The following is a 69684-nucleotide window of genomic DNA, read 5'->3' on the forward strand; positions in this document are numbered from 1 at the left end:
AAGTGCTGGCTAGGCATAAGGCAGGGGCACAAGTGCTGGCTAGGCATAGGCATAAGGCAGGGGCACAAGTGCTGGCTAGGCATAAGGCAGGGGCACAAGTGCTGGCTAGGCATAAGGCAGGGGCACAAGTGCTGGCTAGGCATAAGGCAGGGGCACAAGTGCTGGCTAGGCATAAGGCAGGGGCACAAGTGCTGGCTAGGCATAAGGCAGGGGCACAAGTGCTGGCTAGGCATAAGGCAGGGGCACAAGTGCTGGCTAGGCATAAGGCAGGGGCACAAGTGCGGGCTAGGCATAAGGCAGGGGCACAAGTGCGGGCTAGGCATAAGGCAGGGGCACAAGTGCGGGCTAGGCATAAGGCAGGGGCACAAGTGCTGGCTAGGCATAAGGCAGGGGCACAAGTGCGGTCTAGGCATAAGGCAGGGGCACAAGTGCGGTCTAGGCATAAGGCAGGGGCACAAGTGCTGACTAGGCATAAGGCAGGGGCACAAGTGCAGACTAGGCATAAGGCAGGGGGCACAAGTGCAGGCTAGGCATAAGGCAGGGGAACAAGTGCAGGCTAGGCATAAGGCAGGGTCACAAGTGCTGGCTAGGCATAAGGCAGGGTCACAAGTGCTGGCTAGGCATAAGGCAGGGTCACAAGTGCTGGCTAGGCATAAGGCAGGGGCACAAGTGCTGGCTAGGCATAAGGCAGGGGCACGAGTGCTGGCTAGGCATAAGGCAGGGGCACGAGTGCTGGCTAGGCATAAGGCAGGGGCACGAGTGCTGGCTAGGCATAAAGCAGGGGCACGAGTGCTGGCTAGGCATAAGGCAGGGGCACGAGTGCTGGCTAGGCATAAGGCAGGGGCACGAGTGCAGGCTAGGCATAAGGCAGGGGCACGAGTGCAAGCTAGGCATAAGGCATGGGCACGAGTGCAGGCTAGGCATAAGGCAGGGGCACGAGTGCAGGCTAGGCATAAGGCATGGGCACGAGTGCAGGCTAGGCATAAGGCAGGGGCACGAGTGCTGGCTAGGCATAAGGCAGGGGCACAAGTGCTGGCTAGGCATAAGGCAGGGGCACAAGTGCGGGCTAGGCATAAGGCAGCGGCACAAGTGCGGGCTAGGCATAAGGCAGGGGCACAAGTGCGGGCTAGGCATAAGGCAGGGGCACAAGTGCGGGCTAGGCATAAGGCAGGGGCACGAGTGCGGGCTAGGCATAAGGCAGGGGCACGAGTGCGGGCTAGGCATAAGGCAGGGGCACGAGTGCGGGCTAGGCATAAGGCAGGGGCACGAGTGCGGGCTAGGCATAAGGCAGGGGCACGAGTGCGGGCTAGGCATAAGGCAGGGGCACGAGTGCGGGCTAGGCATAAGGCAGGGGCACGAGTGCAGGCTAGGCATAAGGCAGGGGCACGAGTGCGGGCTAGGCATAAGGCAGGGGCACGAGTGCGGGCTAGGCATAAGGCAGGGGCACTAGTGCAGGCTAGGCATAAGGCAGGGGCACGAGTGCAGGCTAGGCATAAGGCAGGGGCACGAGTGCGGGCTAGGCATAAGGCAGGGGCACGAGTGCGGGCTAGGCATAAGGCACTGGCGCGAGTGCAGGCTAGGCATAAGGCAGGGGCACAAGTGCAGGCTAGGCATAAGGCAGGGGCACAAGTGCTGGCTAGGCATAAGGCAGGGGCACAAGTGCTGGCTAGGCATAAGGCAGGGGCACAAGTGCTGGCTAGGCATAAGGCAGGGGCACAAGTGCTGGCTAGGCATAAGGCAGGGGCACAAGTGCTGGCTAGGCATAAGGCAGGGGCACAAGTGCTGGCTAGGCATAAGGCAGGGGCACAAGTGCTGGCTAGGCATAAGGCAGGGGCACAAGTGCTGGCTAGGCATAAGGCAGGGGCACAAGTGCTGGCTAGGCATAAGGCAGGGGCACAAGTGCTGGCTAGGCATAAGGCAGGGGCACAAGTGCTGGCTAGGCATAAGGCAGGGGCACAAGTGCTGGCTAGGCATAAGGCAGGGGCACAAGTGCTGGCTAGGCATAAGGCAGGGGCACAAGTGCTGGCTAGGCATAAGGCAGGGGCACAAGTGCTGGCTAGGCATAAGGCAGGGGCACAAGTGCTGGCTAGGCATAAGGCAGGGGGAAAAGTGCTGGCTAGGCATAAGGCAGGGGCTCAAGTGCTGGTTAGGCATAAGGCAGGGGCACAAGTGCTGGCTAGGCATAAGGCAGGGGCACAAGTGCAGGCTAGGCATAAGGCAGGGGCACAAGTGCAGGGTAGGCATAAGGCAGGGGCACAAGTGCAGGCTAGGCATAAGGCAGGGGCACAAGTGCAGGCTAGGCATAAGGCAGGGGGCACAAGTGCAGGCTAGGCATAAGGCAGAGGCACAAGTGCAGGCTAGGCATAAGGCAGGGGCACAAGTGCAGGCTAGGCATAAGGCAGGGGCACAAGTGATGGCTACACATAAGGCATACGGCTAACTCTTTGCACTCTTTGCATAAAGGGATAGGCACCCTTAGGGGTGAAGAGCTAGCTTTCACCCCTCTACTCTGTACTTTGTTGTACAGTGCGGAGCCACTCCATAACCCCCATGCTCCAAGCGACCAGGCATATCTTGTCTGTCCTCCGTAAATGGGTAATGCCTTCGTCCCCAATTACAGTCGTGCATGTGCATTCAGACGGGACAAGAGCGAAGAGCGTAAAGCCTGCCCTGTGTGCATAACCAACATGAAGCTAAAGACAAAAAAACAATAATGCAAGGGGCTCAAAAGTGCTGGCTAGGCATAAGGCAGGGGCACAAGTGCTGGCTAGGCATAAGGCAGGGGCACAAGTGCTGGCTAGGCATAAGGCAGGGGCACAAGTGCTGGCTAGGCATAAGGCAGGGGCACAAGTGCGGGCTAGGCATAAGGCAGGGGCACAAGTGCGGGCTAGGCATAAGGCAGGGGCACAAGTGCTGGCTAGGCATAAGGCAGGGGCACAAGTGCTGGCTAGGCATAAGGCAGGGGCACAAGTGCGGTCTAGGCATAAGGCAGGGGCACAAGTGCAGGCTAGGCATAAGGCAGGGGAACAAGTGCAGGCTAGGCATAAGGCAGGGGCACAAGTGCTGGCTAGGCATAAGGCAGGGTCACAAGTGCTGGCTAGGCATAAGGCAGGGGCACAAGTGCTGGCTAGGCATAAGGCAGGGGCACGAGTGCTGGCTAGGCATAAGGCAGGGGCACGAGTGCTGGCTAGGCATAAGGCAGGGGCACGAGTGCTGGCTAGGCATAAGGCAGGGGCACGAGTGCTGGCTAGGCATAAGGCAGGGGCACGAGTGCTGGCTAGGCATAAGGCAGGGGCACGAGTGCAGGCTAGGCATAAGGCAGGGGCACGAGTGCAGGCTAGGCATAAGGCATGGGCACGAGTGCAGGCTAGGCATAAGGCAGGGGCACGAGTGCAGGCTAGGCATAAGGCAGGGGCACGAGTGCAGGCTAGGCATAAGGCATGGGCACGAGTGCAGGCTAGGCATAAGGCAGGGGCACAAGTGCTGGCTAGGCATAAGGCAGGGGCACAAGTGCGGGCTAGGCATAAGGCAGGGGCACAAGTGCGGGCTAGGCATAAGACAGGGGCACAAGTGCGGGCTAGGCATAAGACAGGGGCACAAGTGCGGGCTAGGCATAAGGCAGGGGCACAAGTGAGGGCTAGGCATAAGGCAGGGGCACAAGTGCGGGCTAGGCATAAGGCTGGGGCACAAGTGCGGGCTAGGCATAAGGCAGGGGCACGAGTGCAGGCTAGGCATAAGGCAGGGGCACGAGTGCAGGCTAGGCATAAGGCAGGGGCACGAGTGCAGGCTAGGCATAAGGCAGGGGCACGAGTGCAGGCTAGGCATAAGGCAGGGGCACGAGTGCAGGCTAGGCATAAGGCAGGGGCACGAGTGCAGGCTAGGCATAAGGCAGGGGCACGAGTGCAGGCTAGGCATAAGGCAGGGGCACGAGTGCAGGCTAGGCATAAGGCAGGGGCACGAGTGCAGGCTAGGCATAAGGCAGGGGCACGAGTGTAGGCTAGGCATAAGGCAGGGGCAGGAGTGCAGGCTAGGCATAAGGCAGGGTCACAAGTGCGGGCTAGTCTTTAGGCAGGGGCACAAGTGCAAACTAACCATAAGGCAGAGGCACAAGTGCAGGCTAGGCATAAGGCAGGGGCACAAGTGCAGGCTAGGCATAAGGCAGGGGCACAAGTGCAGGCTAGGCATAAGGCAGGGGCACAAGTGCAGGCTAGGCATAAGGCAGGGGCACAAGTGCGGGCTAGGCATAAGGCAGGGGCACAAGTGCGGGCTAGGCATAAGGCAGGGGCACAAGTGCGGGCTAGGCATAAGGCAGGGGCACAAGTGCGGGCTAGGCATAAGGCAGGGGCACAAGTGCGGGCTAGGCATAAGGCAGGGGCACAAGTGCGGGCTAGGCATAAGGCAGGGGCACAAGTGCGGGCTAGGCATAAGGCAGGGGCACAAGTGCGGGCTAGGCATAAGGCAGGGGCACAAGTGCGGGCTAGGCATAAGGCAGGGGCACAAGTGCGGGCTAGGCATAAGGCAGGGGCACAAGTGCGGGCTAGGCATAAGGCAGGGGCATAAGTGCGGGCTAGGCATAAGGCAGGGGCACAAGTGCGGGCTAGGCTTTAGGCAGGGGCACAAGTGCAAACTAAGCATAAGGCAGAGGAACAAGTGCAGGCTAGGCATAAGGCAGGGGCACAAGTGCTGGCTAGGCATAAGGCAGGGGCACGAGTGCTGGCTAGGCATAAGGCAGGGGCACAAGTGCTGGCTAGGCATAAGGCAGGGGCACAAGTGCTGGCTAGGCATAAGGCAAGGGCACGAGTGCTGGCTAGGCATAAGGCAGGGGCACGAGTGCAGGCTAGGCATAAGGCAGGGGCACGAGTGCAGGCTAGGCATAAGGCAGGGGCACGAGTGCAGGCTAGGCATAAGGCAGGGGCACGAGTGCAGGCTAGGCATAAGGCAGGGGCACGAGTGCAGGCTAGGCATAAGGCAGGGGCACGAGTGCAGGCTAGGCATAAGGCAGGGGCACGAGTGCAGGCTAGGCATAAGGCAGGGGCACGAGTGCAGGCTAGGCATAAGGCAGGGGCACGAGTGCAGGCTAGGCATAAGGCAGGGGCACGAGTGCAGGCTAGGCATACGGCAGGGGCACGAGTGCAGGCTAGGCATAAGGCAGGGGCACGAGTGCAGGCTAGGCATAAGGCAGGGGCACGAGTGCAGGCTAGGCATAAGGCATGGGCACGAGTGCTGGCTAGGCATAAGGCAGGGGCACAAGTGCTGGCTAGGCATAAGGCAGGGGCACAAGTGCTGGCTAGGCATAAGGCAGGGGCACAAGTGCTGGCTAGGCATAAGGCAGGGGCACAAGTGCTGGCTAGGCATAAGGCAGGGGCACAAGTGCAGGCTAGGCATAAGGCAGGGGCACAAGTGGTGGCTAGGCATAAGGCAGGGGCACAAGTGCTGGCTAGGCATAAGGCAGGGGCACAAGTGCTGGCTAGGCATAAGGCAGGGGCACAAGTGCTGGCTAGGCATAAGGCAGGGGCACAAGTGCGGGCTAGGCTTTAGGCAGGGGCACAAGTACAAACTAAGCATAAGGCAGAGGCACAAGTGCAAACTAAGCATAAGGCAGAGGCACAAGTGCAAGCTAGGCATAAGGCAGGGGCACCTATGCAGGCTAGGCTTGAGGCAGGGGCACAAGTGATGGCTACACATAAGGCATACAGCTAACTCTTTGCACTCTTTGCATAAAGGGATAGGCACCCTTAGGGGTGAAGAGCTAGCTTTCACCCCTCTACTCTGTACTTTGTTGTTCAGTGCGGAGCCAGTCCATAACCCCCATGCTCCAAGCGACCAGGCACATCTTGTCTGTCCTCCGTAAATGGGTAATGCCTTCGTCCCCAATTACAGTCGTGCATGTGCATTCAGACGGGACAAGAGCGAAGAGCTTAAAGCCTGCCCTGTGTGCATAACCAACATGAAGCTAAAGACAAAAAAACAATAATGCAAGTTGCTCAAAAGTGCTGGCTAGGCATAAGGCAGGGGCACAAGTGCTGGCTAGGCATAAAGCAGGGGCACAAGTGCGGGCTAGGCATAAGGCAGGGACGCAAGTGCGGGCTAGGCATAAGGCAGGGGCGCAAGTGCGGGCTAGGCATAAGGCAGGGGCTCAAGTGCGGGCTAGGCATAAGGCAGGGGCACAAGTGCGGGCTAGGCATAAGGCAGGGGCACAAGTGCGGGCTAGGCATAAGGCAGGGGCACAAGTGCGGGCTAGGCATAAGGCAGGGGCACAAGTGCTGGCTAGGCATAAGGCAGGGGCACAAGTGCTGGCTAGGCATAAGGCAGGGGCACGAGTGCTGGCTAGGCATAAGGCAGGGACACGAGTGCAGGCTAGGCATAAGGCAGGGACACGAGTGCAGGCTAGGCATAAGGCAGGGGCACGAGTGCAGGCTAGGCATAAGGCAGGGGCACAAGTGCAGGCTAGGCATAAGGCAGGGGCACAAGTGCAGGCTAGGCATAAGGCAGGGCACAAGTGCAGGCTAGGCATAAGGCAGGGCACAAGTGCAGGCTAGGCATAAAGCAGGGGCACAAGTGCGGGCTAGGCTTTAGGCAAGGGCACAAGTGCAAACTAAGCATAAGGCAGAGGCACAAGGGCAGGCTAGGCATATGGCAGAGGCACAAGTGCAGGCTAGGCATAAGGCAGGGGCACAAGTGCAGGCTAGGCATAAGGCAGAGGCACAAGTGCAAGCTAGGCATAAGGCAGGGGCACCTATGCAGGCTAGGCTTGAGGCAGGGGCACAAGTGATGGCTACACATAAGGCATACAGCTAACTCTTTGCACTCTTTGCATAAAGGGATAGGCACCCTTAGGGGTGAAGAGCTAGCTTTCACCCCTCTACTCTGTACTTTGTTGTTCAGTGCGGAGCCAGTCCATAACCCCCATGCTCCAAGCGACCAGGCACATCTTGTCTGTCCTCCGTAAATGGGTAATGCCTTCGTCCCCAATTACAGTCGTGCATGTGCATTCAGACGGGACAAGAGCGAAGAGCGTAAAGCCTGCCCTGTGTGCATAACCAACATGAAGCTAAAGACAAAAAAACAATAATGCAAGTTGCTCAAAAGTGCTGGCTAGGCATAAGGCAGGGGCACAAGTGCTGGCTAGGCATAAAGCAGGGGCACAAGTGCGGGCTAGGCATAAGGCAGGGACGCAAGTGCGGGCTAGGCATAAGGCAGGGGCGCAAGTGCGGGCTAGGCATAAGGCAGGGGCTCAAGTGCGGGCTAGGCATAAGGCAGGGGCACAAGTGCGGGCTAGGCATAAGGCAGGGGCACAAGTGCGGGCTAGGCATAAGGCAGGGGCACAAGTGCGGGCTAGGCATAAGGCAGGGGCACAAGTGCTGGCTAGGCATAAGGCAGGGGCACAAGTGCTGGCTAGGCATAAGGCAGGGGCACGAGTGCTGGCTAGGCATAAGGCAGGGACACGAGTGCAGGCTAGGCATAAGGCAGGGACACGAGTGCAGGCTAGGCATAAGGCAGGGACACGAGTGCAGGCTAGGCATAAGGCAGGGGCACGAGTGCAGGCTAGGCATAAGGCAGGGGCACAAGTGCAGGCTAGGCATAAGGCAGGGGCACAAGTGCAGGCTAGGCATAAGGCAGGGCACAAGTGCAGGCTAGGCATAAGGCAGGGCACAAGTGCAGGCTAGGCATAAAGCAGGGGCACAAGTGCGGGCTAGGCTTTAGGCAAGGGCACAAGTGCAAACTAAGCATAAGGCAGAGGCACAAGGGCAGGCTAGGCATATGGCAGAGGCACAAGTGCAGGCTAGGCATAAGGCAGGGGCACAAGTGCAGGCTAGGCATAAGGCAGGGGCACAAGTGCAGGCTAGGTATAAGGCAGGGGCACAAGTGCAGGCTAGGCATAAGGCAGGAGCACAAGAGCAGGATAGGCATAAGACAGGGGCACAAGTGCAGGCTAGGCATAAGGCTGGGGCACAAGTGCAGGCTAGGCATAAGGCAGGGGCACAAGTGCTGGCTAGGCATAAGGCAGGGGCACAAGTGCTGGCTAGGCATAAGGCAGGGGCACAAGTGCGGGCTAGGCATAAGGCAGGGGCACAAGTGCGGGCTAGGCATAAGGCAGGGGCACAAGTGCGGGCTAGGCATAAGGCAGGGCACAAGTGCGGGCTAGCCATAAGGCAGGGGCACAAGTGCGGGCTAGGCATAAGGCAGGGGCACAAGTGCGGGCTAGGCATAAGGCAGGGGCACAAGTGCGGTCTAGGCATAAGGTAGGGGCACAAGTGCGGGCTAGGCATAAGGCAGGGGCACAAGCGCGGGCTAGGCATAAGGCAGGGGCACAAGCGCGGGCTAGGCATAAGGCAGGGGCACAAGCGCGGGCTAGGCATAAGGCAGGGGCACAAGCGCGGGCTAGGCATAAGGCAGGGGCACAAGCGCGGGCTAGGCATAAGGCAGGGGCACAAGCGCGGGCTAGGCATAAGGCAGGGGCACAAGCGCGGGCTAGGCAGAAGGCAGGGGCACAAGCGCGGGCTAGGCAGAAGGCAGGGGCACAAGCGCGGGCTAGGCAGAAGGCAGGGGCACAAGCGCGGGCTAGGCAGAAGGCAGGGGCACAAGTGCGGGCTAGGCAGAAGGCAGGGGCACAAGTGCTGGCTAGGCATAAGGCAGGGGCACAAGTGCTGGCTAGGCATAAGGCAGGGGCACGAGTGCTGGCTAGGCATAAGGCAGGGACACGAGTGCAGGCTAGGCATAAGGCAGGGACACGAGTGCAGGCTAGGCATAAGGCAGGGACACGAGTGCAGGCTAGGCATAAGGCAGGGGCACGAGTGCAGGCTAGGCATAAGGCAGGGGCACAAGTGCAGGCTAGGCATAAGGCAGGGGCACAAGTGCAGGCTAGGCATAAGGCAGGGCACAAGTGCAGGCTAGGCATAAGGCAGGGCACAAGTGCAGGCTAGGCATAAAGCAGGGGCACAAGTGCGGGCTAGGCTTTAGGCAAGGGCACAAGTGCAAACTAAGCATAAGGCAGAGGCACAAGGGCAGGCTAGGCATATGGCAGAGGCACAAGTGCAGGCTAGGCATAAGGCAGGGGCACAAGTGCAGGCTAGGCATAAGGCAGGGGCACAAGTGCAGGCTAGGTATAAGGCAGGGGCACAAGTGCAGGCTAGGCATAAGGCAGGAGCACAAGAGCAGGATAGGCATAAGACAGGGGCACAAGTGCAGGCTAGGCATAAGGCTGGGGCACAAGTGCAGGCTAGGCATAAGGCAGGGGCACAAGTGCTGGCTAGGCATAAGGCAGGGGCACAAGTGCTGGCTAGGCATAAGGCAGGGGCACAAGTGCGGGCTAGGCATAAGGCAGGGGCACAAGTGCGGGCTAGGCATAAGGCAGGGGCACAAGTGCGGGCTAGGCATAAGGCAGGGCACAAGTGCGGGCTAGCCATAAGGCAGGGGCACAAGTGCGGGCTAGGCATAAGGCAGGGGCACAAGTGCGGGCTAGGCATAAGGCAGGGGCACAAGCGCGGTCTAGGCATAAGGTAGGGGCACAAGCGCGGGCTAGGCATAAGGCAGGGGCACAAGCGCGGGCTAGGCATAAGGCAGGGGCACAAGCGCGGGCTAGGCATAAGGCAGGGGCACAAGCGCGGGCTAGGCATAAGGCAGGGGCACAAGCGCGGGCTAGGCATAAGGCAGGGGCACAAGCGCGGGCTAGGCATAAAACAGGGGCACAAGCGCGGGCTAGGCATAAGGCAGGGGCACAAGCGCGGGCTAGGCATAAGGCAGGGGCACAAGCGCGGGCTAGGCATAAGGCAGGGGCACAAGCGCGGGCTAGGCATAAGGCAGGGGCACAAGCGCGGGCTAGGCAGAAGGCAGGGGCACAAGCGCGGGCTAGGCAGAAGGCAGGGGCACAAGCGCGGGCTAGGCAGAAGGCAGGGGCACAAGCGCGGGCTAGGCAGAAGGCAGGGGCACAAGCGCGGGCTAGGCAGAAGGCAGGGGCACAAGTGCGGGCTAGGCAGAAGGCAGGGGCACAAGTGCTGGCTAGGCATAAGGCAGGGGCACAAGTGCTGGCTAGGCATAAGGCAGGGGCACAAGTGCTGGCTAGGCATAAGGCAGGGGCACAAGTGCTGGCTAGGCATAAGGCAGGGGCACAAGTGCTGGCTAGGCGTAAGGCAGGGGCACAAGTGCTGGCTAGGCGTAAGGCAGGGGCACAAGTGCTGGCTAGGCGTAAGGCAGGGGCACAAGTGCAAACTAAGCATAAGGCAGAGGCACAAGTGCAGGCTAGGCATAAGGCAGGGGCACAAGTGCAGGCTAGACATAAGGCAGGAGCACAAGTGCAGGCTAGGCATAAGGCAGGGGCACAAGTGCTGGCTAGGCATAAGGCAGGGGCACAAGTGCTGGCTAGGCATAAGGCAGGGGCACAAGTGCTGGCTAGGCATAAGGCAGGAGCACAAGTGCCGGCTAGGCATAAGGCAGGGGCACAAGTGCCGGCTAGGCATAAGGCAGGGGCACAAGTGCTGGCTAGGCATAAGGCAGGGGCACAAGTGCTGGCTAGGCATAAGGCAGGGGCACAAGTGCGGGCTAGGCATAAGGCAGGGGCACAAGTGCGGGCTAGGCATAAGGCAGGGGCACAAGTGCGGGCTAGGCATAACGCAGGAGCACAAGTGCGGGCTAGGCATAAGGCAGGGGCACAAGTGCTGGCTAGGCATAAGGCAGGGGCACAAGTGCTGGCTAGGCATAAGGAAGGGGCACAAGTCCTGGCTAGGCATAAGGCAGGGGCACAAGTGCTGGCTAGGCATAAGGCAGGGGCACAAGTGCTGGCTAGGCATAAGGCAGGGGCACAAGTGCTGGCTAGGCATAAGGCAGGGGCACAAGTGCGGGCTAGGCATAAGGCAGGGGCACAAGTGCGGGCTAGGCATAAGGCAGGGGCACAAGTGCGGGCTAGGCATAAGGCAGGGGCACAAGTGCGGGCTAGGCATAAGGCAGGGGCACAAGTGCGGGCTAGGCATAAAGCAGGGGCACAAGTGCGGGCTAGGCATAAGGCAGGGGCACAAGTGCGGGCTAGGCATAAGGCAGGGGCACAAGTGCGGGCTAGGCATAAGGCAGGGGCACAAGTGCGGGCTAGGCATAAGGCAGGGGCACAAGTGCGGGCTAGGCATAAGGCAGGGGCACAAGTGCGGGCTAGGCATAAGGCAGGGGCACAAGTGCAGGCTAGGCATAAGGCAGGGGCACAAGTGCAGGCTAGGCATAAGGCAGGGGCACAAGTGCAGGCTAGGCATAAGGCAGGGGCACAAGTGCAGGCTAGGCATAAGGCAGGGGCACAAGTGCAGGCTAGGCATAAGGCAGGGCACAAGTGCGGGCTAGGCATAAGGCAGGGGCACAAGTGCGGGCTAGGCATAAGGCAGGGGCACAAGTGCGGGCTAGGCATAAGGCAGGGGCACAAGTGCTGGCTAGGCATAAGGCAGGGGCACAAGTGCTGGCTAGGCATGAGGCAGGGGCACAAGTGCTGGCTAGGCATAAGGCAGGGGCACAAGTGCTGTCTAGGCATAAGGCAGGGGCACAAGTGCTGGCTAGGCATAAGGCAGGGGCACAAGTGCTGGCTAGGCATAAGGCAGGGGCACAAGTGCTGGCTAGGCATAAGGCAGGGGCACAAGTGCGGGATAGTTTTTAGGCAGGGGCACAAGTGCAAACTAAGCATAGGGCAGAGGCACAAGTGCAGGCTAGGCATAAGGCAGGGGCACAAGTGCAGGCTAGGCATAAGGCAGGAGCACAAGTGCAGGCTAGGCATAAGACAGGGGCACAAGTGCAGGCTAGGCATAAGACAGGGGCACAAGTGCAGGCTAGGCATAAGGCAGGGGCACAAGTGCAGGCTAGGCATAAGGCAGGGGCACAAGTGCTGGCTAGGCATAAGGCAGGGGCACAAGTGCTGGCTAGGCATAAGACAGGGGCACAAGTGCTGGCTAGGCATAAGGCAGGGGCACAAGTGCTGGCTAGGCATAAGGCAGGGGCACAAGTGCTGGCTAGGCATAAGGCAGGGGCACAAGTGCTGGCTAGGCATAAGGCAGGGGCACAAGTGCTGGCTAGGCATAAGGCAGGGGCACAAGTGCTGGCTAGGCATAAGGCAGGGGCACAAGTGCTGGCTAGGCATAAGGCAGGGGCACAAGTGCTGGCTAGGCATAAGGCAGGGGCACAAGTGCTGGCTAGGCATAAGGCAGGGGCACAAGTGCAGGCTAGGCATAAGGCAGGGCACAAGTGCGGGCTAGGCATAAGGCAGGGGCACAAGTGCGGGCTAGGCATAAGGCAGGGGCACAAGTGCTGGCTAGGCATAAGGCAGGGGCACAAGTGCTGGCTAGGCATAAGGCAGGGGCACAAGTGCTGGCTAGGCATAAGGCAGGGGCACAAGTGCTGGCTAGGCATAAGGCAGGGGCACAAGTGCAGGCTAGGCATAAGGCAGGGGCACAAGTGCTGGATAGGCATAAGGCAGGGGCACAAGTGCAGGCTAGGCATAAGGCAGGGGCACAAGTGCGGGCTAGGCATAAGGCAGGGGCACAAGTGCGGGCTAGGCATAAGGCAGGGGCACAAGTGCGGGCTAGGCATAAGGCAGGGGCACAAGTGCTGGCTAGGCATAAGGCAGGGGCACAAGTGCAGGCTAGGCATAAGGCAGGGCACAAGTGCGGGCTAGGCATAAGGCAGGGCACAAGTGCGGGCTAGGCATAAGGCAGGGGCACAAGTGCTGGCTATTCATAAGGCAGGGGCACAAGTGCTGGCTAGGCATAAGGCAGGGGCACAAGTGCTGGCTTGGCATGAGGCAGGGGCACAAGTGCTGGCTAGGCATAAGGCAGGGGCACAAGTGCTGGCTAGGCATAAGGCAGGGGCACAAGTGCTGGCTAGGCATAAGGCAGGGGCACAAGTGCTGGCTAGGCATGAGGCAGGGGCACAAGTGCTGGCTAGGCATGAGGCAGGGGCACAAGTGCTGGCTAGGCATAAGGCAGGGGCACAAGTGCTGGCTAGGCATAAGGCAGGGGCACAAGTGCTGGCTAGGCATAAGCCAGGGGCACAAGTGCTGGCTAGGCATAAGGCAGGGGCACAAGTGCGGGCTAGTTTTTAGGCAGGGGCACAAGTGCAAACTAAGCATAGGGCAGAGGCACAAGTGCAGGCTAGGCATAAGGCAGGGGCACAAGTGCTGGCTAGGCATGAGGCAGGGGCACAAGTGCTGGCTAGACGTAAGGCAGGGGCACAAGTGCTGGCTAGACGTAAGGCAGGGGCACAAGTGCTGGCTAGACGTAAGGCAGGGGCACAAGTGCGGGCTAGGCTTTAGGCAGGGGCACAAGTGCAAACTAAGCATAAGGCAGAGGCACAAGTGCAGGCTAGGCATAAGACAGGGGCACAAGTGCAGGCTAGGCATAAGGCAGGAGCACAAGTGCAGGCTAGGCATAAGACAGGGGCACAAGTGCAGGCTAGGCATAAGGCAGGGGCACAAGTGCAGGCAAGGCATAAGGCAGGGGCACAAGTGCGGGCTAGGCATAAGGCAGGGGCACAAGTGCGGGTTAGGCATAAGACAGGGGCACAAGTGCAGGCTAGGCATAAGGCAGGAGCACAAGTGCAGGCTAGGCATAAGACAGGGGCACAAGTGCAGGCTAGGCATAAGGCAGGGGCACAAGTGCAGGCTAGGCATAAGGCAGGGGCACAAGTGCTGGCTAGGCATAAGGCAGGGGAACAAGTGCTGGCTAGGCATAAGGCAGGGGAACAAGTGCTGGCTAGGCATAAGGCAGGGGCACAAGTGCGGGCTAGGCATAAGGCAGGGGCACAAGTGCGGGCTAGGCATAAGGCAGGGGCACAAGTGCGGGCTAGGCATAAGGCAGGGGCACAAGTGCGGGCTAGGCATAAGGCAGGGGCACAAGTGCGGGCTAGACATAAGGCAGGGGCACAAGTGCGGGCTAGGCATAAGGCAGGGGCACAAGTGCGGGCTAGGCATAAGGCAGGGGCACAAGTGCGGGCTAGGCATAAGGCAGGGGCACAAGTGCGGGCTAGGCATAAGACAGGGGCACAAGTGCGGGCTAGGCATAAGGCAGAGGCACAAGTGCGGGCTAGGCATAAGGCAGGGGCACAAGTGCGGGCTAGGCATAAGGCAGGGGCACAAGTGCGGGCTAGGCATAAGGCAGGGCACAAGTGCAGGCTAGGCATAAGGCAGGGGCACAAGTGCTGGCTAGGCATAAGGCAGGGGCACAAGTGCTGGCTAGGCATAAGGCAGGGGCACAAGTGCTGGCTAGGCATAAGGCAGGGGCACAAGTGCTGGCTAGGCGTAAGGCAGGGGCACAAGTGCAGGCTAGGCGTAAGGCAGGGGCACAAGTGCAGGCTAGGCATAAGGCAGGGGCACAAGTGCAGGCTAGGCATAAGGCAGGGGCACAAGTGCAGGCTAGGCATAAGGCAGGGGCACAAGTGCAGGCTAGGCATAAGGCAGAGGCACAAGTGCAGGCTAGGCATAAGGCAGAGGCACAAGTGCAGGCTAGGCATAAGGCAGAGGCACAAGTGCAGGCTAGGCATAAGGCAGGGGCACAAGTGCAGGCTAGGCATAAGGCAGGGGCACAAGTGCAGGCTAGGCATAAGGCAGGGCACAAGTGCGGGCTAGGCAAAAGGCATGGGCACAAGTGCGGGCTAGGCAAAAGGCATGGGCACAAGTGCGGGCTAGGCAAAAGGCATGGGCACAAGTGCGGGCTAGGCATAAGGCATGGGCACAAGTGCGGGCTAGGCATAAGGCATGGGCACAAGTGCGGGCTAGGCATAAGGCAGGGGCACAAGTGCGGGCTAGGCATAAGGCAGGGGCACAAGTGCGGGCTAGGCATAAGGCAGGGGCACAAGTGCGGGCTAGGCATAAGGCAGGGGCACAAGTGCGGGCTAGGCATAAGGCAGGGGCACAAGTGCGGGCTAGGCATAAGGCAGGGGCACAAGTGCGGGCTAGGCTTTAGGCAGGGGCACAAGTGCAAACTAAGCATAAGGCAGAGGAACAAGTGCAGGCTAGGCATAAGGCAGGGGCACAAGTGCTGGCTAGGCATAAGGCAGGGGCACAAGTGCTGGCTAGGCATAAGGCAGGGGCACAAGTGCTGGCTAGGCATAAGGCAGGGGCACAAGTGATGGCTAGGCATAAGGCAGGGGCAAAAGTGCTGGCTAGGCATAAGGCAGGGGCACAAGTGCTGGCTAGGCATAAGGCAGGGGAACAAGTGCTGGCTAGGCATAAGGCAGGGGCACAAGTGCTGGCTAGGCATAAGGCAGGGGCACAAGTGCTGGCTAGGCATAAGGCAGGGGCACAAGTGCTGGCTAGGCATAAGGCAGGGGCACAAGTGCTGGCTAGGCATAAGGCAGGGGCTCAAGTGCTGGTTAGGCATAAGGCAGGGGCACAAGTGCTGGCTAGGCATAAGGCAGGGGCATAAGGCAGGGGCATAAGGCAGGGGCACAAGTGCAGGCTAGGCATAAGGCAGGGGCACAAGTGCAGGCTAGGCATAAGGCAGGGGGCACAAGTGCAGGCTAGGCATAAGGCAGAGGCACAAGTGCAGGCTAGGCATAAGGCAGGGGCACAAGTGCAGGCTAGGCATAAGGCAGGGGCACAAGTGATGGCTACACATAAGGCATACGGCTAACTCTTTGCACTCTTTGCATAAAGGGATAGGCACCCTTAGGGGTGAAGAGCTAGCTTTCACCCCTCTACTCTGTACTTTGTTGTACAGTGCGGAGCCACTCCATAACCCCCATGCTCCAAGCGACCAGGCATATCTTGTCTGTCCTCCGTAAATGGGTAATGCCTTCGTCCCCAATTACAGTCGTGCATGTGCATTCAGACGGGACAAGAGCGAAGAGCGTAAAGCCTGCCCTGTGTGCATAACCAACATGAAGCTAAAGACAAAAAAACAACAATGCAAGGGGCTCAAAAGTGCTGGCTAGGTATAAGGCAGGGGCACAAGTGCTGGCTAGACATAAGGCAGGGGCACAAGTGCTGGCTAGGCATAAGGCAGGGGCACAAGTGCTGGCTAGGCATAAGGCAGGGGCACAAGTGCTGGCTAGGCATAAGGCAGGGGCACAAGTGCAGGCTAGGCATAAGGCAGGGGCACAAGTGCTGGCTAGGCATAAGGCAGGGGCACAAGTGCTGGCTAGGCATAAGGCAGGGACACAAGTGCTGGCTAGGCATAAGGCAGGGGCACAAGTGCTGGCTAGGCATAAGGCAGGGGCACAAGTGCTGGCTAGGCATAAGGCAGGGGCACAAGTGCTGGCTAGGCATAAGGCAGGGGCACAAGTGCTGGCTAGGCATAAGGCAGGGGCACAAGTGCTGGCTAGGCATAAGGCAGGGGCACAAGTGCTGGCTAGGCATAAGGCAGGGGCACAAGTGCGGGCTAGGCATAAGGCAGGGGCACAAGTGCGGGCTAGGCATAAGGCAGGGGCACAAGTGCTGGCTAGGCATAAGGCAGGGGCACAAGTGCTGGCTAGGCATAAGGCAGGGGCACAAGTGCTGGCTAGGCATAAGGCAGGGGCACAAGTGCGGGCTAGGCATAAGGCAGGGGCACAAGTGCAGGCTAGGCATAAGGCAGGGGAACAAGTGCAGGCTAGGCATAAGGCAGGGGCACAAGTGCAGGCTAGGCATAAGGCAGGGGCACAAGTGCTGGCTAGGCATAAGGCAGGGTCACGAGTGCTGGCTAGGCATAAGGCAGGGGCACGAGTGCTGGCTAGGCATAAGGCAGGGGCACGAGTGCTGGCTAGGCATGAGGCAGGGGCACGAGTGCTGGCTAGGCATGAGGCAGGGGCACGAGTGCTGGCTAGGCATAAGGCAGGGGCACGAGTGCTGGCTAGGCATAAGGCAGGGGCACGAGTGCAGGCTAGGCATAAGGCAGGGGCACGAGTGCAGGCTAGGCATAAGGCATGGGCACGAGTGCAGGCTAGGCATAAGGCATGGGCACGAGTGCAGGCTAGGCATAAGGCAGGGGCACGAGTGCAGGCTAGGCATAAGGCAGGGGCACGAGTGCAGGCTAGGCATAAGGCAGGGGCACGAGTGCAGGCTAGGCATAAGGCAGGGGCACGAGTGCTGGCTAGGCATAAGGCAGGGGCACGAGTGCTGGCTAGGCATAAGGCAGGGGCACAAGTGCTGGCTAGGCATAAGGCAGGGGCACAAGTGCTGGCTAGGCATAAGGCAGGGGCACAAGTGCAGGCTAGGCATAAGGCAGGGGCACAAGTGCTGGCTAGGCATAAGGCAGGGGCACAAGTGCTGGCTAGGCATAAGGCAGGGGCACAAGTGCTGGCTAGGCATAAGGCAGGGGCACAAGTGCTGGCTAGGCATAAGGCAGGGGCACAAGTGCTGGCTAGGCATAGGCATAAGGCAGGGGCACAAGTGCTGGCTAGGCATAAGGCAGGGGCACAAGTGCTGGCTAGGCATAAGGCAGGGGCACAAGTGCTGGCTAGGCATAAGGCAGGGGCACAAGTGCTGGCTAGGCATAAGGCAGGGGCACAAGTGCTGGCTAGGCATAAGGCAGGGGCAAAAGTGCTGGCTAGGCATAAGGCAGGGGCACAAGTGCGGGCTAGGCATAAGGCAGGGGCACAAGTGCGGGCTAGGCATAAGGCAGGGGCACAAGTGCGGGCTAGGCATAAGGCAGGGGCACAAGTGCTGGCTAGGCATAAGGCAGGGGCACAAGTGCGGTCTAGGCATAAGGCAGGGGCACAAGTGCGGTCTAGGCATAAGGCAGGGGCACAAGTGCTGACTAGGCATAAGGCAGGGGCACAAGTGCAGACTAGGCATAAGGCAGGGGGCACAAGTGCAGGCTAGGCATAAGGCAGGGGCACAAGTGCAGGCTAGGCATAAGGCAGGGGAACAAGTGCAGGCTAGGCATAAGGCAGGGTCACAAGTGCTGGCTAGGCATAAGGCAGGGTCACGAGTGCTGGCTAGGCATAAGGCAGGGGCACGAGTGCTGGCTAGGCATAAGGCAGGGGCACGAGTGCTGGCTAGGCATAAGGCAGGGGCACGAGTGCTGGCTAGGCATAAAGCAGGGGCACGAGTGCTGGCTAGGCATAAGGCAGGGGCACGAGTGCTGGCTAGGCATAAGGCAGGGGCACGAGTGCAGGCTAGGCATAAGGCAGGGGCACGAGTGCAAGCTAGGCATAAGGCATGGGCACGAGTGCAGGCTAGGCATAAGGCAGGGGCACGAGTGCAGGCTAGGCATAAGGCATGGGCACGAGTGCAGGCTAGGCATAAGGCAGGGGCACAAGTGCTGGCTAGGCATAAGGCAGGGGCACAAGTGCTGGCTAGGCATAAGGCAGGGGCACAAGTGCGGGCTAGGCATAAGGCAGGGGCACAAGTGCGGGCTAGGCATAAGGCAGGGGCACAAGTGCGGGCTAGGCATAAGGCAGGGGCACGAGTGCGGGCTAGGCATAAGGCAGGGGCACGAGTGCGGGCTAGGCATAAGGCAGGGGCACGAGTGCGGGCTAGGCATAAGGCAGGGGCACGAGTGCGGGCTAGGCATAAGGCAGGGGCACGAGTGCGGGCTAGGCATAAGGCAGGGGCACGAGTGCGGGCTAGGCATAAGGCAGGGGCACGAGTGCGGGCTAGGCATAAGGCAGGGGCACGAGTGCAGGCTAGGCATAAGGCAGGGGCACGAGTGCGGGCTAGGCATAAGGCAGGGGCACGAGTGCGGGCTAGGCATAAGGCAGGGGCACTAGTGCGGGCTAGGCATAAGGCACTGGCACGAGTGCAGGCTAGGCATAAGGCAGGGGCACAAGTGCAGGCTAGGCATAAGGCAGGGGCACAAGTGCTGGCTAGGCATAAGGCAGGGGCACAAGTGCTGGCTAGGCATAAGGCAGGGGCACAAGTGCTGGCTAGGCATAAGGCAGGGGCACAAGTGCTGGCTAGGCATAAGGCAGGGGCACAAGTGCTGGCTAGGCATAAGGCAGGGGCACAAGTGCTGGCTAGGCATAAGGCAGGGGCACAAGTGCTGGCTAGGCATAAGGCAGGGGCACAAGTGCTGGCTAGGCATAAGGCAGGGGCACAAGTGCTGGCTAGGCATAAGGCAGGGGCACAAGTGCTGGCTAGGCATAAGGCAGGGGCACAAGTGCTGGCTAGGCATAAGGCAGGGGCACAAGTGCTGGCTAGGCATAAGGCAGGGGCACAAGTGCTGGCTAGGCATAAGGCAGGGGCACAAGTGCTGGCTAGGCATAAGGCAGGGGCACAAGTGCTGGCTAGGCATAAGGCAGGGGCACAAGTGCTGGCTAGGCATAAGGCAGGGGCTCAAGTGCTGGTTAGGCATAAGGCAGGGGCACAAGTGCTGGCTAGGCATAAGGCAGGGGCACAAGTGCAGGCTAGGCATAAGGCAGGGGCACAAGTGCAGGCTAGGCATAAGGCAGGGGCACAAGTGCAGGCTAGGCATAAGGCAGGGGCACAAGTGCAGGCTAGGCATAAGGCAGGGGGCACAAGTGCAGGCTAGGCATAAGGCAGAGGCACAAGTGCAGGCTAGGCATAAGGCAGGGGCACAAGTGCAGGCTAGGCATAAGGCAGGGGCACAAGTGATGGCTACACATAAGGCATACGGCTAACTCTTTGCACTCTTTGCATAAAGGGATAGGCACCCTTAGGGGTGAAGAGCTAGCTTTCACCCCTCTACTCTGTACTTTGTTGTACAGTGCGGAGCCACTCCATAACCCCCATGCTCCAAGCGACCAGGCATATCTTGTCTGTCCTCCGTAAATGGGTAATGCCTTCGTCCCCAATTACAGTCGTGCATGTGCATTCAGACGGGACAAGAGCGAAGAGCGTAAAGCCTGCCCTGTGTGCATAACCAACATGAAGCTAAAGACAAAAAAACAATAATGCAAGGGGCTCAAAAGTGCTGGCTAGGCATAAGGCAGGGGCACAAGTGCTGGCTAGGCATAAGGCAGGGGCACAAGTGCTGGCTAGGCATAAGGCAGGGGCACAAGTGCTGGCTAGGCATAAGGCAGGGGCACAAGTGCGGGCTAGGCATAAGGCAGGGGCACAAGTGCTGGCTAGGCATAAGGCAGGGGCACAAGTGCTGGCTAGGCATAAGGCAGGGGCACAAGTGCGGTCTAGGCATAAGGCAGGGGCACAAGTGCTGACTAGGCATAAGGCAGGGGCACAAGTGCAGACTAGGCATAAGGCAGGGGGCACAAGTGCAGGCTAGGCATAAGGCAGGGGCACAAGTGCAGGCTAGGCATAAGGCAGGGGAACAAGTGCAGGCTAGGCATAAGGCAGGGGCACAAGTGCTGGCTAGGCATAAGGCAGGGTCACAAGTGCTGGCTAGGCATAAGGCAGGGGCACAAGTGCTGGCTAGGCATAAGGCAGGGGCACAAGTGCTGGCTAGGCATAAGGCAGGGGCACAAGTGCTGGCTAGGCATAAGGCAGGGGCACGAGTGCTGGCTAGGCATAAGGCAGGGGCACAAGTGCTGGCTAGGCATAAGGCAGGGGCACGAGTGCTGGCTAGGCATAAGGCAGGGGCACGAGTGCTGGCTAGGCATAAGGCAGGGGCACGAGTGCTGGCTAGGCATAAGGCAGGGGCACGAGTGCAGGCTAGGCATAAGGCAGGGGCACGAGTGCAGGCTAGGCATAAGGCAGGGGCACGAGTGCAGGCTAGGCATAAGGCATGGGCACGAGTGCAGGCTAGGCATAAGGCAGGGGCACGAGTGCAGGCTAGGCATAAGGCAGGGGCACGAGTGCAGGCTAGGCATAAGGCATGGGCACGAGTGCAGGCTAGGCATAAGGCAGGGGCACAAGTGCTGGCTAGGCATAAGGCAGGGGCACAAGTGCTGGCTAGGCATAAGGCAGGGGCACAAGTGCGGGCTAGGCATAAGACAGGGGCACAAGTGAGGGCTAGGCATAAGGCAGGGGCACAAGTGCGGGCTAGGCATAAGGCTGGGGCACAAGTGCGGGCTAGGCATAAGGCAGGGGCACAAGTGCAGGCTAGGCATAAGGCAGGGGCACGAGTGCAGGCTAGGCATAAGGCAGGGGCACGAGTGCAGGCTAGGCATAAGGCAGGGGCACGAGTGCAGGCTAGGCATAAGGCAGGGGCACGAGTGCAGGCTAGGCATAAGGCAGGGGCACGAGTGCAGGCTAGGCATAAGGCAGGGGCACGAGTGCAGGCTAGGCATAAGGCAGGGGCACGAGTGCAGGCTAGGCATAAGGCAGGGGCACGAGTGTAGGCTAGGCATAAGGCAGGGGCAGGAGTGCAGGCTAGGCATAAGGCAGGGTCACAAGTGCGGGCTAGTCTTTAGGCAGGGGCACAAGTGCAAACTAACCATAAGGCAGAGGCACAAGTGCAGGCTAGGCATAAGGCAGGGGCACAAGTGCAGGCTAGGCATAAGGCAGGGGCACAAGTGCAGGCTAGGCATAAGGCAGGGGCACAAGTGCAGGCTAGGCATAAGGCAGGGGCACAAGTGCGGGCTAGGCATAAGGCAGGGGCACAAGTGCGGGCTAGGCATAAGGCAGGGGCACAAGTGCGGGCTAGGCATAAGGCAGGGGCACAAGTGCGGGCTAGGCATAAGGCAGGGGCACAAGTGCGGGCTAGGCATAAGGCAGGGGCACAAGTGCGGGCTAGGCATAAGGCAGGGGCACAAGTGCTGGCTAGGCATAAGGCAGGGGCACAAGTGCGGGCTAGGCATAAGGCAGGGGCACAAGTGCGGGCTAGGCATAAGGCAGGGGCACAAGTGCGGGCTAGGCATAAGGCAGGGGCACAAGTGCGGGCTAGGCATAAGGCAGGGGCACAAGTGCGGGCTAGGCATAAGGCAGGGGCATAAGTGCGGGCTAGGCATAAGGCAGGGGCACAAGTGCGGGCTAGGCTTTAGGCAGGGGCACAAGTGCAAACTAAGCATAAGGCAGAGGAACAAGTGCAGGCTAGGCATAAGGCAGGGGCACGAGTGCTGGCTAGGCATAAGGCAGGGGCACAAGTGCTGGCTAGGCATAAGGCAGGGGCACGAGTGCTGGCTAGGCATAAGGCAAGGGCACGAGTGCTGGCTAGGCATAAGGCAGGGGCACGAGTGCAGGCTAGGCATAAGGCAGGGGCACGAGTGCAGGCTAGGCATAAGGCAGGGGCACGAGTGCAGGCTAGGCATAAGGCAGGGGCACGAGTGCAGGCTAGGCATAAGGCAGGGGCACGAGTGCAGGCTAGGCATAAGGCAGGGGCACGAGTGCAGGCTAGGCATAAGGCAGGGGCACGAGTGCAGGCTAGGCATAAGGCAGGGGCACGAGTGCAGGCTAGGCATAAGGCAGGGGCACGAGTGCAGGCTAGGCATAAGGCAGGGGCACGAGTGCAGGCTAGGCATACGGCAGGGGCACGAGTGCAGGCTAGGCATAAGGCAGGGGCACGAGTGCAGGCTAGGCATACGGCAGGGGCACGAGTGCAGGCTAGGCATAAGGCAGGGGCACGAGTGCAGGCTAGGCATAAGGCAGGGGCACGAGTGCAGGCTAGGCATAAGGCATGGGCACGAGTGCAGGCTAGGCATAAGGCAGGGGCACAAGTGCTGGCTAGGCATAAGGCAGGGGCACAAGTGCTGGCTAGGCATAAGGCAGGGGCACAAGTGCTGGCTAGGCATAAGGCAGGGGCACAAGTGCTGGCTAGGCATAAGGCAGGGGCACAAGTGCAGGCTAGGCATAAGGCAGGGGCACAAGTGCAGGCTAGGCATAAGGCAGGGGCACAAGTGCAGGCTAGGCATAAGGCAGGGGCACAAGTGCAGGCTAGGCATAAGGCAGGGGCACAAGTGCGGGCTAGGCATAAGGCAGGGGCACAAGTGCGGGCTAGGCATAAGGTAGGGGCACAAGTGCGGGCTAGGCATAAGGTAGGGGCACAAGTGCGGGCTAGGCATAAGGCAGGGGCACAAGTGCGGGCTAGGCATAAGGCAGGGGCACAAGTGCGGGCTAGGCATAAGGCAGGGGCACAAGTGCGGGCTAGGCATAAGGCAGGGGCACAAGTGCGGGCTAGGCATAAGGCAGGGGCACAAGTGCGGGCTAGGCATAAGGCAGGGGCACAAGTGCGGGCTAGGCATAAGGCAGGGGCACAAGTGCGGGCTAGGCATAAGGCAGGGGCACAAGTGCGGGCTAGGCATAAGGCAGGGGCACAAGTGCGGGCTAGGCATAAGGCAGGGGCACAAGTGCGGGCTAGGCTTTAGGCAGGGGCACAAGTGCAAACTAAGCATAAGGCAGAGGAACAAGTGCAGGCTAGGCATAAGGCAGGGGCACAAGTGCTGGCTAGGCATAAGGCAGGGGCACAAGTGCTGGCTAGGCATAAGGCAGGGGCACAAGTGCTGGCTAGGCATAAGGCAGGGGCACAAGTGCTGGCTAGGCATAAGGCAGAGGCACAAGTGCTGGCTAGGCATAAGGCAGGGGCACAAGTGCTGGCTAGGCATAAGGCAGGGGCACAAGTGCTGGCTAGGCATAAGGCAGGGGCACAAGTGCTGGCTAGGCATAAGGCAGGGGCACAAGTGCTGGCTAGGCATAAGGCAGGGGCACAAGTGCAGGCTAGGCATAAGGCAGGGGCACAAGTGCAGGCTAGGCATAAGGCAGGGGCACAAGTGCAGGCTAGGCATAAGGCAGGGGCACAAGTGCAGGCTAGGCATAAGGCAGGGGCACGAGTGCAGGCTAGGCATAAGGCAGGGGCACGAGTGCAGGCTAGGCATAAGGCAGGGGCACGAGTGCTGGCTAGGCATAAGGCAGGGGCACAAGTGCAGGCTAGGCATAAGGCAGGGGCACAAGTGCGGGCTAGGCATAAGGCAGGGGCACAAGTGCGGGCTAGGCATAAGGCAGGGGCACAAGTGCGGGCTAGGCATAAGGCAGGGGCACAAGTGCGGGCTAGGCATAAGGCAGGGGCACAAGTGCAGGCTAGGCATAAGGCAGGGGCACACGTGCAGGCTAGAAATAAGGCAGGGGCACAAGTGCAGGCTAGGCATAAGGCAGGGGCACAAGTGATGGCTACACATAAGGAATACGGCTAACTCTTTGCACTCTTTGCATAAAGGGATAGGCACCCTTAGGGGTGAAGAGCTAGCTTTCACCCCTCTACTCTGTACTTTGTTGTACAGTGCGGAGCCACTCCATAACCCCCATGCTCCAAGCGACCAGGCACATCTTGTCTGTCCTCCGTAAATGGGTAATGCCTTCGTCCCCAATTACAGTCGTGCATGTGCATTCAGACGGGACAAGAGCGAAAAGCGTAAAGCCTGCCCTGTGTGCATAACCAACATGAAGCTAAAGACAAAAAAAACAATAATGCAAGGGGCTCAAAAGTGCTGGCTAGGCATAAGGCAGGGGCACGAGTGCTGGCTAGGCATAAGGCAGGGGCACGAGTGCTGGCTAGGCATAAGGCAGGGGCACGAGTGCTGGCTAGACATAAGGCAGGGGCACGAGTGCTGGCTAGGCATAAGGCAGGGGCACAAGTGCAGGCTAGGCATAAGGCAGGGGCACAAGTGCAGGCTAGGCATAAGGCAGGGGCACAAGTGCAGGCTAGGCATAAGGCAGGGGCACAAGTGCAGGCTAGGCATAAGGCAGGGGCACAAGTGCAGGCTAGGCATAAGGCAGGGGCACGAGTGCAGGCTAGGCATAAGGCAGGGGCACAAGTGCTGGCTAGGCATAAAGCAGGGGCACAAGTGCTGGCTAGGCATAAGGCAGGGGCACAAGTGCTGGCTAGGCATAAGGCAGGGGCACAAGTGCTGGCTAGGCATAAGGCAGGGGCACAAGTGCTGGCTAGGCATAAGGCAGGGGCACAAGTGCTGGCTAGGCATAAGGCAGGGGCACAAGTGCTGGCTAGGCATAAGGCAGGGGCACGAGTGCTGGCTAGGCATAAGGCAGGGGCACGAGTGCTGGCTAGGCATAAGGCAGGGGCACGAGTGCAGGCTAGGCATAAGGCAGGGGCACGAGTGCAGGCTAGGCATAAGGCATGGGCACGAGTGCAGGCTAGGCATAAGGCATGGGCACGAGTGCAGGCTAGGCATAAGGCAGGGGCACGAGTGCAGGCTAGGCATAAGGCAGGGGCACGAGTGCAGGCTAGGCATAAGGCAGGGGCACGAGTGCAGGCTAGGCATAAGGCAGGGGCACGAGTGCAGGCTAGGCATAAGGCAGGGGCACGAGTGCAGGCTAGGCATAAGGCAGGGGCACGAGTGCAGGCTAGGCATAAGGCAGGGGCACAAGTGCGGGCTAGTCTTTAGGCAGGGGCACAAGTGCAAACTAACCATAAGGCAGAGGCACAAGTGCAGGCTAGGCATAAGGCAGGGGCACAAGTGCAGGCTAGGCATAAGGCAGGGGCACAAGTGCAGGCTAGGCATAAGGCAGGGGCACAAGTGCAGGCTAGGCATAAGGCAGGGGCACAAGTGCTGGCTAGGCATAAGGCAGGGGCACAAGTGCTGGCTAGGCATAAGGCAGGGGCACAAGTGCTGGCTAGGCATAAGGCAGGGGCACAAGTGCGGGCTAGGCATAAGGCAGGGGCACAAGTGCGGGCTAGGCATAAGGCAGGGGCACAAGTGCGGGCTAGGCATAAGGCAGGGGCACAAGTGCGGGCTAGGCATAAGGCAGGGGCACAAGTGCGGGCTAGGCATAAGGCAGGGGCACAAGTGCGGGCTAGGCATAAGGCAGGGGCACAAGTGCGGGCTAGGCATAAGGCAGGGGCACAAGTGCGGGCTAGGCATAAGGCAGGGGCACAAGTGCGGGCTAGGCATAAGGCAGGGGCACAAGTGCGGGCTAGGCATAAGGCAGGGGCACAAGTGCGGGCTAGGCATAAGGCAGGGGCACAAGTGCGGGCTAGGCATAAGGCAGGGGCACAAGTGCGGGCTAGGCATAAGGCAGGGGCACAAGTGCGGGCTAGGCATAAGGCAGGGGCACAAGTGCGGGCTAGGCATAAGGCAGGGGCACAAGTGCGGGCTAGGCATAAGGCAGGGGCACAAGTGCGGGCTAGGCATAAGGCAGGGGCACAAGTGCTGGCTAGGCATAAGGCAGGGGCACAAGTGCTGGCTAGGCATAAGGCAGGGGCACAAGTGCTGGCTAGGCATAAGGCAGGGGCACAAGTGCTGGCTAGGCATAAGGCAGGGGCACAAATGCAGGCTAGGCATAAGGCAGGGGCACAAGTGCAGGCTAGGCATAAGGCAGGGGCACAAGTGCAGGCTAGGCATAAGGCAGGGGCACAAGTGCAGGCTAGGCATAAGGCAGGGGCACAAGTGCAGGCTAGGCATAAGGCAGGGGCACAAGTGCAGGCTAGGCATAAGGCAGAGGCACAAGTGCAGGCTAGGCATAAGGCAGGGGCACAAGTGCAGGCTAGGCATAAGGCAGGGGCACAAGTGATGGCTACACATAAGGCATACGGCTAACTCTTTGCACTCTTTGCATAAAGGGATAGGCACCCTTAGGGGTGAAGAGCGAGCTTTCACCCCTCTACTCTGTACTTTGTTGTACAGTGCGGAGCCACTCCATAACCCCCATGCTCCAAGCGACCAGGCACATCTTGTCTGTCCTCCGTAAATGGGTAATGCCTTCGTCCCCAATTACAGTCGTGCATGTGCATTCAGACGGGACAAGAGCGAAGAGCGTAAAGCCTGCACTGTGTGCATAACCAACATGAAGCTAAAGACAAAAAAACAATAATGCAAGGGGCTCAAAAGTGCTGGCTAGGCATAAGGCAGGGGCACAAGTGCTGGCTAGGCATGAGGCAGGGGCACAAGTGCTGGCTAGGCATGAGGCAGGGGCACAAGTGCTGGCTAGGCATAAGGCAGGGGCACAAGTGCTGGCTAGGCATAAGGCAGGGGCACAAGTGCTGGCTAGGCATAAGGCAGGGGCACAAGTGCTGGCTAGGCATAAGGCAGGGGCACAAGTGCTGGCTAGGCATAAGGCAGGGGCACAAGTGCTGGCTAGGCATAAGGCAGGGGCACAAGTGCTGGCTAGGCATAAGGCAGGGGCACAAGTGCTGGCTAGGCATAAGGCAGGGGCACAAGTGCTGGCTAGGCATAAGGCAGGGGCACAAGTGCTGGCTAGGCATAAGGCAGGGGCACAAGTGCTGGCTAGGCATAAGGCAGGGGCACAAGTGCTGGCTAGGCATAAGGCAGGGGCACAAGTGCTGGCTAGGCATAAGGCAGGGGCACAAGTGCTGGCTAGGCATAAGGCAGGGGCACAAGTGCAGGCTAGGCATAAGGCAGGGGCACAAGTGCAGACTAGGCATAAGGCAGGGGCACAAGTGCAGACTAGGCATAAGGCAAGGGCACAAGTGCAGGCTAGGCATAAGGCAGGGGGCACAAGTGCAGGCTAGGCATAAGGCAGGGGCACAAGTGCGGGCTAGGCATAATGCAGGGGCACAAGTGCGGGCTAGGCATAAGGCAGGGCACAAGTGCGGGCTAGGCATAAGGCATGGGCACAAGTGCGGGCTAGGCATAAGGCAGGGGCACAAGTGCGGGCTAGGCATAAGGCAGGGGCACAAGTGCGGGCTAGGCATAAGGCAGGGGCACAAGTGCGGGCTAGGCATAAGGCAGGGGCACAAGTGCGGGCTAGGCATAAGGCAGGGGCACAAGTGCAGGCTAGGCATAAGGCAGGGCACAAGTGCGGGCTAGGCATAAGGGATGGGCACAAGTGCGGGCTAGGCATAAGGCAGGGGCACAAGTGCGGGCTAGGCATAAGGCAGGGGCACAAGTGCGGGCTAGGCATAAGGCAGGGGAAAAAGTGCGGGCTAGGCTTTAGGCAGGGGCACAAGTGCAAACTAAGCATAAGGCAGAGGAACAAGTGCAGGCTAGGCATAAGGCAGAGGAACAAGTGCAGGCTAGGCATAAGGCAGGGGCACAAGTGCTGGCTAGGCATAAGGCAGGGGCACAAGTGCTGGCTAGGCATAAGGCAGGGGCACAAGTGCTGGCTAGGCATAAGGCAGGGGCACAAGTGCTGGCTAGGCATAAGGCAGGGGCACAAGTGCTGGCTAGGCATAAGGCAGGGGCACAAGTGCTGGCTAGGCATAAGGCAGGGGCACAAGTGCTGGCTAGGCATAAGGCAGGGGCACAAGTGCTGGCTAGGCATAAGGCAGGGGCACAAGTGCTGGCTAGGCATAAGGCAGGGGCACAAGTGCTGGCTAGGCATAAGGCAGGGGCACAAGTGCTGGCTAGGCATAAGGCAGGGGCACAAGTGCTGGCTAGGCATAAGGCAGGGGCACAAGTGCTGGCTAGGCATAAGGCAGGGGCACAAGTGCTGGCTAGGCATAAGGCAGGGGCACAAGTGCTGGCTAGGCATAAGGCAGGGGCACAAGTGCTGGCTAGGCATAAGGCAGGGGCACAAGTGCTGGCTAGGCATAAGGCAGGGGCACAAGTGCTGGCTAGGCATAAGGCAGGGGCACAAGTGCTGGCTAGGCATAAGGCAGGGGCACAAGTGCTGGCTAGGCATAAGGCAGGGGCACAAGTGCTGGCTAGGCATAAGGCAGGGGCACAAGTGCTGGCTAGGCATAAGGCAGGGGCACAAGTGCTGGCTAGGCATAAGGCAGGGGCACAAGTGCTGGCTAGGCATAAGGCAGGGGCACAAGTGCAGGCTAGGCATAAGGCAGAGGCATAAGGCAGGGGCACAAGTGCAGGCTAGGCATAAGGCAGGGGCACAAGTGCGGGCTAGGCATAAGGCAGGGGCACAAGTGCTGGCTAGGCATAAGGCAGAGGCATAAGGCAGGGGCACAAGTGCAGGCTAGGCATAAGGCAGGGGCACAAGTGCGGGCTAGGCATAAGGCAGGGGCACAAGTGCAGGCTAGGCATAAGGCAGAGGCATAAGGCAGGGGCACAAGTGCAGGCTAGGCATAAGGCAGGGGCACAAGTGCGGGCTAGGCATAAGGCAGGGGCACAAGTGCAGGCTAGGCATAAGGCAGGGGCACAAGTGCGGGCTAGGCATAAGGCAGGGGCACAAGTGCGGGCTAGGCATAAGGCAGGGGCACAAGTGCGGGCTAGGCATAAGGCAGGGGCACAAGTGCGGGCTAGGCATAAGGCAGGGGCACAAGTGCGGGCTAGGCAAAAGGCAGGGGCACAAGTGCGGGCTAGGCATAAGGCAGGGGCACAAGTGCGGGCTAGGCATAAGGCAGGGGCACAAGTGCGGGCTAGGCATAAGGCAGGGGCACAAGTGCGGGCTAGGCTTTAGGCAGGGGCACAAGTGCAAACTAAGCATAAGGCAGAGGAACAAGTGCAGGCTAGGCATAAGGCAGGGGCACAAGTGCTGGCTAGGCATAAGGCAGGGGCACAAGTGCTGGCTAGGCATAAGGCAGGGGCACAAGTGCTGGCTAGGCATAAGGCAGGGGCACAAGTGCTGGCTAGGCATAAGGCAGGGGCACAAGTGCTGGCTAGGCATAAGGCAGGGGCACAAGTGCTGGCTAGGCATAAGGCAGGGGCACAAGTGCTGGCTAGGCATAAGGCAGGGGCACAAGTGCAGGATAGGCATAAGGCAGGGGCACAAGTGCAGGCTAGGCATAAGGCAGGGGCACAAGTGCAGGCTAGGCATAAGGCAGGGGCACAAGTGCTGGCTAGGCATAAGGCAGGGGCACAAGTGCTGGCTAGGCATAAGGCAGGGGCACAAATGCAGGCTAGGCATAAGGCAGGGGCACAAGTGCAGGCTAGGCATAAGGCAGGGGCACAAGTGCAGGCTAGGCATAAGGCAGGGGCACAAGTGCAGGCTAGGCATAAGGCAGGGGCACAAGTGCTGGCTAGGCATAAGGCAGGGGCACAAGTGCGGGCTAGGCATAAGGCAGGGGCACACGTGCAGGCTAGGCATAAGGCAGGGGCACAAGTGCAGGCTAGGGATAAGGCAGGGGCACACGTGCAGGCTAGGCATATGGCAGGGGCACGAGTGCTGGCTAGGCATAAGGCAGGGGCACAAGTGCAGGCAAGGCATAAGGCAGGGGCACAAGTGCTGGCTAGGCATAAGGCAGGGGCACAAGTGCTGGCTAGGCATAAGGCAGGGGCACAAGTGCGGGCTAGGCATAAGGCAGGGGCACAAGTGCGGGCTAGGCATAAGGCAGGGGCACAAGTGCGGGCTAGGCATAAGGCAGGGGCACAAGTGCGGGCTAGGCATAAGGCAGGGGCACAAGTGCAGGCTAGGCATAAGGCAGGGGCACACGTGCAGACTAGGCATAAGGCAGGGGCACAAGTGCAGGCTAGGCATAAGGCAGGGGCACACATGCAGGCTAGGCATATGGCAGGGGCACGAGTGCTGGCTAGGCATAAGGCAGGGGCACGAGTGCTGGCTAGGCATAAAGCAGGGGCACGAGTGCTGGCTAGGCATAAGGCAGGGGCACGAGTGCTGGCTAGGCATAAGGCAGGGGCACGAGTGCTGGCTAGGCATAAGGCAGGGGCACGAGTGCTGGCTAGGCATAAGGCAGTGGCACGAGTGCTGGCTAGGCATAAGGCAGAGGCACAAGTGCTGGCTAGGCATAAAGCAGGGGCACAAGTGCTGGCAGGCATAAGGCAGGGGCACAAGTGCGGGCTAGTTTTTAGGCAGGGGCACAAGTGCAAACTAAGCATAGGGCAGAGGCACAAGTGCAGGCTAGGCATAAGGCAGGGGCACAAGTGCTGGCTAGGCATAAGGCAGGGGCACAAGTGCTGGCTAGGCATAAGGCAGGGGCACAAGTGCTGGCTAGGCATGAGGCAGGGGCACAAGTGCTGGCTAGGCGTAAGGCAGGGGCACAAGTGCTGGCTAGGCGTAAGGCAGGGGCACAAGTGCTGGCTAGGCGTAAGGCAGGGGCACAAGTGCTGGCTAGGCGTAAGGCAGGGGCACAAGTGCAGGCTAGTCTTTAGGCAGGGGCACAAGTGCAAACTAAGCATAAGGCAGAGGAACAAGTGCAGGCTAGGCATAAGGCAAGGGCACAAGTGCAGGCTAGGCATAAGGCATGGGCACAAGTGCAGGCTAGGCATAAGGCAGGGGCACGAGTGCTGGCTAGGCATAAGGCAGGGGCACGAGTGCTGGCTAGGCATAAGGCAAGGGCACGAGTGCTGGATAGGCATAAGGCAGGGGCACGAGTGCAGGCTAGGCATAAGGCAGGGGCACGAGTGCAGGCTAGGCATAAGGCAGGGGCACGAGTGCAGGCTAGGCATAAGGCAGGGGCACGAGTGCAGGCTAGGCATAAGGCAGGGGCACGAGTGCAGGCTAGGCATAAGGCAGGGGCACGAGTACAGGCTAGGCATAAGGCAGGGGCACGAGTGCAGGCTAGGCATAAGGCAAGGGCACGAGTGCAGGCTAGGCATAAGGCATGGGCACGAGTGCAGGCTAGGCATAAGGCAGGGGCACAAGTGCTGGCTAGGCATAAGGCAGGGGCACAAGTGCTGGCTAGGCATAAGGCATGGGCACAAGTGCAGGCTAGGCATAAGGCAGGGGCACAAGTGCAGGCTAGGCATAAGGCATGGGCACAAGTGCAGGCTAGGCATAAGGCAGGGGCACGAGTGCTGGCTAGGCATAAGGCAGGGGCACGAGTGCTGGCTAGGCATAAGGCAAGGGCACGAGTGCTGGATAGGCATAAGGCAGGGGCACGAGTGCAGGCTAGGCATAAGGCAGGGGCACGAGTGCAGGCTAGGCATAAGGCATGGGCACGAGTGCAGGCTAGGCATAAGGCAGGGGCACGAGTGCTGGCTAGGCATAAGGCAGGGGCACAAGTGCTGGCTAGGCATAAGGCAGGGGCACAAGTGCTGGCTAGGCATAAGGCAGGGGCACAAGTGCTGGCTAGGCATAAGGCAGGGGCACAAGTGCTGGCTAGGCATAAGGCAGGGGCACAAGTGCTGGCTAGGCATAAGGCAGGGGCACAAGTGCTGGCTAGGCATAAGGCAGGGGCACAAGTGCTGGCTAGGCATAAGGCAGGGGCACAAGTGCTGGCTAGGCATAAGGCAGGGGCACAAGTGCTGGCTAGGCATAAGGCAGGGGCACAAGTGCTGGCTAGGCATAAGGCAGGGGCACAAGTGCTGGCTAGGCATAAGGCAGGGGCACAAGTGCTGGCTAGGCATAAGGCAGGGGCACAAGTGCTGGCTAGGCATAAGGCAGGGGCACAAGTGCAGGCTAGGCATAAGGCAGAGGCATAAGGCAGGGGCACAAGTGCAGGCTAGGCATAAGGCAGGGGCACAAGTGCGGGCTAGGCATAAGGCAGGGGCACAAGTGCGGGCTAGGCATAAGGCAGAGGCATAAGGCAGGGGCACAAGTGCAGGCTAGGCATAAGGCAGGGGCACAAGTGCGGGCTAGGCATAAGGCAGGGGCACAAGTGCGGGCTAGGCATAAGGCAGGGGCACAAGTGCAGGCTAGGCATAAGGCAGAGGCATAAGGCAGGGGCACAAGTGCAGGCTAGGCATAAGGCAGGGGCACAAGTGCGGGCTAGGCATAAGGCAGGGGCACAAGTGCGGGCTAGGCATAAGGCAGGGGCACAAGTGCGGGCTAGGCATAAGGCAGGGGCACAAGTGCGGGCTAGGCATAAGGCATGGGCACAAGTGCGGGCTAGGCATAAGGCAGGGGCACAAGTGCGGGCTAGGCATAAGGCAGGGGCACAAGTGCGGGCTAGGCATAAGGCAGGGGCACAAGTGCGGGCTAGGCATAAGGCAGGGGCACAAGTGCGGGCTAGGCATAAGGCAGGGGCACAAGTGCGGGCTAGGCATAAGGCAGGGGCACAAGTGCGGGCTAGGCTTTAGGCAGGGGCACAAGTGCAAACTAAGCATAAGGCAGAGGAACAAGTGCAGGCTAGGCATATGGCAGGGGCACACGTGCAGGCTAGGCATATGGCAGGGGCACGAGTGCTGGCTAGGCATAAGGCAGGGGCACAAGTGCAGGCAAGGCATAAGGCAGGGGCACAAGTGCTGGCTAGGCATAAGGCAGGGGCACAAGTGCTGGCTAGGCATAAGGCAGGGGCACAAGTGCGGGCTAGGCATAAGGCAGGGGCACAAGTGCGGGCTAGGCATAAGGCAGGGGCACAAGTGCGGGCTAGGCATAAGGCAGGGGCACAAGTGCAGGCTAGGCATAAGGCAGGGGCACAAGTGCAGGCTAGGCATAAGGCAGGGGCACACGTGCAGGCTAGGCATAAGGCAGGGGCACAAGTGCAGGCTAGGCATAAGGCAGGGGCACACATGCAGGCTAGGCATATGGCAGGGGCACGAGTGCTGGCTAGGCATAAGGCAGGGGCACGAGTGCTGGCTAGGCATAAAGCAGGGGCACGAGTGCTGGCTAGGCATAAGGCAGGGGCACGAGTGCTGGCTAGGCATAAGGCAGGGGCACGAGTGCTGGCTAGGAATAAGGCAGGGGCACGAGTGCTGGCTAGGCATAAGGCAGGGGCACGAGTGCTGGCTAGGCATAAGGCAGGGGCACAAGTGCTGGCTAGGCATAAGGCAGGGGCACAAGTGCTGGCAGGCATAAGGCAGGGGCACAAGTGCGGGCTAGTTTTTAGGCAGGGGCACAAGTGCAAACTAAGCATAGGGCAGAGGCACAAGTGCAGGCTAGGCATAAGGCAGGGGCACAAGTGCTGGCTAGGCATAAGGCAGGGGCACAAGTGCTGGCTAGGCATAAGGCAGGGGCACAAGTGCTGGCTAGGCATGAGGCAGGGGCACAAGTGCTGGCTAGGCGTAAGGCAGGGGCACAAGTGCTGGCTAGGCGTAAGGCAGGGGCACAAGTGCTGGCTAGGCGTAAGGCAGGGGCACAAGTGCAGGCTAGTCTTTAGGCAGGGGCACAAGTGCAAACTAAGCATAAGGCAGAGGAACAAGTGCAGGCTAGGCATAAGGCAGGGGCACAAGTGCAGGCTAGGCATAAGGCAGGGGCACAAGTGCAGGCTAGGCATAAGGCAGAGGCATAAGGCAGGGGCACAAGTGCAGGCTAGGCATAAGGCAGGGGCACAAGTGCGGGCTAGGCATAAGGCAGGGGCACAAGTGCGGGCTAGGCATAAGGCAGGGGCACAAGTGCGGGCTAGGCATAACGCAGGGGCACAAGTGCGGGCTAGGCATAAGGCAGGGGCACAAGTGCGGGCTAGGCATAAGGCAGGGGCACAAGTGCGGGCTAGGCATAAGGCAGGGGCACAAGTGCGGGCTAGGCATAAGGCAGGGGCACAAGTGCGGGCTAGGCATAAGGCAGGGGCACAAGTGCGGGCTAGGCATAAGGCAGGGGCACAAGTGCGGGCTAGGCATAAGGCAGGGGCACAAGTGCGGGCTAGGCATAAGGCAGGGGCACAAGTGCGGGCTAGGCTTTAGGCAGGGGCACAAGTGCAAACTAAGCATAAGGCAGAGGAACAAGTGCAGGCTAGGCATATGGCAGGGGCACACGTGCAGGCTAGGCATATGGCAGGGGCACGAGTGCTGGCTAGGCATAAGGCAGGGGCACAAGTGCAGGCAAGGCATAAGGCAGGGGCACAAGTGCTGGCTAGGCATAAGGCAGGGGCACAAGTGCTGGCTAGGCATAAGGCAGGGGCACAAGTGCGGGCTAGGCATAAGGCAGGGGCACAAGTGCGGGCTAGGCATAAGGCAGGGGCACAAGTGCAGGCTAGGCATAAGGCAGGGGCACAAGTGCAGGCTAGGCATAAGGCAGGGGCACACGTGCAGGCTAGGCATAAGGCAGGGGCACAAGTGCAGGCTAGGCATAAGGCAGGGGCACACATGCAGGCTAGGCATATGGCAGGGGCACGAGTGCTGGCTAGGCATAAGGCAGGGGCACGAGTGCTGGCTAGGCATAAAGCAGGGGCACGAGTGCTGGCTAGGCATAAGGCAGGGGCACGAGTGCTGGCTAGGCATAAGGCAGGGGCACGAGTGCTGGCTAGGAATAAGGCAGGGGCACGAGTGCTGGCTAGGCATAAGGCAGGGGCACGAGTGCTGGCTAGGCATAAGGCAGGGGCACAAGTGCTGGCTAGGCATAAGGCAGGGGCACAAGTGCTGGCAGGCATAAGGCAGGGGCACAAGTGCGGGCTAGTTTTTAGGCAGGGGCACAAGTGCAAACTAAGCATAGGGCAGAGGCACAAGTGCAGGCTAGGCATAAGGCAGGGGCACAAGTGCTGGCTAGGCATAAGGCAGGGGCACAAGTGCTGGCTAGGCATAAGGCAGGGGCACAAGTGCTGGCTAGGCATGAGGCAGGGGCACAAGTGCTGGCTAGGCGTAAGGCAGGGGCACAAGTGCTGGCTAGGCGTAAGGCAGGGGCACAAGTGCTGGCTAGGCGTAAGGCAGGGGCACAAGTGCAGGCTAGTCTTTAGGCAGGGGCACAAGTGCAAACTAAGCATAAGGCAGAGGAACAAGTGCAGGCTAGGCATAAGGCAGGGGCACAAGTGCAGGCTAGGCATAAGGCATGGGCACAAGTGCAGGCTAGGCATAAGGCAGGGGCACGAGTGCTGGCTAGGCATAAGGCAGGGGCACGAGTGCTGGCTAGGCATAAGGCAAGGGCACGAGTGCTGGATAGGCATAAGGCAGGGGAACGAGTGCAGGCTAGGCATAAGGCAGGGGCACGAGTGCTGGCTAGGCATAAGGCAGGGGCAAAAGTGCTGGCTAGGCATAAGGCAGGGGCAAAAGTGCTGGCTAGGCATAAGGCAGGGGCATAAGGCAGGGGCACAAGTGCTGGCTAGGCATAAGGCAGGGGCACAAGTGCTGGCTAGGCATAAGGCAGGGGCACAAGTGCAGGCTAGGCATAAGGCAGGGGCACAAGTGCAGGCTAGGCATAAGGCAGGGGCACAAGTGCAGGCTAGGCATAAGGCAGGGGCACAAGTGCAGGCTAGGCATAAGGCAGGGGCACAAGTGCAGGCTAGGCATAAGGCAGGGGCACAAGTGCGGGCTAGGCATAAGGCAGGGGCACAAGTGCGGGCTAGGCATAAGGCAGGGGCACAAGTGCGGGCTAGGCATAAGGCAGGGGCACAAGTGCGGGCTAGGCATAAGGCAGGGGCACAAGAGCGGGCTAGGCATAAGGCAGGGGCACAAGCGTGGGATAGGCATAAGGCAGGGGCACAAGCGCGGGCTAGGCATAAGGCAGGGGCACAAGTGCGGGCTAGGCTTTAGGCAGGGGCACAAGTGCAAACTAAGCATAAGGCAGAGGAACAAGTGCAGGCTAGGCATAAGGCAGGGGCACAAGTGCTGGCTAGGCATAAGGCAGGGGCACAAGTGCTGGCTAGGCATAAGGCAGGGGCACAAGTGCTGGCTAGGCATAAGGCAGGGGCACAAGTGCTGGCTAGGCATAAGGCAGGGGCACAAGTGCTGGCTAGGCATAAGGCAGGGGCACAAGTGCTGGCTAGGCATAAGGCAGGGGCACAAGTGCTGGCTAGGCATAAGGCAGGGGCACAAGTGCTGGCTAGGCATAAGGCAGGGGCACAAGTGCTGGCTAGGCATAAGGCAGGGGCACAAGTGCTGGCTAGGCATAAGGCAGGGGCACAAGTGCTGGCTAGGCATAAGGCAGGGGCACAAGTGCTGGCTAGGCATAAGGCAGGGGCACAAGTGCTGGCTAGGCATAAGGCAGGGGCACAAGTGCTGGCTAGGTATAAGGCAGGGGCACAAGTGCTGGCTAGGCATAAGGCAGGGGCACAAGTGCTGGCTACGCATAAGACAGGGGCACAAGTGCTGGCTACGCATAAGACAGGGGCACAAGTGCAGGCTAGGCATAAGGCAGGGGCACAAGTGCAGGCTAGGCATAAGGCAGGGGCACAAGTGCAGGCTAGGCATAAGGCAGGGGTACAAGTGCAGGCTAGGCATAAGGCAGGGGTACAAGTGCAGGCTAGGCATAAGGCAGGGGCACAAGTGCAGGCTAGGCATAAGGCAGGGGCACAAGTGCAGGCTAGGCATAAGGCAGGGGCACACGTGCAGGCTAGGCATAAGGCAGGGGCACAAGTGCAGGCTAGGCATAAGGCAGGGGCACAAGTGATGGCTACACATAAGGAATACGGCTAACTCTTTGCATTCTTTGCATAAAGGGATAGGCACCCTTAGGGGTGAAGAGCTAGCTTTCACCCCTCTACTCTGTACTTTGTTGTACAGTGCGGAGCCACTCCATAACCCCCATGCTCCAAGCGACCAGGCACATCTTGTCTGTCCTCCGTAAATGGGTAATGCCTTCGTCCCCAATTCCAGTCGTGCATGTGCATTCAGACGGGACAAGAGCGAAGAGCGTAAAGCCTGCCCTGTGTGCATAACCAACATGAAGGTAAAGACAAAAAAAACAATAATGCAAGGGGCTCAAAAGTGCTGGCTAGGCATAAGGCAGGGGCACAAGTGCTGGCTAGGCATAAGGCAGGGGCACGAGTGCTGGCTAGGCATAAGGCAGGGGCACGAGTGCTGGCTAGGCATAAGGCAGGGGCACGAGTGCTGGCTAGGCATAAGGCAGGGGCACGAGTGCTGGCTAGGCATAAGGCAGGGGCACGAGTGCTGGCTAGGCATAAGGCAGGGGCACGAGTGCTGGCTAGGCATAAGGCAGGGGCACGAGTGCTGGCTAGGCATAAGGCAGGGGCACGAGTGCTGGCTAGGCATAAGGCAGGGGCACGAGTGCTGGCTAGGCATAAGGCAGGGGCACGAGTGCTGGCTAGGCATAAGGCAGGGGCACGAGTGCTGGCTAGGCATAAGGCAGGGGCACGAGTGCTGGCTAGGCATAAGGCAGGGGCACGAGTGCTGGCTAGGCATAAGGCAGGGGCACGAGTGCTGGCTAGGCATAAGGCAGGGGCACGAGTGCTGGCTAGGCATAAGGCAGGGGCACGAGTGCTGGCTAGGCATAAGGCAGGGGCACGAGTGCTGGCTAGGCATAAGGCAGGGGCACGAGTGCTGGCTAGGCATAAGGCAGGGGCACGAGTGCTGGCTAGGCATAAGGCAGGGGCACGAGTGCTGGCTAGGCATAAGGCAGGGGCACGAGTGCTGGCTAGGCATAAGGCAGGGGCACGAGTGCTGGCTAGGCATAAGGCAGGGGCACGAGTGCTGGCTAGGCATAAGGCAGGGGCACGAGTGCAGGCTAGGCATAAGGCAGGGGCACGAGTGCAGGCTAGGCATAAGGCATGGGCACGAGTGCAGGCTAGGCATAAGGCAGGGGCACGAGTGCAGGCTAGGCATAAGGCAGGGGCACGAGTGCAGGCTAGGCATAAGGCAGGGGCACGAGTGCAGGCTAGGCATAAGGCAGGGGCACGAGTGCAGGCTAGGCATAAGGCAGGGGCACGAGTGCAGGCTAGGCATAAGGCAGGGGCACGAGTGCAGGCTAGGCATAAGGCAGGGGCACGAGTGCAGGCTAGGCATAAGGCAGGGGCACAAGTGCAGGCTAGGCATAAGGCAGGGGCACAAGTGCAGGCTAGGCATAAGGCAGGGGCACAAGTGCTGGCTAGGCATAAGGCAGGGGCACAAGTGCTGGCTAGGCATAAGGCAGGGGCACAAGTGCGGGCTAGGCATAAGGCAGGGGCACAAGTGCGGGCTAGGCATAAGGCAGGGGCACAAGTGCGGGCTAGGCATAAGGCAGGGGCAAAAGTGCGGGATAGGCATAAGGCAGGGGCAAAAGTGCGGGCTAGGCATAAGGCAGGGGCAAAAGTGCGGGCTAGGCATAAGGCAGGGGCACAAGTGCGGGCTAGGCATAAGGCAGGGGCACAAGTGCAGGCTAGGCATAAGGCAGGGGCACAAGTGCAGGCTAGGCATAAGGCAGGGGCACAAGTGCGGGCTAGGCATAAGGCAGGGGCACAAGAGCGGGCTAGGCATAAGGCAGGGGCACAAGAGCGGGCTAGGCATAAGGCAGGGGCACAAGTGCAGGCTAGGCATAAGGCAGGGGCACAAGTGCAGGCTAGGCATAAGGCAGGGGCACAAGTGCAGGCTAGGCATAAGGCAGGGGCACAAGTGCGGGCTAGGCATAAGGCAGGGGCAGGAGTGATGGCTACACATAAGGCATACGGCTAACTCTTTGCACTCTTTGCATAAAGGGATAGGCACCCTTAGGGGTGAAGAGCTAGCTTTCACCCCTCTACTCTGTACTTTGTTGTACAGTGCGGAGCCACTCCATAACCCCCATGCTCCAAGCGACCAGGCACATCTTGTCTGTCCTCCGTAAATGGGTAATGCCTTCGTCCCCAATTACAGTCGTGCATGTGAATTCAGACGGGACAAGAGCGAAGAGCGTAAAGCCTGCCCTGTGTGCATAACCAACATGAAGCTAAAGACAAAAAAACAATAATGCAAGGGGCTCAAAAGTGCTGGCTAGGCATAAGGCAGGGGCACAAGTGCTGGCTAGGCATAAGGCAGGGGCACAAGTGCTGGCTAGGCATAAGGCAGGGGCACAAGTGCTGGCTAGGCATAAGGCAGGGGCACAAGTGCAGGCTAGGCATAAGGCAGGGGCACAAGTGCAGGCTAGGCATAAGGCAGGGGCACAAGTGCAGGCTAGGCATAAGGCAGGGGCACAAGTGCAGGCTAGGCATAAGGCAGGGGCACAAGTGCTGGCTAGGCATAAGGCAGGGGCACAAGTGCTGGCTAGGCATAAGGCAGGGGCACAAGTGCTGGCTAGGCATAAGGCAGGGGCACAAGTGCTGGCTAGGCATAAGGCAGGGGCACAAGTGCTGGCTAGGCATAAGGCAGGGGCACAAGTGCTGGCTAGGCATAAGGCAGGGGCACAAGTGCTGGCTAGGCATAAGGCAGGGGCACAAGTGCGGGCTAGGCATAAGGCAGGGGCACAAGTGCTGGCTAGGCATAAGGCAGGGGCACAAGTGCTGGCTAGGCATAAGGCAGGGCACAAGTGCTGGCTAGGCATAAGGCAGGGGCACAAGTGCGGGCTAGGCATAAGGCAGGGGCACAAGTGCAGACTAGGCATAAGGCAGGGGCACAAGTGCAGACTAGGCATAAGGCAGGGGGCACAAGTGCAGACTAGGCATAAGGCAGGGGGCACAAGTGCAGGCTAGGCATAAGGCAGGGGCACAAGTGCAGGCTAGGCATAAGGCATGGGCACAAGTGCAGGCTAGGCATAAGGCATGGGCACAAGTGCGGGCTAGGCATAAGGCAGGGGCACAAGTGCGGGCTAGGCATAAGGCAGGGGCACAAGTGCGGGCTAGGCATAAGGCAGGGGCACAAGTGCGGGCTAGGCATAAGGCAGGGGCACAAGTGCGGGCTAGGCATAAGGCAGGGGCACAAGTGCGGGCTAGGCATAAGGCAGGGGCACAAGTGCGGGCTAGGCATAAGGCAGGGGCACAAGTGCGGGCTAGGCATAAGGCAGGGGCACAAGTGCGGGCTAGGCTTTAGGCAGGGGCACAAGTGCAAACTAAGCATAAGGCAGAGGCACAAGTGCAGGCTAGGCATAAGGCAGGGGCACAAGTGCTGGCTAGGCATAAGGCAGGGGCACAAGTGCGGGCAAGGCTTTAGGCAGGGGCACAAGTGCAAACTAAGCATAAGGCAGAGGAACAAGTGCAGGCTAGGCATAAGGCAGGGGCACAAGTGCTGGCTAGGCATAAGGCAGGGGCACAAGTGCTGGCTAGGCATAAGGCAGGGGCACAAGTGCTGGCTAGGCATAAGGCAGGGGCACAAGTGCTGGCTAGGCATAAGGCAGGGGCACAAGTGCTGGCTAGGCATAAGGCAGGGGCACAAGTGCTGGCTAGGCATAAGGCAGGGGCACAAGTGCTGGCTAGGCATAAGGCAGGGGCACAAGTGCTGGCTAGGCATAAGGCAGGGGCACAAGTGCTGGCTAGGCATAAGGCTGGGGCACAAGTGCTGGCTAGGCATAAGGCAGGGGCACAAGTGCTGGCTAGGCATAAGGCAGGGGCACAAGTGCTGGCTAGGCATAAGGCAGGGGCACAAGTGCTGGCTAGGCATAAGGCAGGGGCACAAGTGCTGGCTAGGCATAAGGCAGGGGCACAAGTGCTGGCTAGGCATAAGGCAGGGGCACAAGTGCTGGCTAGGCATAAGGCAGGGGCACAAGTGCAGGCTAGGCATAAGGCAGGGGCACAAGTGCAGGCTAGGCATAAGGCAGGGGCACAAGTGATGGCTACACAAGGCATACGGCTAACTTTTTGCACTCTTTGCATAAAGGGATAGGCACCCTTAGGGGTGAAGAGCTAGCTTTCACCCCTCTACTCTGTACTTTGTTGTACAGTGCGGAGCCACTCCATAACCCCCATGCTCCAAGCGACCAGGCACATCTTGTCTGTCCTCCGTAAATGGGTAATGCCTTCGTCCCCAATTACAGTCGTGCATGTGCATTCAGACGGGACAAGAGCGAAGAGCGTAAAGCCTGCCCTGTGTGCATAACCAACATGAAGCTAAAGACAAAAAAACAATAATGCAAGGGGCTCAAAAGTGCTGGCTAGGCATAAGGCAGGGGCACAAGTGCTGGCTAGGCATAAGGCAGGGGCACAAGTGCTGGCTAGGCATAAGGCAGGGGCACAAGTGCTGGCTAGGCATAAGGCAGGGGCACAAGTGCTGGCTAGGCATAAGGCAGGGGCACAAGTGCTGGCTAGGCATAAGGCAGGGGCACAAGTGCTGGCTAGGCATAAGGCAGGGGCACAAGTGCTGGCTAGGCATAAGGCAGGGGCACAAGTGCAGGCTAGGCATAAGGCAGGGGCACAAGTGCAGGCTAGGCATAAGGCAGGGGCACAAGTGATGGCTACACAAGGCATACGGCTAACTTTTTGCACTCTTTGCATAAAGGGATAGGCACCCTTAGGGGTGAAGAGCTAGCTTTCACCCCTCTACTCTGTACTTTGTTGTACAGTGCGGAGCCACTCCATAACCCCCATGCTCCAAGCGACCAGGCACATCTTGTCTGTCCTCCGTAAATGGGTAATGCCTTCGTCCCCAATTACAGTCGTGCATGTGCATTCAGACGGGACAAGAGCGAAGAGCGTAAAGCCTGCCCTGTGTGCATAACCAACATGAAGCTAAAGACAAAAAAACAATAATGCAAGGGGCTCAAAAGTGCTGGCTAGGCATAAGGCAGGGGCACAAGTGCTGGCTAGGCATAAGGCAGGGGCACAAGTGCTGGCTAGGCATAAGGCAGGGGCACAAGTGCTGGCTAGGCATAAGGCAGGGGCACAAGTGCTGGCTAGGCATAAGGCAGGGGCACAAGTGCTGGCTAGGCATAAGGCAGGGGCACAAGTGCTGGCTAGGCATAAGGCAGGGGCACAAGTGCTGGCTAGGCATAAGGCAGGGGCACAAGTGCTGGCTAGGCATAAGGCAGGGGCACAAGTGCTGGCTAGGCATAAGGCAGGGGCACAAGTGCTGGCTAGGCATAAGGCAGGGGCACAAGTGCTGGCTAGGCATAAGGCAGGGGCACAAGTGCTGGCTAGGCATAAAGGCAGGGGCACAAGTGCTGGCTAGGCATAAGGCAGGGGCACAAGTGCTGGCTAGGCATAAGGCAGGGGCACAAGTGCGGGCTAGGCATAAGGCAGGGGCACAAGTGCGGGCTAGGCATAAGGCAAAGGCACAAGTGCGGGCTAGGCATAAGGCAGGGGCACAAGTGCGGGCTAGGCATAAGGCAGGGGCACAAGTGCGGGCTAGGCATAAGGCAGGGGCACAAGTGCTGGCTAGGCATAAGGCAGGGGGACAAGTGCGGGCTAGGCATAAGGCAGGGGCACAAGTGCAGGCTAGGCATAAGGCAGGGGCACAAGTGCAGGCTAGGCATAAGGCAGGGGCACAAGTGCAGACTAGGCATAAGGCAGGGTCACAAGTGCGGGCTAGTCTTTAGGCAGGGGCACAAGTGCAAACTAACCATAAGGCAGAGGCACAAGTGCAGGCTAGGCATAAGGCAGGGGCACAAGTGCAGGCTAGGCATAAGGCAGGGGCACAAGTGCAGGCTAGGCATAAGGCAGGGGCACAAGTGCAGGCTAGGCATAAGGCAGGGGCACAAGTGCGGGCTAGGCATAAGGCAGGGGCACAAGTGCGGGCTAGGCATAAGGCAGGGGCACAAGTGCGGGCTAGGCATAAGGCAGGGGCACAAGTGCGGGCTAGGCATAAGGCAGGGGCACAAGTGCGGGCTAGGCATAAGGCAGGGGCACAAGTGCGGGCTAGGCATAAGGCAGGGGCACGAGCGCAGGCTAGGCATAAGGCAGGGGCACGAGCGCTGGCTAGGCATAAGGCAGGGGCACGAGCGCTGGCTAGGCATAAGGCAGGGGCACGAGCGCTGGCTAGGCATAAGGCAGGGGCACGAGTGCAGGCTAGGCATAAGGCAGGGGCACGAGTGCAGGCTAGGCATAAGGCAGGGGCACGAGTGCAGGCTAGGCATAAGGCAGGGGCACGAGTGCAGGCTAGGCATAAGGCAGGGGCACGAGTGCAGGCTAGGCATAAGGCAGGGGCACCAGTGCGGGCTAGGCATAAGGCAGGGGCACCAGTGCGGGCTAGGCATAAGGCAGGGGCACAAGTGCGGGCTAGGCAAAAGGCAGGGGCACAAGTGCGGGCTAGGCATAAGGCAGGGGCACAAGTGCGGGCTAGGCATAAGGCAGGGGCACAAGTGCGGGCTAGGCATAAGGCAGGGGCACAAGTGCTGGCTAGGCATAAGGCAGGGGCACGAGTGCTGGCTAGGCATAAGGCAGGGGCACGAGTGCTGGCTAGGCATAAGGCAGGGGCACGAGTGCTGGCTAGGCATAAGGCAGGGGCACGAGTGCTGGCTAGGCATAAGGCAGGGGCACGAGTGCTGGCTAGGCATAAGGCAGGGGCACGAGTGCAGGCTAGGCATAAGGCAGGGGCACGAGTGCAGGCTAGGCATAAGGCAGGGGCACGAGTGCAGGCTAGGCATAAGGCAGGGGCACGAGTGCAGGCTAGGCATAAGGCAGGGGCACGAGTGCAGGCTAGGCATAAGGCAGGGGCACGAGTGCAGGCTAGGCATAAGGCAGGGGCACGAGTGCAGGCTAGGCATAAGGCAGGGGCACGAGTGCAGGCTAGGCATAAGGCAGGGGCACGAGTGCAGGCTAGGCATAAGGCAGGGGCACGAGTGCAGGCTAGGCATAAGGCAGGGGCACGAGTGCAGGCTGGGCACGAGTGCAGGCTAGGCATAAGGCAGGGGCACGAGTGCAGGCTAGGCATAAGGCAGGGGCACGAGTGCAGGCTAGGCATAAGGCAGGGGCACGAGTGCAGGCTAGGCATAAGGCAGGGGCACGAGTGCAGGCTAGGCATAAGGCAGGGGCACGAGTGCAGGCTAGGCATAAGGCAGGGGCACGAGTGCAGGCTAGGCATAAGGCAGGGGCACGAGTGCAGGCTAGGCATAAGGCAGGGGCACGAGTGCAGGCTAGGCATAAGGCAGGGGCACGAGTGCAGGCTAGGCATAAGGCAGGGGCACGAGTGCAGGCTAGGCATAAGGCAGGGGCACGAGTGCAGGCTAGGCATAAGGCAGGGGCACGAGTGCAGGCTAGGCATAAGGCAGGGGCACGAGTGCTGGCTAGGCATAAGGCAGGGGCACGAGTGCTGGCTAGGCATAAGGCAGGGGCACGAGTGCTGGCTAGGCATAAGGCAGGGGCACAAGTGCTGGCTAGGCATAAGGCAGGGGCACAAGTGCTGGCTAGGCATAAGGCAGGGGCACAAGTGCTGGCTAGGCATAAGGCAGGGGCACAAGTGCTGGCTAGGCATAAGGCAGGGGCACAAGTGCTGGCTAGGCATAAGGCAGGGGCACAAGTGCTGGCTAGGCATAAGGCAGGGGCACAAGTGCTGGCTAGGCATAAGGCAGGGGCACAAGTGCAGGCTAGGCATAAGGCAGGAGCACAAGTGCAGGCTAGGCATAAGGCAGGGGCACAAGTGCAGGCTAGGCATAAGGCAGGGGCACACGTGCAGGCTAGGCATAAGGCAGGGGCACACGTGCAGGCTAGGCATAAGGCAGGGGCACAAGTGATGGCTACACATAAGGAATACGGCTAACTCTTTGCACTCTTTGCATAAAGGGATAGGCACCCTTTGGGGTGAAGAGCTAGCTTTCACCCCTCTACTCTGTACTTTGTTGTACAGTGCGGAGCCACTCCATAACCCCCATGCTCCAAACGACCAGGCACATCTTGTCTGTCCTCCGTAAATGGGTAATGCCTTCGTCCCCAATTACAGTCGTGCATGTGCATTCAGACGGGACAAGAGCGAAGAGCGTAAAGCCTGCCCTGTGTGCATAACCAACATGAAGCTAAAGACAAAAAAAACAATAATGCAAGGGGCTCAAAAGTGCTGGCTAGGCATAAGGCAGGGGCACAAGTGCTGGCTAGGCATAAGGCAGGGGCACAAGTGCTGGCTAGGCATAAGGCACGGGCACAAGTGCTGGCTAGGCATAAGGCAGGGGCACGAGTGCTGGCTAGGCATAAGGCAGGGGCACGAGTGCAGGCTAGGCATAAGGCAAGGGCACGAGTGCTGGCTAGGCATAAGGCAGGGGCACGAGTGCTGGCTAGGCATAAGGCAGGGGCACGAGTGCTGGCTAGGCATAAGGCAGGGGCACAAGTGCTGGCTAGGCATAAGGCAGGGGCACAAGTGCTGGCTAGGCATAAGGCAGGGGCACAAGTGCTGGCTAGGCATAAGGCAGGGGCACGAGTGCTGGCTAGGCATAAGGCAGGGGCACGAGTGCTGGCTAGGCATAAGGCAGGGGCACGAGTGCTGGCTAGGCATAAGGCAGGGGCACGAGTGCTGGCTAGGCATAAGGCAGGGGCACGAGTGCTGGCTAGGCATAAGGCAGGGGCACGAGTGCAGGCTAGGCATAAGGCAGGGGCACGAGTGCAGGCTAGGCATAAGGCAGGGGCACGAGTGCAGGCTAGGCATAAGGCAGGGGCACGAGTGCTGGCTAGGCATAAGGCAGGGGCACGAGTGCAGGCTAGGCATATGGCAGGGGCACAAGTGCAGGCTAGGCATAAGGCAGGGGCACAAGTGCAGGCTAGGCATAAGGCAGGGGCACAATTGCTGGCTAGGCATAAGGCAAGGGCACAAGTGCTGGCTAGGCATAAGGCAGGGGCACAAGTGCTGGCTAGGCATAAGGCAGGGGCACAAGTGCTGGCTAGGCATAAGGCAGGGGCACAAATGCAGGCTAGGCATAAGGCAGGGGCACAAGTGCAGGCTAGGCATAAGGCACGGGCACAAGTGCAGGCTAGGCATAAGGCAGAGGCACAAGTGCAGGCTAGGCATAAGGCAGGGGCACAAGTGCAGGCTAGGCATAAGGCAGGGGCACAAGTGATGGCTACACATAAGGCATACGGCTAACTCTTTGCACTCTTTGCATAAAGGGATAGGCACCCTTAGGGGTGAAGAGCTAGCTTTCACCCCTCTACTCTGTACTTTGTTGTACAGTGCGGAGCCACTCCATAACCCACATGCTCCAAGCGACCAGGCACATCTTGTCTGTCCTCCGTAAATAGGTAATGCCTTCGTCCCCAATTACAGTCGTGCATGTGCATTCAGACGGGACAAGAGCGAAGAGCGTAAAGCCTGCCCTGTGTGCATAACCAACATGAAGCTAAAAACAAAAAAACAATAATGCAAGGGGCTCAAAAGTGCTGGCTAGGCATAAGGCAGGGGCACAAGTGCGGGCTAGGCATAAGGCAGGGGCACAAGTGCGGGCTAGGCATAAGGCAGGGGCACAAGTGCGGGCTAGGCTTTAGGCAGGGGCACAAGTGCACACTAAGCATAAGGCAGAGGAACAAGTGCAGGCTAGGCATAAGGCAGGGGCACAAGTGCTGGCTAGGCATAAGGCAGGGGCACAAGTGCTGGCTAGGCATAAGGCAGGGGCACAAGTGCTGGCTAGGCATAAGGCAGGGGCACAAGTGCTGGCTAGGCATAAGGCAGGGGCACAAGTGCTGGCTAGGCATAAGGCAGGGGCACAAGTGCTGGCTAGGCATAAGGCAGGGGCACAAGTGCTGGCTAGGCATAAGGCAGGGGCACAAGTGCTGGCTAGGCATAAGGCAGGGGCACAAGTGCTGGCTAGGCATAAGGCAGGGGCACAAGTGCTGGCTAGGCATAAGGCAGGGGCACAAGTGCTGGCTAGGCATAAGGCAGGGGCACAAGTGCTGGCTAGGCATAAGGCAGGGGAACAAGTGCTGGCTAGGCATAAGGCAGGGGCACAAGTGCTGGCTAGGCATAAGGCAGGGGCACAAGTGCTGGCTAGGCATAAGGCAGGGGCACAAGTGCTGGCTAGGCATAAGGCAGGGGCACAAGTGCAGGCTAGGCATAAGGCAGGGGCACAAGTGCAGGCTAGGCATAAGGCAGGGGCACAAGTGCAGGCTAGGCATAAGGCAGGGGCACAAGTGCAGGCTAGGCATAAGGCAGGGGCACAAGTGCAGGCTAGGCATAAGGCAGGGGCACAAGTGCAGGCTAGGCATAAGGCAGGGGCACAAGTGCAGGCTAGGCATAAGGCAGGGGCACAAGTGCGGGCTAGGCATAAGGCAGGGGCACAAGTGCGGGCTAGGCATAAGGCAGGGGCACAAGTGCGGGCTAGGCATAAGGCAGGGGCACAAGTGCGGGCTAGGCATAAGGCAGGGGCACAAGTGCGGGCTAGGCATAAGGCAGGGGCACAAGTGCGGGCTAGGCTTTAGGCAGGGGCACAAGTGCGGGCTAGGCTTTAGGCAGGGGCACAAGTGCAAACTAAGCATAAGGCAGGGGCACAAGTGCAAACTAAGCATAAGGCAGGGGCACAAGTGCAAACTAAGCATAAGGCAGAGGAACAAGTGCAGGCTAGGCATAAGGCAGGGGCACAAGTGCTGGCTAGGCATAAGGCAGGGGCACAAGTGCTGGCTAGGCATAAGGCAGGGGCACAAGTGCTGGCTAGGCATAAGGCAGGGGCACAAGTGCTGGCTAGGCATAAGGCAGGGGCACAAGTGCTGGCTAGGCATAAGGCAAGGGCACAAGTGCTGGCTAGGCATAAGGCAGGGGCACAAGTGCTGGCTAGGCATAAGGCAGGGGCACAAGTGCTGGCTAGGCATAAGGCAGGGGCACAAGTGCTGGCTAGGCATAAGGCAGGGGCACAAGTGCTGGCTAGGCATAAGGCAGGGGCACAAGTGCTGGCTAGGCATAAGGCAGGGGCACAAGTGCTGGCTAGGCATAAGGCAGGGGCACAAGTGCAGGCTAGGCATAAGGCAGGGGCACAAGTGCAGGCTAAGCATAAGGCAGGGGCACAAGTGCAGGCTAGGCATAAGGCAGGGGCACACGTGCAGGCTAGGCATAAGGCAGGGGCACAAGTGATGGCTACACATAAGGAATACGGCTAACTCTTTGCACTCTTTGCATAAAGGGATAGGCACCCTTAGGGGTGAAGAGCTAGCTTTCACCCCTCTACTCTGTACTTTGTTGTACAGTGCGGAGCCACTCCATAACCCCCATGCTCCAAGCGACCAGGCACATCTTGTCTGTCCTCCGTAAATGGGTAATGCCTTCGTCCCCAATTACAGTCGTGCATGTGCATTCAGACGGGACAAGAGCGAAGAGCTTAAAGCCTGCCCTGTGTGCATAACCAACATGAAGCTAAAGACAAAAAAAACAATAATGCAAGGGGCTCAAAAGTGCTGGCTAGGCAAAAGGCAGGGGCACAAGTGCTGGCTAGGCATAAGGCAGGGGCACAAGTGCTGGCTAGGCATAAGGCAGGGGCACGAGTGCTGGCTAGGCATAAGGCAGGGGCACGAGTGCTGGCTAGGCATAAGGCAGGGGCACGAGTGCTGGCTAGGCATAAGGCAGGGGCACGAGTGCAGGCTAGGCATAAGGCAGGGGCACGAGTGCTGGCTAGGCATAAGGCAGGGGCACGAGTGCTGGCTAGGCATAAGGCAGGGGCACGAGTGCTGGCTAAGCATAAGGCAGGGGCACGAGTGCTGGCTAGGCATAAGGCAGGGGCACGAGTGCTGGCTAGGCATAAGGCAGGGGCACGAGTGCTGGCTAGGCATAAGGCAGGGGCACGAATGCTGGCTAGGCATAAGGCAGGGGCACGAGTGCTGGCTAGGCATAAGGCAGGGGCACGAGTGCTGGCTAGGCATAAGGCAGGGGCACGAGTGCTGGCTAGGCATAAGGCAGGGGCACGAGTGCTGGCTAGGCATAAGGCAGGGGCACGAGTGCTGGCTAGGCATAAGGCAGGGGCACGAGTGCTGGCTAGGCATAAGGCAGGGGCACGAGTGCTGGCTAGGCATAAGGCAGGGGCACGAGTGCTGGCTAGGCATAAGGCAGGGGCATGAGTGCTGGCTAGGCATAAGGCAGGGGCACGAGTGCTGGCTAGGCATAAGGCAGGGGCACGAGTGCAGGCTAGGCATAAGGCAGGGGCACGAGTGCGGGCTAGTCTTTAGGCAGGGGCACAAGTGCAAACTAACCATAAGGCAGAGGCACAAGTGCAGGCTAGGAATAAGGCAGGGGCACAAGTGCAGGCTAGGCATAAGGCAGGGGCACAAGTGCAGGCTAGGCATAAGGCAGGGGCACAAGTGCAGGCTAGGCATAAGGCAGGGGCACAAGTGCAGGCTAGGCATAAGGCAGGGGCACAAGTGCAGGCTAGGCATAAGGCAGGGGCACAAGCGCTGGCTAGGCATAAGGCAGGGGCACAAGCGCTGGCTAGGCATAAGGCAGGGGCACAAGCGCTGGCTAGGCATAAGGCAGGGGCACAAGCGCTGGCTAGGCATAAGGCAGGGGCACAAGTGCTGGCTAGGCATAAGGCAGGGGCACAAGTGCTGGCTAGGCATAAGGCAGGGGCACAAGTGCTGGCTAGGCATAAGGCAGGGGCACAAGTGCAGGCTAGGCATAAGGCAGGGGCACAAGTGCAGGCTAGGCATAAGGCAGGGGCACAAGTGCTGGCTAGGCATAAGGCAGGGGCACAAGTGCTGGCTAGGCATAAGGCAGGGGCACAAGTGCTGGCTAGGCATAAGGCAGGGGCACAAGTGCAGGCTAGGCATAAGGCAGGGGCACAAGTGCAGGCTAGGCATAAGGCAGAGGCACAAGTGCAGGCTAGGCATAAGGCAGGGGCACAAGTGCAGGCTAGGCATAAGGCAGGGGCACAAGTGATGGCTACACATAAGGCATACGGCTAACTCTTTGCACTCTTTGCATAAAGGGATAGGCGCCCTTAGGGGTGAAGAGCTAGCTTTCACCCCTCTACTCTGTACTTTGTTGTACAGTGCGGAGCCACTCCATAACCCACATGCTCCAAGCGACCAGGCACATCTTGTCTGTCCTCCGTAAATGGGTAATGCCTTCGTCCCCAATTACAGTCGTGCATGTGCATTCAGACGGGACAAGAGCGAAGAGCGTAAAGCCTGCCCTGTGTGCATAACCAACATGAAGCTAAAGACAAAAAAACAATAATGCAAGGGGCTCAAAAGTGCTGGCTAGGCATAAGGCAGGGGCACAAGTGCTGGCTAGGCATAAGGCAGGGGCACAAGTGCTGGCTAGGCATAAGGCAGGGGCACAAGTGCTGGCTAGGCATAAGGCAGGGGCACAAGTGCTGGCTAGGCATAAGGCAGGGGCACAAGTGCTGGCTAGGCATAAGGCAGGGGCACAAGTGCTGGCTAGGCATAAGGCAGGGGCACAAGTGCTGGCTAGGCATAAGGCAGGGGCACAAGTGCAGGCTAGGCATAAGGCAGGGGCACAAGTGCTGGCTAGGCATAAGGCAGGGGCACAAGTGCTGGCTAGGCATAAGGCAGGGGCACAAGTGCTGGCTAGGCATAAGGCAGGGGCACAAGTGCTGGCTAGGCATAAGGCAGGGGCACAAGTGCTGGCTAGGCATAAGGCAGGGGCACAAGTGCTGGCTAGGCATAAGGCAGGGGCACAAGTGCTGGCTAGGCATAAGGCAGGGGCACAAGTGCGGGCTAGGCATAAGGCAGGGGCACAAGTGCTGGCTAGGCATAAGGCAGGGGCACAAGTGCTGGCTAGGCATAAGGCAGGGGCACAAGTGCTGGCTAGGCATAAGGCAGGGGCACAAGTGCTGGCTAGGCATAAGGCAGGGGCACAAGTGCGGGCTAGGCATAAGGCAGGGGCACAAGTGCAGACTAGGCATAAGGCAGGGGCACAAGTGCAGACTAGGCATAAGGCAGGGGCACAAGTGCAGACTAGGCATAAGGCAGGGGGCACAAGTGCAGGCTAGGCATAAGGCAGGGGCACAAGTGCAGGCTAGGCATAAGGCAGGGGCACAAGTGCAGGCTAGGCATAAGGCAGGGCACAAGTGCGGGCTAGGCATAAGGCATGGGCACAAGTGCGGGCTAGGCATAAGGCAGGGGCACAAGTGCGGGCTAGGCATAAGGCAGGGGCACAAGTGCGGGCTAGGCATAAGGCAGGGGCACAAGTGCGGGCTAGGCATAAGGCAGGGGCACAAGTGCAGGCTAGGCATAAGGCAGGGCACAAGTGCGGGCTAGGCATAAGGCATGGGCACAAGTGCGGGCTAGGCATAAGGCATGGGCACAAGTGCGGGCTAGGCATGAGGCAGGGGCACAAGTGCTGGCTAGGCATATGGCAAGGGCACAAGTGCAGGCTAGGCATAAGGCAGGGGGCACAAGTGCAGGCTAGGCATAAGGCAGGGGCACGAGTGCAGGCTAGGCATAAGGCAGGGGCACGAGTGCAGGCTAGGCATAAGGCAGGGGCACGAGTGCAGGCTAGGCATAAGGCAGGGGCACGAGAGCAGGCTTGGCATAAGGCAGGGGCAGGAGTGCAGGCTAGGCATAAGGCAGGGTCACAAGTGCGGGCTAGTCTTTAGGCAGGGGCACAAGTGCAAACTAACCATAATGCAGAGGCACAAGTGCAGGCTAGGCATAAGGCAGGGGCACAAGTGCAGGCTAGGCATAAGGCAGGGGCACAAGTGCAGGCTAGGCATAAGGCAGGGGCACAAGTGCGGGCTAGGCATAAGGCAGGGGCACAAGTGCGGGCTAGGCATAAGGCAGGGGCACAAGTGCGGGCTAGGCATAAGGCAGGGGCACAAGTGCGGGCTAGGCATAAGGTAGGGGCACAAGTGCGGGCTAGGCATAAGGCAGGGGCACAAGTGCTGGCTAGGCATAAGGCAGGGGCACGAGTGCAGGCTAGGCATAAGGCAGGGGCATGAGTGCTGGCTAGGCATAAGGCAGGGGCACGAGTGCTGGCTAGGCATAAGGCAGGGGCACGAGTGCTGGCTAGGCATAAGGCAGGGGCACGAGTGCTGGCTAGGCATAAGGCAGGGGCACGAATGCTGGCTAGGCATAAGGCAGGGGCACGAGTGCTGGCTAGGCATAAGGCAGGGGCACGAGTGCTGGCTAGGCATAAGGCAGGGGCACGAGTGCTGGCTAGGCATAAGGCAGGGGCACGAGTGCAGGCTAGGCATAAGGCAGGGGCACAAGTGCTGGCTAGGCATAAGGCAGGGGCACAAGTGCGGGCTAGGCTTTAGGCAGGGGCACAAGTGCAAACTAAGCATAAGGCAGAGGAACAAGTGCAGGCTAGGCATAAGGCAGGGGCACAAGTGATGGCTACACATAAGGCATACGGCTAACTCTTTGCACTCTATGCATAAAGGGATAGGCACCCTTAGGGGTGAAGAGCTAGCTTTCACCCCTCTACTCTGTACTTTGTTGTACAGTGCGGAGCCACTCCATAACCCCCATGCTCCAAGCGACCAGGCACATCTTGTCTGTCCTCCGTAAATGGGTAATGCCTTCGTCCTTAATTACAGTCGTGCATGTGCATTCAGACGGGACAAGAGCGAAGAGCGTAAAGCCTGCCCTGTGTGCATAACCAACATGAAGCTAAAGACAAAAAAACAATAATGCAAGGGGCTCAAAAGTGCTGGCTAGACATAAGGCAGGGGCACAAGTGCTGGCTAGGCATAAGGCAGGGGCACAAGTGCTGGCTAGGCATAAGGCAGGGGCACAAGTGCTGGCTAGGCATAAGGCAGGGGCACAAGTGCTGGCTAGGCATAAGGCAGGGGCACAAGTGCTGGCTAGGCATAAGGCAGGGGCACAAGTGCTGGCTAGGCATAAGGCAGGGGCACAAGTGCTGGCTAGGCATAAGGCAGGGGCACAAGTGCTGGCTAGGCATAAGGCAGGGGCACAAGTGCGGGCTAGGCATAAGGCAGGGGCACAAGTGCGGGCTAGGCATAAGGCAGGGGCACAAGTGCGGGCTAGGCATAAGGCAGGGGCACAAGTGCGGGCTAGGCATAAGGCAGGGGCACAAGTGCGGGCTAGGCATAAGGCAGGGGCACAAGTGCGGGCTAGGCATAAGGCAGGGGCACAAGTGCAAACTAAGCATAAGGCAGAGGAACAAGTGCAGGCTAGGCATAAGGCAGGGGCACAAGTGCTGGCTAGGCATAAGGCAGGGGCACAAGTGCTGGCTAGGCATAAGGCAGGGGCACAAGTGCTGGCTAGGCATAAGGCAGGGGCACAAGTGCTGGCTAGGCATAAGGCAGGGGCACAAGTGCTGGCTAGGCATAAGGCAGGGGCACAAGTGCTGGCTAGGCATAAGGCAGGGGCACAAGTGCTGGCTAGGCATAAGGCAGGGGCACAAGTGCAGGCTAGGCATAAGGCAGGGGCACAAGTGCAGGCTAGGCATAAGGCAGGGGCACAAGTGCGGGCTAGGCATAAGGCAGGGGCACAAGTGCGGGCTAGGCATAAGGCAGGGGCACAAGTGCAGGCTAGGCATAAGGCAGGGGCACAAGTGCGGGGTAGGCATAAGGTAGGGGCACAAGTGCGGGCTAGGCATAAGGCAGGGGCACAAGTGCGGGCTAGGCATAAGGCAGGGGCACAAGTGCGGGCTAGGCATAAGGCAGGGGCACAAGTGCGGGCTAGGCTTTAGGCAGGGGCACAAGTGCAAAATAAGCATAAGGCAGAGGAACAAGTGCAGGCTAGGCATAAGGCAGGGGCACAAGTGCGGGCTAGGCATAAGGCAGGGGCACAAGTGCTGGCTAGGCATAAGGCAGGGGCACAAGTGCTGGCTAGGCATAAGGCAGGGGCACAAGTGCTGGCTAGGCATAAGGCAGGGGCACAAGTGCAGGCTAGGCTTTAGGCAGAGGCACAAGTGCAGGCTAGGCATAAGGCAGGGGCACAAGTGCAGGCTAGGCATAAGGCAGGGGCACAAGTGATGGCTACACATAAGGCATACGGCTAACTCTTTGCACTCTAAGCATAAAGGGATAGGCACCCTTAGGGGTGAAGAGCTAGCTTTCACCCCTCTACTCTGTACTTTGTTGTACAGTGCGGAGCCACTCCATAACCCCCATGCTCCAAGCGACCAGGCACATCTTGTCTGTCCTCCGTAAATGGGTAATGCCTTCGTCCCCAATTACAGTCATGCATGTGCATTCAGACGGGACAAGAGCGAAGAGCGTAAAGCCTGCCCTGTGTGCATAACCAACATGAAGCTAAAGACAAAAAAACAATAATGCAAGGGGCTCAAAAGTGCTGGCTAGGCATAAGGCAGGGGCACAAGTGCTGGCTAGGCATAAGGCAGGGGCACAAGTGCTGGCTAGGCATAAGGCAGGGGCACAAGTGCTGGCTAGGCATAAGGCAGGGGCACAAGTGCTGGCTAGGCATAAGGCAGGGGCACAAGTGCTGGCTAGGCATAAGGCAGGGGCACAAGTGCTGGCTAGGCATAAGGCAGGGGCACAAGTGCTGGCTAGGCATAAGGCAGGGGCACAAGTGCTGGCTAGGCATAAGGCAGGGGCACAAGTGCTGGCTAGGCATAAGGCAGGGGCACAAGTGCTGGCTAGGCATAAGGCAGGGGCACAAGTGCTGGCTAGGCATAAGGCAGGGGCACAAGTGCAGGCTAGGCATAAGGCAGGGGCACATGTGCTGGCTAGGCATAAGGCAGGGGCACAAGTGCTGGCTAGGCATAAGGCAGAGGCACGAGTGCTGGCTAGGCATAAGGCAGGGGCACGAGTGCTGGCTAGGCATAAGGCAGGGGCACGAGTGCTGGCTAGGCATAAGGCAAGGGCACGAGTGCTGGCTAGGCATAAGGCAGGGGCACGAGTGCTGGCTAGGCATAAGGCAGGGGCAAGAGTGCTGGCTAGGCATAAGGCAGGGGCAAGAGTGCTGGCTAGGCATAAGGCAGGGGCACGAGTGCTGGCTAGGCATAAGGCAGGGGCACGAGTGCTGGCTAGGCATAAGGCAGGGGCACGAGTGCTGGCTAGGCATAAGGCAGGGGCACGAGTGCTGGCTAGGCATGAGGCAGGGGCACGAGTGCTGGCTAGGCATAAGGCAGGGGCACAAGTGCTGGCTAGGCATAAGGCAGGGGCACAAGTGCTGGCTAGGCATAAGGCAGGGGCACAAGTGCAAACTAAGCATAAGGCAGAGGCACAAGTGCAAGCTAGGCATAAGGCAGGGGCACCTATGCAGGCTAGGCTTAAGGCAGGGTCAAAAGTGATGGCTACACATAAGGCATACGGCTAACTCTTTGCACTCTTTGCATAAAGGGATAGGCACCCTTAGGGGTGTGAAGAGCTAGCTTTCACCCCTCTACTCTGTACTTTGTTGTACAGTGTGGAGCCACTCCATAACCCCCATGCTCCAAGCGACCAGGCACATCTTGTCTGTCCTCCGTAAATGGGTAACGCCTTCGTCCCCAATTACAGTCGTGCATGTGCATTCAGACGGGACAAGAGCGAAGAGCGTAAAGCCTGCCCTGTGTGCATAACCAACATGAAGCTAAAGACAAAAAAACAATAATGCAAGGGGCTCAAAAGTGCTGGCTAGGCATAAGACAGGGGCACAAGTGCTGGCTAGGCATAAGGCAGGGGCACAAGTGCTGGCTAGGCATAAGGCAGGGGCACAAGTGCTGGCTAGGCATAAGGCAGGGGCACAAGTGCGGGCTAAGCTTTAGGCAGGGGCACAAGTGCGGGCTAGGCATAAGGCAGGGGCACAAGTGCTGGCTAGGCATAAGGCAGGGGCACAAGTGCTGGCTAGGCATAAGGCAGGGGCACAAGTGCTGGCTAGGCATAAGGCAGGGGCACAAGTGCTGGCTAGGCATAAGGCAGGGGCACAAGTGCTGGCTAGGCATAAGGCAGGGGCACAAGTGCAGGCTAGGCATAAGGCAGGGGCACAAGTGCAGGCTAGGCATAAGGCAGGGGCACAAGTGCGGGCTAGGCATAAGGCAGGGGCACAAGTGCGGGCTAGGCATAAGGCAGGGGCACAAGTGCGGGCTAGGCATAAGGCAGGGGCACAAGTGCGGGCTAGGCATAAGGCAGGGGCACAAGTGCGGGCTAGGCATAAGGCAGGGGCACAAGTGCGGGCTAGGCATAAGGCAGGGGCACAAGTGCGGGCTAGGCATAAGGCAGGGGCACAAGTGCGGGCTAGGCATAAGGCAGGGGCACAAGTGCGGGCTAGGCATAAGGCAGGGGCACAAGTGCGGGCTAGGCATAAGGCAGGGGCACAAGTGCAGGCTAGGCATAAGGCAGGGGCACAAGTGCGGGCTAGGCATAAGGCAGGGGCACAAGTGCGGGCTAGGCATAAGGCAGGGGCACAAGTGCGGGCTAGGCATAAGGCAGGGGCACAAGTGCGGGCTAGGCATAAGGCAGGGGCACAAGTGCGGACTAGGCATAAGGCAGGGGCACAAGTGCGGGCTAGGCATAAGGCAGGGGCACAAGTGCGGGCTAGGCATAAGGCAGGGGCACAAGTGCGGGCTAGGCATAAGGCAGGGGCACAAGTGCGGGCTAGGCATAAGGCAGGGGCACAAGTGCGGGCTAGGCATAAGGCAGGGGCACAAGTGCGGGCTAGGCATAAGGCAGGGGCACAAGTGCGGGCTAGGCATAAGGCAGGGGCACAAGTGCAGGCTTGGCATAAGGCAGGGCACAAGTGCGGGCTAGGCATAAGGCAGGGGCACAAGTGCGGGCTAGGCATAAGGCAGGGGCACAAGTGCGGGCTAGGCATAAGGCAGGGGCACAAGTGCGGGCTAGGCATAAGGCAGGGGCACAAGTGCGGGCTAGGCATAAGGCAGGGGCACAAGTGCAAACTAAGCATAAGGCAGAGGAACACGTGCAGGCTAGGCATAAGGCAGGGGCACACGTGCAGGCTAGGCATAAGGCAGGGGCACAAGTGCTGGCTAGGCATAAGGCAGGGGCACAAATGCAGGCTAGTCATAAGGCAGGGGCACAAATGCAGGCTAGGCATAAGGCAGGGTCACAAGTGGTGGGTAGGCATAAGGCAGGGGAACAAGTGCTGGCTAGGCATAAGGCAGGGGCACACGTGCTGGCTAGGCATAAGGCAGGGGCACACGTGCAGGCTAGGCATAAGGCAGGGGCACAAGTGCGGGCTAGGCATAAGGCAGGGGCACAAGTGCGGGCTAGGCATAAGGCAGGGGCACAAGTGCGGACTAGGCATAAGGCAGGGGCACAAGTGCGGGCTAGGCATAAGGCAGGGGCACAAGTGCGGGCTAGGCATAAGGCAGGGGCACAAGTGCGGGCTAGGCATAAGGCAGGGGCACAAGTGCGGGCTAGGCATAAGGCAGGGGCACAAGTGCGGGCTAGGCATAAGGCAGGGGCACAAGTGCGGGCTAGGCATAAGGCAGGGGCACAAGTGCGGGCTAGGCATAAGGCAGGGGCACAAGTGCAGGCTTGGCATAAGGCAGGGCACAAGTGCGGGCTAGGCATAAGGCAGGGGCACAAGTGCGGGCTAGGCATAAGGCAGGGGCACAAGTGCGGGCTAGGCATAAGGCAGGGGCACAAGTGCGGGCTAGGCATAAGGCAGGGGCACAAGTGCGGGCTAGGCATAAGGCAGGGGCACAAGTGCAAACTAAGCATAAGGCAGAGGAACACGTGCAGGCTAGGCATAAGGCAGGGGCACACGTGCAGGCTAGGCATAAGGCAGGGGCACAAGTGCTGGCTAGGCATAAGGCAGGGGCACAAATGCAGGCTAGTCATAAGGCAGGGGCACAAATGCAGGCTAGGCATAAGGCAGGGTCACAAGTGGTGGGTAGGCATAAGGCAGGGGAACAAGTGCTGGCTAGGCATAAGGCAGGGGCACACGTGCTGGCTAGGCATAAGGCAGGGGCACACGTGCAGGCTAGGCATAAGGCAGGGGCACACGTGCAGGCTAGGCATAAGGCAGGGGCACATGTGCAGGCTAGGCATAAGGCAGGGGCACACGTGCAGGCTTGGCATAAGGCAGGGGCACACGTGCAGGCTAGGCATAAGGCAGGGGCACACGTGCAGGCTAGGCATAACGCAGGGGCACAAGTGCAGGCTAGGCATAAGGCAGGGGCACAAGTGCAGGCTAGGCATAAGGCAGGGGCACAAGTGCAGGCTAGGCATAAGGCAGGGGCACAAATGCAGGCTAGGCATAAGGCAGGGGCACAAATGCAGGCTAGGTATAAGGCAGGGGCACAAGTGCAGGCTAGGCATAACGCAGGGGCACAAGTGCGGGCTAGGCATAAGGCAGGGGCACAAGTGCGGGCTAGGCATAAGGCAGGGGCACAAGTGCGGGCTAGGCATAAGGCAGGGGCACAAGTGCAGGCTTGGCATAAGGCAGGGCACAAGTGCGGGCTAGGCATAAGGCAGGGGCACAAGTGCGGGCTAGGCATAAGGCAGGGGCACAAGTGCGGGCTAGGCATAAGGCAGGGGCACAAGTGCGGGCTAGGCATAAGGCAGGGGCACAAGTGCAAACTAAGCATAAGGCAGAGGAACACGTGCAGGCTAGGCATAAGGCAGGGGCACACGTGCAGGCTAGGCATAAGGCAGGGGCACAAGTGCTGGCTAGGCATAAGGCAGGGGCACAAATGCAGGCTAGGCATAAGGCAGGGGCACAAATGCAGGCTAGGCATAAGGCAGGGGCACAAGTGGTGGGTAGGCATAAGGCAGGGGAACAAGTGCTGGCTAGGCATAAGGCAGGGGCACACGTGCTGGCTAGGCATAAGGCAGGGGCACACGTGCAGGCTAGGCATAAGGCAGGGGCACACGTGCAGGCTAGGCATAAGGCAGGGGCACAAGTGCTGGCTAGGCATAAGGCAGGGGCACAAGTGCTGGCTAGGCATGAGGCAGGGGCACAAGTGCAGGCTAGGCATAAGGCAGGGGCACAAGTGCAGGCTAGGCATAAGGCAGGGGCACAAGTGATGGCTACACATAAGGCATACGGCTAACTCTTTGCACTCTTTGCATAAAGGGATAGGCACCCTTAGGGGTGAAGAGCTAGCTTTCACCCCTCTACTCTGTATTTTGTTGTACAGTGCGGAGCCACTCCATAACCCCCATGCTCCAAGCGACCAGGCACATCTTGTCTGTCCTCCGCAAATGGGTAATGCCTTCGTCCCCAATTACAGTCGTGCATGTGCATTCAGACGGGACAAGAGCGAAGAGCGTAAAGCCTGCCCTGTGTGCATAACCAACATGAAGCTAAAGACAAAAAAACAATAATGCCAGGGGCTCAAAAGTGCTGGCTAGGCATAAGGCAGGGGCACAAGTGCAGGCTAGGCATAAGGCAGGGGCACAAGTGCAGGCTAGGCATAAGGCAGGGGCACAAGTGCTGGCTAGGCATAAGGCAGGGGCACAAGTGCTGGCTAGGCATAAGGCAGGGGCACAAGTGCTGGCTAGGCATAAGGCAGGGGCACAAGTGCTGGCTAGGCATAAGGCAGGGGCACAAGTGCTGGCTAGGCATAAGGCAGGGGCACAAGTGCTGGCTAGGCATAAGGCAGGGGCACAAGTGCTGGCTAGGCATAAGGCAGGGGCACAAGTGCTGGCTAGGCATAAGGCAGGGGCACAAGTGCTGGCTAGGCATAAGGCAGGGGCACAAGTGCTGGCTAGGCATAAGGCAGGCATAAGGCATAAGGCAGGGGCACAAGTGCTGGCTAGGCATAAGGCAGGGGCACAAGTGCTGGCTAGGCATAAGGCAGGGGCACAAGTGCTGGCTAGGCATAAGGCAGGGGCACAAGTGCTGGCTAGGCATAAGGCAGGCATAAGGCATAAGGCAGGGGCACAAGTGCTGGCTAGGCATAAGGCAGGGGCACAAGTGCTGGCTAGGCATAAGGCAGGGGCACAAGTGCGGGCTAGGCATAAGGCAGGGGCACAAGTGCAGGCTAGGCATAAGGCAGGGGCACAAGTGCGGGCTAGACATAAGGCAGGGCCACAAGTGCGGGCTTGGCATAAGGCAGGGCCACAAGTGCGGGCTAGGCATAAGGCAGGGGCACAAGTGCTGGCTAGGCATAAGGCAGGGGCACAAGTGCTGGCTAGGCATAAGGCAGGGGCACAAGTGCTGGCTAGGCATAAGGCAGGGGCACAAGTGCTGGCTAGGCATAAGGCAGGGGCACAAGTGCTGGCTAGGCATAAGGCAGGGGCACAAGTGCTGGCTAGGCATAAGGCAGGGGCACAAGTGCTGGCTAGGCATAAGGCAGGGGCACAAGTGCAGACTAGGCATAAGGCAGGGGCAGAAGTGCAGACTAGGCATAAGGCAGGGGCACAAGTGCAGGCTAGGCATAAGGCAGGGGGCACAAGTGCAGGCTAGGCATAAGGCAGGGGCACAAGTGCAGGCTAGGCATAAGGCAGGGGCACAAGTGCTGGCTAGGCATAAGGCAGGGGCACAAGTGCTGGCTAGGCATAAGGCAGGGGCACAAGTGCTGGCTAGGCATAAGGCAGGGGCACAAGTGCTGGCTAGGCATAAGGCAGGGGCACAAGTGCTGGCTAGGCATAAGGCAGGGGCACAAGTGCGGGCTAGGCATAAGGCAGGGGCACAAGTGCAGACTAGGCATAAGGCAGGGGCAGAAGTGCAGACTAGGCATAAGGCAGGGGCACAAGTGCAGGCTAGGCATAAGGCAGGGGGCACAAGTGCAGGCTAGGCATAAGGCAGGGGCACAAGTGCAGGCTAGGCATAAGGCAGGGGCACAAGTGCAGGCTAGGCATAAGGCAGGGCACAAGTGCGGGCTAGGCATAAGGCATGGGCACAAGTGCGGGCTAGGCATAAGGCAGGGGCACAAGTGCTGGCTAGGCATAAGGCAGGGGCACACGTGCTGGCTAGGCATAAGGCAGGGGCACACGTGCAGGCTAGGCATAAGGCAGGGGCACACGTGCAGGCTAGGCATAAGGCAGGGGCACAAGTGCTGGCTAGGCATAAGGCAGGGGCACAAGTGCTGGCTAGGCATGAGGCAGGGGCACAAGTGCAGGCTAGGCATAAGGCAGGGGCACAAGTGCGGGCTAGGCATAAGGCAGGGCACAAGTGCGGGCTAGGCATAAGGCAGGGCACAAGTGCGGGCTAGGCATAAGGCAGGGCACAAGTGCGGGCTAGGCATAAGGCAGGGCACAAGTGCGGGCTAGGCATAAGGCAGGGCACAAGTGCGGGCTAGGCATAAGGCAGGGGCACAAGTGCGGGCTAGGCATAAGGCAGGGGCACAAGTGCGGGCTAGGCATAAGGCAGGGGCACAAGTGCGGGCTAGGCATAAGGCAGGGGCACAAGTGCGGGCTAGGCATAAGGCAGGGGCACAAGTGCGGGCTAGGCATAAGGCAGGGGCACAAGTGCGGGCTAGGCATAAGGCAGGGGCACAAGTGCGGGCTAGGCATAAGGCAGGGGCACAAGTGCTGGCTAGGCATAAGGCAGGGGCACAAGTGCTGGCTAGGCATAAGGCAGGGGCACAAGTGCTGGTTAGGCATAAGGCAGGGGCACAAGTGCTGGCTAGGCATAAGGCAGGGGCACAAGTGCAGGCTAGGCATAAGGCAGGGGCACAAGTGCAGGCTAGGCATAAGGCAGGGGCACAAGTGCAGGCTAGGCATAAGGCAGGGGCACAAGTGATGGCTACACATAAGGCATACGGCTAACTCTTTGCACTCTAAGCATAAAGGGATAGGCACCCTTAGGGGTGAAGAGCTAGCTTTCACCCCTCTACTCTGTACTTTGTTGTACAGTGCGGAGCCACTCCATAACCCCCATGCTCCAAGCGACCAGGCACATCTTGTCTGTCCTCCGTAAATGGGTAATGCCTTCGTCCCCAATTACAGTCGTGCATGTGCATTCAGACGGGACAAGAGCGAAGAGCGTAAAGCCTGCCCTGTGTGCATAACCAACATGAAGCTAAAGACAAAAAAACAATAATGCAAGGGGCTCAAAAGTGCTGGCTAGGCATAAGGCAGGGGCACAAGTGCTGGCTAGGCATAAGGCAGGGGCACAAGTGCTGGCTAGGCATAAGGCAGGGGCACAAGTGCTGGCTAGGCATAAGGCAGGGGCACAAGTGCTGGCTAGGCATAAGGCAGGGGCACAAGTGCTGGCTAGGCATAAGGCAGGGGCACAAGTGCTGGCTAGGCATAAGGCAGGGGCACAAGTGCTGGCTAGGCATAAGGCAGGGGCACAAGTGCTGGCTAGGCATAAGGCAGGGGCACAAGTGCTGGCTAGGCATAAGGCAGGGGCACAAGTGCTGGCTAGGCATAAGGCAGGGGCACAAGTGCTGGCTAGGCATAAGGCAGGGGCACAAGTGCTGGCTAGGCATAAGGCAGGGGCACAAGTGCTGGCTAGGCATAAGGCAGGGGCACAAGTGCTGGCTAGGCATAAGGCAGGGGCACAAGTGCTGGCTAGGCATAAGGCAGGGGCACAAGTGCTGGCTAGGCATAAGGCAGGGGCACAAGTGCTGGCTAGGCATAAGGCAGGGGCACAAGTGCTGGCTAGGCATAAGGCAGGGGCACAAGTGCTGGCTAGGCATAAGGCAGGGGCACAAGTGCTGGCTAGGCATAAGGCAGGGGCACAAGTGCTGGCTAGGCATAAGGCAGGGGCACAAGTGCTGGCTAGGCATAAGGCAGGGGCACAAGTGCTGGCTAGGCATAAGGCAGGGGCACAAGTGCTGGCTAGGCATAAGGCAGGGGCACAAGTGCTGGCTAGGCATAAGGCAGGGGCACAAGTGCTGGCTAGGCATAAGGCAGGGGCACAAGTGCTGGCTAGGCATAAGGCAGGGGCACAAGTGCTGGCTGAGCATAAGGCAGGGGCACAAGTGCTGGCTAGGCATAAGGCAGGGGCACAAGTGCTGGCTAGGCATAAGGCAGGGGCACAAGTGCTGGCTAGGCATAAGGCAGGGGCACAAGTGCTGGCTAGGCATAAGGCAGGGGCACAAGTGCGGGCTAGGCATAAGGCAGGGGCACAAGTGCAGGCTAGGCATAAGGCAGAGGCACACGTGCAGGCTAGGCATAAGGCAGGGGCACAAGTGCAGGCTAGGCATAAGGCAGGGGCACAAGTGCAGGCTAGGCATAAGGCAGGGGCACAAGTGATGGCTACACATAAGGCATACGGCTAACTCTTTGCACTCTTTGCATAAAGGGATAGGCACCCTTAGGGTTGAAGAGCTAGCTTTCACCCCTCTACTCTGTACTTTGTTGCACAGTGCGGAGCCACTCCATAACCCCCATGCTCCAAGCGACCAGGCACATCTTGTCTGTCCTCCATAAATGGGTAATGCCTTTGTCCCCAATTACAGTCGTGCATGTGCATTCAGACGGGACAAGAGCGAAGAGCGTAAAGCCTGCCCTGTGTGCATAACCAACATGAAGCTAAAGACAAAAAAAACAATAATGCAAGGGGCTCAAAAGTGCTGGCTAGGCATAAGGCAGGGGCACAAGTGCAGACTAGGCATAAGGCAGGGGCACAAGTGCTGGCTAGGCATAAGGCAGGGGCACAAGTGCAGGCTAGGCATAAGGCAGGGGCACAAGTGCAGGCTAGGCATAAGGCAGGGGCACAAGTGCTGGCTAGGCATAAGGCAGGGGCACAAGTGCTGGCTAGGCATAAGGCAGGGGCACAAGTGCTGGCTAGGCATAAGGCAGGGGCACAAGTGCGGGCTAGGCATAAGGCAGGGGCACAAGTGCGGGCTAGGCATAAGGCAGGGGCACAAGTGCGGGCTAGGCATAAGGCAGGGGCACAAGTGCAGGCTAGGCATAAGGCAGGGGCACAAGTGCAGGCTAGGCATAAGGCAGGGGCACAAGTGCAGGCTAGGCATAAGGCAGGGGAACAAGTGCTGGCTAGGCATAAGGCAGGGGCACAAGTGCTGGCTAGGCATAAGGCAGAGGCACGAGTGCTGGCTAGGCATAAGGCAGGGGCACGAGTGCTGGCTAGGCATAAGGCAGGGGCACGAGTGCTGGCTAGGCATAAGGCAGGGGCACGAGTGCTGGCTAGGCATAAGGCAGGGGCACGAGTGCTGGCTAGGCATAAGGCAGGGGCACGAGTGCTGGCTAGGCATAAGGCAGGGGCAAGAGTGCTGGCTAGGCATAAGGCAGGGGCACGAGTGCTGGCTAGGCATAAGGCAGGGGCGCGAGTGCTGGCTAGGCATAAGGCAGGGGCGCGAGTGCAGGCTAGGCATAAGGCAGGGGCACGAGTGCAGGCTAGGCATAAGGCAGGGGCACGAGTGCAGGCTAGGCATAAGGCAGGGGCACGAGTGCAGGCTAGGCATAAGGCAGGGGCACGAGTGCGGGCGAGGCATAAGGCAGGGGCACGAGTGCGGGCTAGGCATAAGGCAGGGGCACGAGTGCGGGCTAGGCATAAGGCAGGGGCACGAGTGCGGGCTAGGCATAAGGCAGGGGCACGAGTGCGGGCTAGGCATAAGGCAGGGGCACAAGTGCGGGCTAGGCATAAGGCAGGGGCACAAGTGCAGGCTAGGCATAAGGCAGGGGCACAAGTGCAGGCTAGGCATAAGGCAGGGGCACAAGTGCAGGCTAGGCATAAGGCAGGGGCACAAGTGCAGGCTAGGCATAAGGCAGGGGCACAAGTGCAGGCTAGGCATAAAGCAGGGGCACAAGTGCAGGCTAGGCATAAGGCAGGGGCACAAGTGCTGGCTAGGCATAAGGCAGGGGCACAAGTGCTGGCTAGGCATAAGGCAGGGGCACAAGTGCGGGCTAAGCTTTAGGCAGGGGCACAAGTACAAACTAAGCATAAGGCAGAGGCACAAGTGCTGGCTAGGCATAAGGCAGGGGCACAAGTGCTGGCTAGGCATAAGGCAGGGGCACAAGTGCTGGCTAGGCATAAGGCAGGGGCACAAGTGCAGGCTAGGCATAAGGCAGGGGCACATGTGCTGGCTAGGCATAAGGCAGGGGCACGAGTGCTGGCTAGGCATAAGGCAGGGGCACGAGTGCTGGCTAGGCATAAGGCAGGGGCACAAGTGCTGGCTAGGCATAAGGCAGGGGCACAAGTGCTGGCTAGGCATAAGGCAGGGGCACGAGTGCTGGCTAGGCATAAGGCAGGGGCAAGAGTGCTGGCTAGGCATAAGGCAGGGGCAAGAGTGCTGGCTAGGCATAAGGCAGGGGCAAGAGTGCTGGCTAGGCATAAGGCAGGGGCACGAGTGCTGGCTAGGCATAAGGCAGGGGCACGAGTGCTGGCTAGGCATAAGGCAGGGGCACGAGTGCTGGCTAGGCATAAGGCAGGGGCACGAGTGCTGGCTAGGCATAAGGCAGGGGCACGAGTGCTGGCTAGGCATAAGGCAGGGGCACGAGTGCTGGCTAGGCATGAGGCAGGGGCACGAGTGCTGGCTAGGCATAAGGCAGGGGCACAAGTGCTGGCTAGGCATAAGGCAGGGGCACAAGTGCTGGCTAGGCATAAGGCAGGGGCACAAGTGCAAACTAAGCATAAGGCAGAGGCACAAGTGCAAGCTAGGCATAAGGCAGGGGCACCTATGCAGGCTAGGCTTAAGGCAGGGTCAAAAGTGATGGCTACACATAAGGCATACGGCTAACTCTTTGCACTCTTTGCATAAAGGGATAGGCACCCTTAGGGGTGTGAAGAGCTAGCTTTCACCCCTCTACTCTGTACTTTGTTGTACAGTGCGGAGCCACTCCATAACCCCCATGCTCCAAGCGACCAGGCACATCTTGTCTGTCCTCCGTAAATGGGTAACGCCTTCGTCCCCAATTACAGTCGTGCATGTGCATTCAGACGGGACAAGAGCGAAGAGCGTAAAGCCTGCCCTGTGTGCATAACCAACATGAAGCTAAAGACAAAAAAACAATAATGCAAGGGGCTCAAAAGTGCTGGCTAGGCATAAGACAGGGGCACAAGTGCTGGCTAGGCATAAGGCAGGGGCACAAGTGCTGGCTAGGCATAAGGCAGGGGCACAAGTGCTGGCTAGGCATAAGGCAGGGGCACAAGTGCGGGCTAAGCTTTAGGCAGGGGCACAAGTACAAACTAAGCATAAGGCAGAGGCACAAGTGCTGGCTAGGCATAAGGCAGGGGCACAAGTGCTGGCTAGGCATAAGGCAGGGGCACAAGTGCTGGCTAGGCATAAGGCAGGGGCACAAGTGCTGGCTAGGCATAAGGCAGGGGCACAAGTGCTGGCTAGGCATAAGGCAGGGGCACAAGTTCAGGCTAGGCATAAGGCAGGGGCACAAGTGCGGGCTAGGCATAAGGCAGGGGCACAAGTGCGGGCTAGGCATAAGGCAGGGGCACAAGTGCGGGCTAGGCATAAGGCAGGGGCACAAGTGCGGGCTAGGCATAAGGCAGGGGCACAAGTGCGGGCTAGGCATAAGGCAGGGGCACAAGTGCGGGCTAGGCATAAGGCAGGGGCACAAGTGCGGGCTAGGCATAAGGCAGGGGCACAAGTGCGGGCTAGGCATAAGGCAGGGGCACAAGTGCGGGCTAGGCATAAGGCAGGGGCACAAGTGCGGGCTAGGCATAAGGCAGGGGCACAAGTGCGGGCTAGGCATAAGGCAGGGGCACAAGTGCGGGCTAGGCATAAGGCAGGGGCACAAGTGCGGGCTAGGCATAAGGCAGGGGCACAAGTGCGGGCTAGGCATAAGGCAGGGGCACAAGTGCGGGCTAGGCATAAGGCAGGGGCACAAGTGCGGGCTAGGCATAAGGCAGTGGCACAAGTGCGGGCTAGGCATAAGGCAGGGGCACAAGTGCGGGCTAGGCATAAGGCAGGGGCACAAGTGCGGGCTAGGCATAAGGCAGGGGCACAAGTGCGGGCTAGGCATAAGGCAGGGGCACAAGTGCGGGCTAGGCATAAGGCAGGGGCACAAGTGCGGGCTAGGCATAAGGCAGGGGCACAAGTGCGGGCTAGGCATAAGGCAGGGGCACAAGTGCGGGCTAGGCATAAGGCAGGGGCACAAGTGCGGGCTAGGCATAAGGCAGGGGCACAAGTGCGGGCTAGGCATAAGGCAGGGGCACAAGTGCGGGCTAGGCATAAGGCAGGGGCACAAGTGCGGGCTAGACATAAGGCAGGGGCACAAGTGCGGGCTAGGCATAAGGCAGGGGCACAAGTGCGGGCTAGTCATAAGGCAGGGGCACAAGTGCGGGCTAGTCATAAGGCAGGGGCACAAGTGCGGGCTAGGCATAAGGCAGGGGCACAAGTGCGGGCTAGGCATAAGGCAGGGGCACAAGTGCAGGCTTGGCATAAGGCAGGGCACAAGTGCGGGCTAGGCATAAGGCAGGGGCACAAGTGCGGGCTAGGCATAAGGCAGGGGCACAAGTGCGGGCTAGGCATAAGGCAGGGGCACAAGTGCGGGCTAGGCATAAGGCAGGGGCACAAGTGCAAACTAAGCATAAGGCAGAGGAACACGTGCAGGCTAGGCATAAGGCAGGGGCACACGTGAAGGCTAGGCATAAGGCAGGGGCACAAGTGCTGGCTAGGCATAAGGCAGGGGCACAAATGCAGGCTAGGCATAAGGCAGGGGCACAAATGCAGGCTAGGCATAAGGCAGGGGCACAAGTGGTGGGTAGGCATAAGGCAGGGGAACAAGTGCTGGCTAGGCATAAGGCAGGGGCACACGTGCTGGCTAGGCATAAGGCAGGGGCACACGTGCAGGCTAGGCATAAGGCAGGGGCACACGTGCAGGCTAGGCATAAGGCAGGGGCACACGTGCAGGCTAGGCATAAGGCAGGGGCACACGTGCAGGCTAGGCATAAGGCAGGGGCACACGTGCAGGCTAGGCATAAGGCAGGGGCACACGTGCAGGCTAGGCATAACGCAGGGGCACAAGTGCAGACTAGGCATAAGGCACGGGCACAAATGCAGGCTAGGCATAAGACAGGGGCACAAGTGCAGGCTAGGCATAAGGCAGGGGCACAAGTGCAGGCTAGGCATAACGCAGGGGAACGAGTGCTGGCTAGGCATAAGGCAGGGGCACAAGTGCGGGCTAGGCATAAGGCAGGGGCACAAGTGCAGGCTTGGCATAAGGCAGGGCACAAGTGCGGGCTAGGCATAAGGCAGGGGCACAAGTGCGGGCTAGGCATAAGGCAGGGGCACAAGTGCGGGCTAGGCATAAGGCAGGGGCACAAGTGCGGGCTAGGCATAAGGCAGGGGCACAAGTGCAAACTAAGCATGAGGCAGAGGAACACGTGCAGGCTAGGCATAAGGCAGGGGCACACGTGCAGGCTAGGCATAAGGCAGGGGCACAAGTGCTGGCTAGGCATAAGGCAGGGGCACAAATGCAGGCTAGGCATAAGGCAGGGGCACAAATGCAGGCTAGGCATAAGGCAGGGGCACAAGTGGTGGGTAGGCATAAGGCAGGGGAACAAGTGCTGGCTAGGCATAAGGCAGGGGCACACGTGCTGGCTAGGCATAAGGCAGGGGCACACGTGCAGGCTAAGCATAAGGCAGGGGCACACGTGCAGGCTAGGCATAAGGCAGGGGCACAAGTGCTGGCTAGGCATAAGGCAGGGGCACAAGTGCTGGCTAGGCATGAGGCAGGGGCACAAGTGCAGGCTAGGCATAAGGCAGGGGCACAAGTGCAGGCTAGGCATAAGGCAGGGGCACAAGTGATGGCTACACATAAGGCATACGGCTAACTCTTTGCACTCTTTGCATAAAGGGATAGGCACCCTTAGGGGTGAAGAGCTAGCTTTCACCCCTCTACTCTGTACTTTGTTGTACAGTGCGGAGCCACTCCATAACCCCCATGCTCCAAGCGACCAGGCACATCTTGTCTGTCCTCCGCAAATGGGTAATGCCTTCGTGCCCAATTACAGTCGTGCATGTGCATTCAGACGGGACAAGAGCGAAGAGCGTAAAGCCTGCCCTGTGTGCATAACCAACATGAAGCTAAAGACAAAAAAACAATAATGCCAGGGGCTCAAAAGTGCTGGCTAGGCATAAGGCAGGGGCACAAGTGCAGGCTAGGCATAAGGCAGGGGCACAAGTGCAGGCTAGGCATAAGGCAGGGGCACAAGTGCTGGCTAGGCATAAGGCAGGGGCACAAGTGCTGGCTAGGCATAAGGCAGGGGCACAAGTGCTGGCTAGGCATAAGGCAGGGGCACAAGTGCTGGCTAGGCATAAGGCAGGGGCACAAGTGCTGGCTAGGCATAAGGCAGGGGCACAAGTGCTGGCTAGGCATAAGGCAGGGGCACAAGTGCTGGCTAGGCATAAGGCAGGGGCACAAGTGCTGGCTAGGCATAAGGCAGGGGCACAAGTGCTGGCTAGGCATAAGGCAGGCATAAGGCATAAGGCAGGGGCACAAGTGCTGGCTAGGCATAAGGCAGGGGCACAAGTGCTGGCTAGGCATAAGGCAGGGGCACAAGTGCTGGCTAGGCATAAGGCAGGCATAAGGCATAAGGCAGGGGCACAAGTGCTGGCTAGGCATAAGGCAGGGGCACAAGTGCTGGCTAGGCATAAGGCAGGGGCACAAGTGCGGGCTAGGCATAAGGCAGGGGCACAAGTGCAGGCTAGGCATAAGGCAGGGGCACAAGTGCGGGCTAGACATAAGGCAGGGCCACAAGTGCGGGCTTGGCATAAGGCAGGGCCACAAGTGCGGGCTAGGCATAAGGCAGGGGCACAAGTGCTGGCTAGGCATAAGGCAGGGGCACAAGTGCTGGCTAGACATACGGCAGGGGCACAAGTGCTGGCTAGGCATAAGGCAGGGGCACAAGTGCTGGCTAGGCATAAGGCAGGGGCACAAGTGCTGGCTAGGCATAAGGCAGGGGCACAAGTGCTGGCTAGGCATAAGGCAGGGGCACAAGTGCTGGCTAGGCATAAGGCAGGGGCACAAGTGCTGGCTAGGCATAAGGCAGGGGCACAAGTGCTGGCTAGGCATAAGGCAGGGGCACAAGTGCGAGCTAGGCATAAGGCAGGGGCACAAGCGCAAACTAAGCATAAGGCAGAGGCACAAGTGCA

Source organism: Ranitomeya imitator, chromosome 2, assembly GCF_032444005.1.
Source record: "Ranitomeya imitator isolate aRanImi1 chromosome 2, aRanImi1.pri, whole genome shotgun sequence".
Lineage (NCBI taxonomy): Eukaryota > Metazoa > Chordata > Amphibia > Anura > Dendrobatidae > Ranitomeya > Ranitomeya imitator.